The sequence below is a fragment of the Triticum urartu genome, chromosome 7A (assembly GCF_056163025.1).
Source record: "Triticum urartu cultivar PI428250 chromosome 7A, HENAU_Tu73, whole genome shotgun sequence".
Taxonomy (NCBI): domain Eukaryota; kingdom Viridiplantae; phylum Streptophyta; class Magnoliopsida; order Poales; family Poaceae; genus Triticum; species Triticum urartu.
Window position 1 is genome coordinate 523,553,323 of NC_141879.1, and position 72,089 is coordinate 523,625,411.

The 72,089-nt window shown below is 45.7% G+C and overlaps 1 protein-coding gene and 1 pseudogene across 2 annotated transcripts; one reads left to right on the forward strand and one right to left on the reverse strand.

Moving 5' to 3' along the window:
• Positions 1 to 27,786: 27,786 nt before the first annotated feature.
• LOC125523697 (CASP-like protein 5B3) lies at positions 27,787 to 29,264 on the forward strand (annotated as a pseudogene). Its single transcript, XR_015612424.1, has 3 exons — positions 27,787 to 28,362; positions 28,576 to 28,711; positions 28,823 to 29,264. The product of XR_015612424.1 is annotated as a CASP-like protein 5B3 (transcript).
• A 41-nt stretch (positions 29,265 to 29,305) lies between these two features.
• On the reverse strand, positions 29,306 to 33,031 carry LOC125523696 (putative cinnamyl alcohol dehydrogenase 5). The gene is made up of 4 exons (XM_048688764.2): positions 32,816 to 33,031; positions 30,099 to 30,726; positions 29,838 to 29,991; positions 29,306 to 29,731 (listed from the first exon to the last, which is right to left on the reverse strand). Exons 1-4 carry the CDS (start codon positions 32,926 to 32,928, stop codon positions 29,511 to 29,513), a joined length of 1,116 nt encoding a protein of 371 aa, XP_048544721.1. The 5' UTR covers positions 32,929 to 33,031; the 3' UTR covers positions 29,306 to 29,510.
• Between the last annotated feature and the right edge of the window lie 39,058 nt (positions 33,032 to 72,089).

Genomic DNA, 72,089 nt, shown 5'->3' on the forward strand with positions numbered 1-72,089 from the left:
GGGTCAGCAATAATCAATTCAGAGATGCAAAGTTGAATAAACGCTCAACGACGGTACTGTGCTGGTCCTAGGCTAGACCGTGCTAGAGACGCGAGCCTAGAACACTAACAAAATCACGGCGCTGCACGTAAATAAGGGAAAAGCACACTCTGGAACTCTCTTTTTTTCGCTCTTTTTTTGCGCTCCTTTTTTTGCGCCTCTTTTTTTTGCGAAAAGTCACTATAATGGCGAGTGTCTCAAAACTCTTCCCTCGTCAAACTGATAGGATGGGCACGAAATTTTTTTTTCACTTTTTTTTCGGAAATCAGGGCAGCGACGACGAAAAAGTGCGACAAAAAATCACTATGATGGCACGTGGCTCAAAAGACTCAGAAAAACCTAAAAAAGGATAGGGGAAAAAAATTTGCCCATGAAAATTTTGGCCTAAAAACTGCCCGGGGGTCTCCAGACTCTTTTTTTTCGAGACCTACGCAGGCAAGGAAACACGAATCGGAATTTAGATTGATCTCAAGAACAAACCTAATATGAGAAGAACTCGGATTGGTGGTGGATATATGGTTGTGGTATATGGCAGCGGTGGTGGTATATGGTAGCGGTGGTGGTGGTGGTATATGGATAGAGATTGGTGGTTGTATATGGATACGGATTGGTAGTGGTATATGGATATGGATTCAGAGCGGTGGCGGATAAGCAAAAGTGGTAGATGGGCGATGATGATGGTGCCGCGGCGGCGTGACAACTTATGACCAGAACTCGAAACTCTAAAAGACTAGACTCTAAGACCTGCAACTTGACACGACGATGCAACCGCAAATTCAACAAAGCAAAAACCCTAAAAAGATTATGCAAAGGCTCAGATTGGTTCGGATATGATGAACTAACCCTAATTTTTTTTGTGTGGATTTTTCGTGGACTGTAGGTATGAAGAACAGACTCGATCTAATCTACGAAAAACTGTAAAATCTCACCGAGCAACCTAGAAATCTGATACCACTTGATAGAGGCTAAGGTGTCCTGATGTTTCGATGAGATGGTGGCTATCGTTTTCTGTGGGAGTCGACCTTGACGATCCGACTACGAACGTGCGAGACGTCGCGCCTTAGCAATCGCTAAACCAACTTCCGAGGGTTATTGACCACACCGGAGCACGATCAACCTGACCACGAGGGTCTGTTTCCTGCGAGCAAACGAAGAACAAGCAAGAAACTGAGATTGCAATCGGGATATTGCGAATATAAGATGAAAGCTTTATTGATCAAGGTGGGGTTCTGTGACGTCTTGGTCTGGTCGTTGGACACAAACGAAGTACGCGAAGTTGCAGCTATGGCGAACTTTTAATCTAAACAAAACCCAAAGTCTAAACGATGCCCTAAGGGCTGTATATATGGAGGAAGAGGGGGGAATTTCGTGACCCTTGAGGGTGGGGTCCGAAACCAACCCTAACTCTTGTTTCCCCACACATACGGACTCTAAAAATAGCCTATACTTAAGTATTTCGAAATTACATGGGCCTGGCCCATTAATAAGGTGACGCAGCACCTAGAATAGCCTATGGACGAATATTATGAAGTGGCATATTGTATATTTCGTACAAGGCTTCATGCACTCCTTATGGCTGCTTCAAAGTCCTGAAATCATCACTTGTAACTCCGTTCTTGATCCCCTTGCGCATGCCATCAACTCCATGCGTGTTCTTGCTCCAATGTTCATCCTTCTCCAAGCTAGGCCCTTCATTTGTAAGCAAAACAAATGTATCCAATTTAGGCAGCATCATAATCTCATGAACATTAGAATCATTACCAAGAAACGAAAGTACCTGGTAATTTAATTGGCGTGCGCGAGCTCTAGTAATTGGTCCAGTATATGTAACAGTAGGGGCTGTGGGTGTAACAATGGTATTGATGTCCTCATCATGTTCACCATTGAAACTACTCCATCTCACGTGATGATCGGACATGGTTTAGTTGATTTGGATCACGTGATCACTTAGAGGATTAGAGGGATGTCTATCTAAGTGGGAGTTCTTAAGTAATATGATTAATTGAACTTAAATTTATCATGAACTTAGTACCTGATAGTATTTTGCTTGTCTATGTTGATTGTAGATAGATGGCCCGTGCTGTTGTTCCGTTAAATTTTAATGCGTTCCTTGAGAAAGCAAAGTTGAAAGATCATGGTAGCAATTACACGGACTGGGTCCGTAACTTGAGGATTATCCTCATTGCTACATAGAAGAATTACGTCCTGGAAGCACCGCTGGGTGCCAGGCCTGCTGCAGATGCTGTTGATGACGTTAAGAACGCCTGGCAGATTAAAGTTGATGACTACTCGGTAGTTCAGTGTGCCATGCTTTACGGCTTAGAACCAGGACTTCAACGACGTTTTGAACATCATGGACCATATGAGATGTTCCAGGAGTAGAAGTTAATATTTCAAGCAAATGCCCAGATTGAGAGATATGAAGTCTCCAATAAGTTCTATAGCTGCAAGATGGAGAAGAATAGTTCTTTCAGTGAACATATACTCAAAATGTCTGGGTATCACAATCACTTGACTCAACTGGGAGTTAATCTTCCTATTGATAGTGTCATTGACAGAGTTCTTCAATCACTGCCACCAAGCTACAAAAGCTTCGTGATGAACTATAATATGCAATGGATGAATAAGACAATTCCCGAGCTCTTCGCGATGCTAAAGGCTGCGGAGGTAGAAATCAAAAAGGAGCATCAAGTGTTCATGGTCAACAAGACCACTAGTTTCAAGAAAAAGGGTAAAGGGAAGAAGAAGGGGAACTTCAAGAAGAACGGCAAACAAGTTGCTGCTCAAGAGAACAAACCCAAGTCTGGACCTAAGCCTGAAACTGAGTGCTACTACTGCAAACAAACTAGTCACTAGAAGCGGAACTGCCCCAAGTATTTGGCGGATAAGAAGGATCGCAAGGTGAACAAAGGTGTATGTGATATACATGTTATTGATGTGTACCTTACTAATGCTCACAGTAGCACCTGGGTATTTGATACTGGTACTGTTGCTAATATTTGCAACTCGAAACAGGGACTACGGATTAAGCGAAGATTGGCTAAGGACGAGGTAATGATGCGCGTGGGAAATGGTTCCAAAGTCGATGAGATCACGGTCGGCACGCTACCTCTACATCTACCTTCGGGATTAGTTTTAGACCTGAATAATTTTTATTTGGTGCCAGCATTGAGCATGAACATTATATCTGGATCTTGTTTGATGCGAAACGGTTATTCATTTAAATCAGAGAATAATGGTTTATCTATTTATATGAGTAATATCTTTTATGGTCATGCACCCTTGAAGAGTGGTCTATTCTTACTGAATCTCGATAGTAGTGATACACATATTCATAATATTGAAGCCAAAAGATGCAGAGTTGATAATGATAGTGCAACTTATTTGTGGCACTGCCGTTTAGGTCATATTGGTGTAAAGTGCATGAAGAAACTCCATACTGATTGACTTTTGGAACCACTTGATTATGAATCACTTGGTACTTGCGAACCGTTCCTCATGGGCAAGATGACTAAAACGCTGTTCTCTAGAACTATGGAGCGAGCAACAGATTTGTTGGAAATCATACATACAGATGTATGTGGTCCAATGAATGTTGAGGCTCACAGTGGGTATCGTTATTTAAGCAGATATGGGTATATCTACTTAACGAAACATAAGTCTAAAACATTTGAAAAGTTCAAAGAATTTTAGAGTGAAAGTTGAAAATCATCATAACAAGAAAATAAAGTTTCTATGATCTGATCGTGGAGGAGAATATTTGAGTTACGAGTTTGGTCTTCATTTGGAACAATGCGGAATAGTTTCGCAACTCACGCCACCAGGAACACCACAGCGTAATGGTGTGTCAGAACATCGTAATCGTACTTTACTAGATATGGTGCGATCTATGATGTCTCTTGCTGATTTACCGCTATCATTTTGGGGTTATGCTTTAGAGACGGCTGCATTCACGTTAAATAGGGCACCATCGAAATCCGTTGAGACAACGCCTTATGAACTGTGGTTTGGCGAGAAACCAAAGTTGACGTTTCTTAAAGTTTGGGGCTGCGATGCTTATGTGAAAAAGCTTCAACCTGGTAAGCTTGAACCCAAATCGGAGAAACATGTCTTCATAGGATACCCAAAGGAAACTGTTGGGTACACCTTCTATCACAGATCTGAAGGCAAAACTTTTCTTGCTAAATTTGGATCCTTTCTAGAGAAGGAGTTCCTCTCAAAAGAAGTGAGTGGGAGGAAAGTAGAACTGGATGAGGTAATTGTACCTGCTCCCTTATTGGAAAGTAGTTCATCAAAAAAACGGTTCCTGTGACACCTACACCAATTAGTGAGGAAGTTAATGATGATGGTCATGAAACTTCAGATCAAGTTGTTACTGAACCTCGTAGATCAACCAGAGTGAGATCCGCACCAGAGTGGTACGGTAATCCTTTTCTGGAGGTTATGTTGCCAGACCATGACGAACCTACGAACTATGAAGAAGCGATGGTGAGCCCAGATTCCGCAAATGGCTTGAGGCCATGAAATCTGAGATGGGATCCATGTATGAGAACAAAGTGAGGACTTTGGTTGACTTTCCCGACGATCGGCAAGCCATTGAAAATAAATAGATCTTCAATAAGAAGACTGACATTGACAGTAATGTTACTGTCTATAAAGATCGACTTGTTGCAAAAGGTTTTCGACAAGTTCAAGGGATTGACTATGATGAGACTTTTTCACCCGTAGCGATGCTTAAGTCTGTCCGAATCATGTTAGCAATTTCTGCATTTTATGATTATGAAATTTGGCAAATGGATGTCAAAACTGCATTCCTAAATGGATTTCTGGAAGAAGAGTTGTATATGATGCAACCGGAAGGTTTTGTCGATCCAAAGGGAGCTAACAAAGTGTGCAAGCTCCAGCGATCCATTTATGGACTGGTGCAAGCCTCTCGGAGTTGGAATAAACGTTTCTATAGTGCGATCAAAGCATATGGTTTTATACAGACTTTTGGAGAAGCCTGTATTTACAAGAAAGTGAGTGGGAGCTCTGTAGCATTTCTGATATTATATGTGGATCACATATTACTGATTGGAAATGATATAGAATTTCTGGATAGCATAAAGGGATACTTGAATAAGACTTTTTCAATGAAGGACCTCGGTGAAGCTGCTTATATATTGGGCATCAAGATCTATAGAGATAAATCAAGACGCTTAATTGGACTTTCACAAAGCACATACCTTGACAAAATTTTGAAGAAGTTCAAAATGGATCAAGCAAAGAAAGGGTTCTTGCCTGTGTTACAAGGTGTGAAGTTGAGTAAGACTCAATGCCCGACCACTGCAGAAGATAGAGAGAAGATGCAAGATGTTCCCTATGCTTCAGCCATAGGCTCTATCATGTATGCAATGCTGTGTACCAGACCTGATGTGTGCCTGCTATAAGTTTAGCAGGGAGGTACCAAAGTAATCCAGGAGTGGATCACTGGACAGCGGTCAAGAACATCCAGAAATACCTAAAAAGGACTAAGGATATGTTTCTCGTTTATGGAGGTGACAAAGAGCTAGTCGTAAATGGTTACGTCGATGCAAGCTTTGACACTGATCTGGACGATTCTAAATCGCAAACCAGATACGTGTTTACATTGAACGGTGGAGCTGTCAGTTGGTGCAGTTCGAAACAAAGCATTGTGGCGGGATCTACGTGTGAAGCGGAGTACATAGCTACTTCGGAAGCAGCAAATGAAGGAGTCTGGATGAAGGAGTTCATATATGATCTAGGTGTCATACCTAGTGCATCGGGTCCAATGAAAATCTTTTGTGACAATACTGGTGCAATTGCCTTGGCAAAGGAATCTAGATTTCACAAGAGAACCAAGCACATCAAGGGACGCTTCAACTCCATCCGAAATCAAGTCCAGGTGGGAGACATAGAAATTTGCAAGATACATACGGATCTGAATGTTGCAGACCCGTTGACTAAGCCTCTTCCACGAGCAAAACATGATCAGCACTAAGACTCCATGGGTGTGAGAATCATTACTGTGTAATCTAGATTATTGACTCTAGTGCAAGTGGGAGACTGAAGGAAATATGCCCTAGAGGAAATAATAAAGTTATTATTTATTTCCTTATATCATGATAAATGTTTATTATTCATGCTAGAATTGTATTAACCGGAAACATAATACTTGTGTGAATACATAAACAAACAGAGTGTCACTAGTATGCATCTACTTGACTAGCTCGTTGATCAAAGATGGTTATGTTTCCTAGCCATTGACATGAGTTGTCATTTGATTAACGGCATCACATCATTAGGAGAATGATGTGATTGACTTGACCCATTCCGTTAGCTTAGCACATGATCGTTTAGTATTCTGCTATTACTTTCTTCATGACTTATACATGTTCCTATGACTATGAGATTATGCAACTCCCGTTTACCGGAGGAACACTTTGTGTGCTACCAAACGTCACAACGTAACTAGGTGATTATAAAGGTGCTCTACAGGTGTCTCCGAAGGTACTTGTTGGGTTGGCGTATTTCGAGATTAGGATTTGTCACTCCGATTGTCGGAAAGGTATCTCTGGGCCCACTCGGTAATGCACATCATTATAAGCCTTGCAAGCATTGCAACTAATGAGTTAGTTGCGGGATGATGTATTACAGAACGAGTAAAGAGACTTTCCGGTAACGAGAATGAACTAGGTATTAAGATACCGACGATCGAATCTCAGGCAAGTAACATACCGATGACAAAGGGAACAACGTTTGTTGTTATGCGGTTTGACCGATAAAGATCTTGGGAGAATATGTAGGAGCCAATATGAGCATCTAGGTTCCGCTATTGGTTATTGACCGGAGACGTGTCTCGGTCATGTCTAGATAGTTCTCGAACCCGTAGGGTCCGCACGCTTAAAGTACGATGATGGTTATATTATGAGTTTATGTGTTTTGATGTACCGAAGGAAGTTTGGAGTCCCGTATATGATCACGGACATGACGAGGAGTCTCGAAATGGTCGAGACATAAAGATTGATATATTGGAGGTCTATATTTGTATATTGGAAGTGTTCCGGGTGAAATCGGGATTTTACCGGGGGTTACCGGAACCCCCCCCCCCCCAGGGGGTTTAATGGGCCAAGATGGGCCTTAGTGAAGAAGAGGAGGGGCGGCAAGGGCAGGCCGCGCGCCCCCTCTCCCTCTAGTCCGAATTGGACAAGGAGGGGGGCGGCACCCCCCTTTCCTTCCTCTCTCCTTCCTCCTTCCTCCTTCTCCTACTCCAACTAGGAAAGGAGGGAGTCCTACTCCCGATGGGAGTAGGACTCCTCCCTGGCGCGCCTCCTCCTGGCCGGCCGCCTCTCCCCGCTTGCTCCTTTATATACGAGGGCAGGGGGCACCTCTAGACACAAAAATTGATCTCTTAGATCTCTTAGCCGTGTGCGGTGCCTCCCTCCACCATAGTCCACCTCGATAATATCGTAGCGGTGCTTAGGCGAAGCCCTCCATTGGTAGAACATCATCATCATCACCACACCGTCGTGCTGACGGAACTCTCCCTCAAAGCTCAGCTAGATCGGAGTTCGAGGGATGTCGTTGAGATGAACGTGTACTGAACTCGGAGGTGCCGTACGTTCGGTACTTGATCGGTCGGATCATGAAGACGTACGACTACATCAACCGCGTTGTGCAAACGCTTCCGCTTTCGGTCTACGAGGGTACATGGACAACACTCTCCCCTCTCGTTGCTATGCATCACCATGATCCTGTGTGTGCGTAGGAATTTTTTTGAAATTACTACGTTCCCCAACAATTCTTGCTCGATCCATAAAGTCCTCTGAAGGCCATTCACAAGCTCGCACTTGAGCTTCCCTCGGTGGTTCTTCGTCGGCATCGCGTATTGCGAGCCTAGGTCCTTGCTTCCTTGAAGGACTACCTTGGTACATTGTCCTAAACATATTTCTTCCTTTGAAAAATTTCTGAAATTTTAGTAACTTCAAAATAAAAGTGAATCAAACTCAACAAAATTGATAGCAACTACTCCTACAAGTGCCTAGAGGCAATATCATGCATCAAAACTACTTTTGACCATATAAATTACATGCAAGCTCAAGAACAGGGTCACCTAAGCAGCAAAAATCTGCAATGAATAAAGCACTAGAACAAAAACTAATTGGACCATTGGAGGAGTCACATACCTGGAAACAATCCTCCAAAGCAGTTTTGTGAGAGGTGCTTTGAGCAAGGAGATCGAAAATGGCAGCAAAATGAGCTTGGACTCGGGTTTGAGCTGGTTAGTGATGTTTGTGGGAGGAAGAAAGAGTGTGTGGTAGCTGGAATAAGTGGAGGGGAGCCACCATGGGCCCACGAGGCAGGGGGGCGCGCCCAGGGGGGTAGGGCGCGCCCTCCACCCTCGTGGCCAGGTGCTTGCTCCCCCTGCTGTGTTCTGAGTGCCAGATATCCTCAAATATTCTAGAAAAAATCATATTTAAATTTTAGGGCATTTGGAGAACTTTTATTTTCGGGGTATTTTTTATTGAATGGATAATTCAGAAAACAGACAGAAATTACTATTTTTTCTTTATTTAATATAAATAACAGAAAGTAAAAAGAGGGTACAAAGAGTTGTGTTTTCTAAATTCATCCATCTCATACTCATCAAAAGGAATCCGCTAAGAAGGTTGATCAGGTCTTGTTAACAAACTCATTCCGAATAACATGGAACCGGAGAATTTTCGAATAACACTAGGTTACCTCAACGGGGATATGCACATCCCCAACAATAAGAATATCATATTTCTTCTTGACAGTACGAAGAGGAAATTCAAAACCTCCAAAAATAATCGATGGAATTTTTCCAATAGAGTTGATAATGTGGACTTGAGGTTGTTTCCTCGGAAAGTGTACCATATGCTCATTACCATTAACATGAAAAGTGACATTACCTTTGGTGCAATCAATAACAGCCCCTGCATTATTTAAAAAGGGTCTTCCAAGAATAATAGACATACTATCGTCCTCGGGGATATCAAGAATAACAAAGTCCGTCAAAATAGTAACGTTTGCAACCACAACAGGCACATCCTCACAAATACCGACAAGTATAGAAGTTGATTTATCAGCCATCTGCAAAGATATTTCAGTAGGTGTCAACTTATTCAAATCAAGTCTACGATATAAAGAGAGACGCATAACACTAACACCGGCTCCAAGATCACATAAAGCAGTTTTAACATAGTTTATTTTAATGGAGCATGGTATAGTTGGTACTCCGGGATCTCCTAGTTTCTTAGGTATTCCACCCTTAAAAGTATAATTAGCAAGCATGGTGGAAATTTCAGCTTCCGTTATCTTTCTTTTATTTGTAACAATTTCTTTCATGTACTGAGCATAAGGATTCATTTTAAGCATATCAGTCAAACGCATACGCAAGAAGATAGGTCTAATCATTTTAGCAAAGCACTCAAAATCATCATCATCCTTTTTCTTGGATGGTTTAGGAGGAAAAGGCATGGGTTTCTGAACCCATGGTTCTCTTAACCGTGCTTCCTAGCAACAAAGTCTCTCTTACCATAACGTTGATTCTTTGATTGTGGGTTATCAAGATCAACAGCAGGTTCAATCTCTACTTCATTGTCATTGCTAGGTTGAGCATCAACATGAACATCATCATTAACATTATCACTAGGTTCATGTTCATTACCAGATTGTGTTTCAGCATCAGAAAAGAAATATCATTGGGATTCTCAGGTGTGTCAACAACAGGTTCACTAGAAGCATGCAAAGTCCTATCATTTTTCTTTTTCTTCCTTTTAGAAGGACTAGGTGCATCTACATTATTTCTCTGAGAATCTTGCTCAATTCTCTTAGGATGGCCCTCAGGATACAAAGGTTCCTGAGTCATTTTACCACCTCTAGTCATAACTCTAACAGCATTATCATTTCTTTTACTATTTAATTCATTGAGCAAATCATTCTGAGCTTTAAGTACTTGTTCTACTTGAGTGGTAACCATAGAAGCATGTTTACTAATAAGTTTTAGTTCACCTTTAACATTAGCCATATAATCACCCAAGTGTTCAAGCATATCAGCATTGTGTTTTAATTTTCTACCAAAATAAGCATTGAAGTTTTCTTGCTTAACCATAAAGTTATCAAAATCATCTAAGCATGGGCTAGCAAACTTAGTAAATGGGATTTCAGCTTTATCATATCTATAGAGAGAATTTACCTTTACTACCTGTGTCGGGTTATCAAGACCATTTTCTTCAACAGGCGGTAAATTAAGACCATGCATTTCTTCAATAGGAGGTAAATTCTTAACATCTTCAGCTTTAATACCTTTTTCTTTCATAGATTTCTTTGCCTCTTGCATATCTTCAGGACTGAGAAATAGAATACCATTTTTCTTCAGAGTTGGCTTAGGAGTTGGTTCAGGAGTTGGATCATGAATTGAATCAGGAAGTGTCCAATTATTTTCATTAGTCAACATATTATTCAATAAAATTACAGCTTCATCTGGTGTTCTTTCCCTGAAAACACAACCGGCACAACTATCCAGGTGGTCTCTGGAAGCATCGGTTAGTCCATTATAAAAGATATCAAGTATTTCATTTTTCTTAAGAGGATGATCAGGCAAAGCATTAAGTCATTGGAGAAGCCTCCCCCAAGCTAGTGGGAGACTCTCTTCTTCAGTTTGCACAAAATTATATATTTTCCTTAAAGCAGCTTGTTTCTTATGAGCGGGGAAATATTTAGCAGAGAAGTAATAAATCATATCCCGGGGACTACGCACACAACCAGGATCAAGAGAATTAAACCATATCTCAACATCCCTTTAATGAGAACAGAAATAATTTAAGGATATAATAATAGCGAGTTTTCTCATCATTAGTGAATAGGGTTGCTATATCATTTAATTTAGTAAGATGTGCCACAACAGTTTCAGATTCATAGCCATAGAAAGGATCAGATTCAACCAAAGTAATTATCTCAGGATCAATAGAGAAATCATAATCCTTATCAGTAACAAATATAGGTGAAGTAGCATAAGTAGGATCATATTTTATTCTAGCATTCAAAGTTTTTTGTTTCAGCTTAGCGAATAATTTCTTAAGATCACTCCTATCATTGCAAGCAAGAAAATCTCTAGCAGTTTCTTCATCCATAACATAGCCCTCAGGCACAACAGGTAATTCATATCTAGGGGGAGAGTCTTCATCATCACTTTCATCAATATTATCAGTTTCAGTAATTTCATTCTCTCTAGCCCTAGCAAGTTGTTCATCAAGAAATTCACCAAGTGGCACAGTAGTATCAAGCATAGAAGTAGTGTCATCATAAGTATCATGCATAGCAGAAGTGGCATAATCAATAACATGCGACATATCAGAATTAATAGCAGAAGCAGGTTTAGGTGTCGCGAGCTTACTCAAAACAGAAGGTGAATCAAGTGCAGAGCTAGATGGCAGTTCCTTAACTCCCCTCGTAGTTGAGGGATAAATCTTGGTTCTTGGATCTTTCAAGTTCTTCATAATGATAAGCAGATATAAATCCCAAGTGACTCAAAGAATAGAGCTATGCTCCCTGGCAACGGCGCCAGAAAATAGTCTTGATAACCCACAAGTATAGGGGATCGCAACAGTTTTTTAGGGTAGAGTATTCAACCCAAATTTATTGATTTGACACAAGGGGAGCCAAAGAATATTCTCAAGTATTAGCAGCTGAGTTGTCAATTCAACCACACCTGGAAACTTAATATCTGCAGCAAAGTGTTTAGTAGCAAAGTAATATGATAGTAGTGGTAACGGTGGTAAAAGGTAATGGTAGCAAAAGTAATATTTTTGGTGTTTTGTAGTGATGATAACAATAGCAACGGAAAAGTAAATAAGCGAAGAACAATATATGGAAAGCACATAGGCAATGGATCGGTGATGGAGAATTATGCCGGATGCGGTTCATCATGTAACAGTCATAACTTAGGGTGACACAAAACTAGCACCAATTCATCAATGTAATGTAGGCATGTATTCCAAATATAGTCATACGTGCTTATGGAAAAGAACTTGCATGACATCTTTTGTCCTACCCTCCCGTGGCAGCGGGATCCTAGTGGAAACTAAGGGATATTAAGGCATCCTTTAATAGAGTACCGGAACAAAGCATTAACACATAGTGAATACATGAACTCCTCAAACTACGGTCATCACCGGTAAGTATCCCGATTATTGTCACTTCGGGGTTAACGGATTATAACACATAATAGGTGACTATAGACTTGCAAGATAGGACCAATAACTCTCATATATTGATGAAAACATAATAGGTTCAGATCTGAAATCATGGCACTCAGGCCCTAGTGACAAGCATTAAGCATAGCAAAGTCATAGGATGGAATTACTCACGCACGGCGGTGAGCATCATGAAATTGGTGATGGAGGATGGTTGATGATGACAATGGCGATGGATTCCCCTCTCCGGAGCCCCGAACGGACTCCCGATCAGCCCTCCCGAGAGAGTTTAGGGCTTGGCGGCGGCTCTGTATCATAAAACGCGATGAATCCTTCTCCCTGATTTTTTCTCTCCCCGAAAGTGAATATATGGAGCCAGGGTTGAGGTCGGTGGAGCGTCAGGGGGCCCACGAGGCAGGGGGCGCGCCCAGGGGGTAGGGCGCGCCCCCCACCCTCGTGGACAGGTGGAGGCCCCCCTGACGTGGATCTTCCTTACAGTATTTTTTATATATTCCAAAAATTATTCTTCGTTGATTTTTAGGTCATTCCAAGAACTTCTATTTCTGCACAAAAAATAACACCATGGCAATTCTGCTGAAAACAGCGCCAGTCCGGGTTAGTTCCATTCAAATCATGCAAGTTAGAGTCCAAAACAAGGGCAAAAGTGTTTGGAAAAGTAGATACGACGGAGACGTATCAGGCACCAATAAAGGCCGATTGGTTCACCGCCACGATCTCCTTCATCCTCCTCCTGACCCGGTTCACCGAGCAGCTTAGCAAAAAAAAATTGCCATGCTGTGGGTGAGACTAATGGGGCGAAAATCACCCACCTCCTCTGCCTCTGGCTTCTTCGGGATGAGAACAATGTGAGCTCGATTTAGTTTGTTAAATCCCCTACCATCCCCCACATACAACTTCAGAAAAACTGCCATGACATCATTTTTGATAATGTGCCATGCTTTCTAGTAAAATGCCGCAATAAAACCATCCGGCCCCGGAGCCTGGTCCGGCGGCAACTCCTTGATGGTATTCCAAACTTCCTCCTCGGTAAAGATCTCATCGAGCTCCGAAAGGTTGTGGGTATCCATGTCCAGGAACTCAAGATCCACGTCTGCATCCCTCGAGTGAGCTGAACCCAATAGTTGCTCATAAGCCTCCGAAAAAATGTCTTCCTTCTGACTCTGATCCATTGCCAACACGTCGTTATGCCTCACGTGAAGGATGAAATTCTTGGATCGTCGGCCATTCGCTATAGCCTGGAAAAGCTTAGTGTTAGCATCCCCCTCCCTGATCCACTTTAGACGCGATCTCTGCCTTCCTATGGTCCGCTGTAGAGAGGCCAAACCCAACAACACATGCTTGATACTGCCCCTCAGCCATCTCTCGTCGGCAGACAGGACATGAGACTCCATTGCCTGATCCAACTTCAAGATGATGTAGTTGGCAATGGCCATCTAAATCCTAATGTTGCCCATCATCTTCTGCCCCCAAGCCTGAAGAGCGGTTGCAGTGCTGCGTAGTAAGTAGTCGAGTCTCTTAAGCGGGTCAAATATCTCTTCCGGACACACCCAAGCATCGCGAACCGTTTGCTCAAACCCCTCCAACTTGAGCCAACACAACTCGAAACGAAACCTCTTCTTGGCATAGAAAGGCGCCGAGGTTGTTAAATGCAATGGGGAGTGGTCAGATATGTTTGTGCTGAGCGCTTGTAGCAACACCTCCGGGTAGGCTAGCTCTCAATCTACTGATACCAACACCCGGTCAATCTTCGTTAGCACCGGTTGCTCTCTTTTGTTTGACCATGTAAATCTCCTCCCATGCAAATATGGTTCTTTGAGCTTGCAATCATCCATGAATTCCTTGAATCTTCTCATAATCCTTCGATTCAGATTGTTGTTGCTCTTCTCATCCGCCCTTAGGATCATGTTAAAATTGCCAAGCACCATCCATGGCCCCAGACACACCGCCCGTCTATTGTGGAGTTCAACTAGGAATTGCATCTTCGCCTCGTCCCCTTGGGGTCCATGTACCACTGTCACCCACTGAGGGAGTCCTGGATTAGGGGGTATCCGGACAGCCAGATTATATCGTTTGGCCGGACTGTTGGACTATGAAGATACAAGATTGAAGACTTCGTCTCGTGTCCGGATGGGACTCTACTTGGCGTGGAAGGCAAGCTAGGCAATACGGATATGTATATCTCCTCCTTTGTAACCGACCTTGTGTAACCCTAGCCCCCTCCGGTGTCTATATAAACCGGAGGGTTTTAGTCCGTAGGACAACATATAATCATACCATAGGCTAGCTTCTAGGGTTTAGCCTTTCCGATCTCGTGGTAGATCAACTCTTGTAATACTCATATCATCAAGAATATATCAAGCAGGACATAGGGTTTTACCTCCATCAAGAGGGCCCGAACCTGGGTAAAACATCATGTCCCCTGCCTCCTGTTACCATCCGCCTTAGACGCACAGTTCGGGACCCCCTACCCGAGATCCACCGGTATTGACACCGACATTGGTGCTTTCATTGAGAGTTCCTCTGTGACGTCGCCGTAAGGAAGGATGCCTCATCTCGTTGCTAAAAGCAACACTACCGCCGGGGGAGCTCTGGCTGTCGGTCAAACTCTCCGGCGAGGCAGTTTCATCATGACTGCCTGTTCGGCCGCTGCACCGACGATGACTTCTCGGGTCATCAAAAACAGCCTCCACGTCGGCTCGGAATTCGCCGAGCAGATGGATCCAATGGAGCTCTCTTCCCTAAATGAACTCTTGGATCGCATCGCCGCCTTGGGAGTCGCTACGGACTATGATCGGATTGGGCTTAAACCCGATCAAAGGGAGATTAACTCTCCATCAGTCACCCATCACATTGCGGTGGTGGAGGAACAATGCGGCAACTCTTCCTCTATTTTGAGGACTAACTATGTCCGGATTCCTGAGCTCTCCGAGCCGGATACCCTCTTACGAGAGGACGTCACCCAAGCCCTGAACCTAGAATCAGGCAGCGGGCTAGACTTATCGGGCAACACTCTGGAACCCGAACTTCCAAGATTGGAAACTCCTCGGCCCCTGGGTCTCAGATCGGGTAGGGGTTCGGACTCAAATCCACCCACCCACCCAGACATAAACGATCTTTCCCACATCAGGCAAGAGCCCCATGAAACAGTACATCATTATTGGGCCAGATTCCTCCTTGTGATGAACAAGGTTAAGAACTGTCGCGAGGAAGATGCAGTCTCACTTTTTTTGCAACAATTGCACGGACAAGGGAATCCTTAACGCCTTAAGTCGCTGTGACATATCACGCTTCGCTGACTTGGCATCCATAGTACGAAAGTACTGTGCGATGGAAAGCGCCTGGAAAACCGAAACGAAATTTTGGGATAATCCGGCCCCGAATATACACCCAGTCCGAAGTAAAAGGGTGTACTATCATAAGACACCCGAGCTAGTTGCAAAGAAAGAAAAACCCTCTACAGGGCATGGAACCGTACTGGAGGGATGGCTTAATGGACCCTGCAAAATTCATAGTACAGCGAATACAATACCAACGCACAGCCTTAGAGCATGTTGGATACTCCGGCAGGTGGCCAAAAGTGGTGAGGATCTTCTTATCCCAAACACCACAGAGCACCATCCCGTAGATAACAATACGGTGTTAACAGTCTTTGAGACCTTTGTGTCAAATAATAGGCGCAAGCGAACACTCCGCAGCATGGCCGAAATCTGCCACGTAGCAGCAATAAATCCATGGAGTGACACGGCTATTACCTTCAATGCCAGTGACAAACCTAAATTCCGAACAGCCCGAGCACCAGCTGCACTGGTCCTCAATCCAATTGTGGACGGCTTTCGACTCACCAAAGTATTGATGGACGGCGGCAGCAGATTAAACCTCATCTATGAGGAAACTCTTCAAAAAATGGAAATAAACTAGAACCGCATTGAGCAAAGTAGCACAACCTTCAGGGGAATCATACCCAGTTGGGAGGCACGATGCGCTGGGAAAATCACACTAGATGTGGTATTCGGTACGCCAGAGAACTATAGGTCCGAAGAAATTACATTTCAAGTGGCCCTGTTCAGCAGTGGATACCACGCCCTTTTAGGACGTGAGGCGTTCACGATCTTCCAAGCCGTACCCCATTATGGGTACATGAAGCTCAAAATGCCCGGTCCCAACGGAATCATCACTCTCGCCAGTGATCCGGACATAGCACTCCGCGCCAAAAACAAAACAGCCGCACTGGCCCTCGAGGCATTATCCGAAGCCCTCTCGGCTGAGGAATTAACCACGCTACACTCCACAGTGGACAGGGATGACGTTATACTCAATAAGAGATCCAAGTCCACCTCTTTTAAACCAGCGAACGAAATAGTCAAATTCCAAGTCCACCCAACGTACCCTACAAAAACAGCCTCCATCGGGGCACAGTTAAACCCCGCCGTGGACGCTGCACTACGAGAGTTCCTGCGCGAGAATTGGGACATATTCGCTTGGCATCCCTCAGACATGCCAGGAATCCCACGCAGGCTGGCCGAGCATAGCCTCAATATCCTAAAGGGATTCAAGCTGGTCAAGCAAGCTCTTCAGTGTTTCTCTGAACCTAAGAGACAGGCCATGGGAGAGGAACTAGCCAAGTTATTGGAGGCCGGATTCATCAGAGAAATAAAACACCCGGACTGGCTAGCAAACCTGGTGATGGTACCAAAGAAGGATAAATCCTGGCGCCTTTGTGTCGATTTCAAGGACCTCAATAAATCTTGCCCAAAGGATCCCTTCCCCCTCCCCCGCATCGATCAAATTACCAATGCTACCGCAGGACACGAGTCATTGTGTTTCCTCAACGCATACTCCGGTTACCACCAAATCAAGATGGCGGAGTCCGACCAAGCCGCAACGGCATTCATCACACCATACGGTCCCTTCTGTTTCAACACAATGCCTTTTGGGCTCAAAAGCGCCGGCGCAACATATCAGCGCATGATTCAGACATGTCTGGAGAAACAAATCGGCAAAACAGTAGAGGCATACGTAGACGATGTGGTCGTCAAAACCAAACACGTCGACTCTTTGATAGACGACTTGAGGCTCACATTCGACAACCTCCGAACATACGACATCAAGCTCAATCCAGAAAAATGCGTTTTCGGCGTACCAGCCGGAATGATCCTGGGTTTCATCGTCTCCAGTAGAGGTATTGAAGCTAATCCGGCCAAAATCCGAGCTTTGTCATAGTTGGCTACCCCAACAGACCTCAAGCAAATCCAGAAGTTAACTGGATGCGTGGCGGCTCTAAGCCGCTTTATCTCCCTCTTAGGAGAAAAGGCTTCACCCCTTTATCGCCTCCTTCGGCGCACAGAACACTTTGAGCGGACGGACGCTGCCACAGCCGGATTGGAAGAAATAAAGGCCATTTTGGCAACCAACCCAATCCTGGATGCGCCAAACATCGACGAACCAATGCTGTTGTACATTGCGGCAACTCATCAAGTTGTAAGCGCAGTGCTCGTTGTCGAACGAGAAGCTGACGGACATAAATTCCCTCTTCAAAAGCCGGTATACTATGTATCCACTGTCCTCACTCCATGTAAATCACGGTACCCACATTATCAAAAGATAGCCTATGCGGTATTCATGGCATCCCGGAAGCTGCGACACTACTTTCAAGAGTGTTCGATTACAATAGCCTCGGGAGTGCCACTTAATGATATTATAAACAACCGCGACGCTACGGGCCGGATTGCTAAATGGGCCATTGAGCTCCTCCCGTTCGACATAACATACAAACCTCAACGAGCCATTAAGTCGCAAGTATTGGCCGACTTTGTCGCCGAATGGACGGAGGCCGAACTCCCTAAAGAGTACGACGCATACTCCAATTGGATCATGCACTTCGACGGTTCTAAAATGCTGGCTGGTCTAGGGGCTGGTGTCGTCCTGACGTCCCCAACCGGAGATATCGTTCAGTACGTACTGCAAATATTGTATACATACTCCAACAACGCAGCCGAATACTAAGCTCTGTTGCATGGTCTTCGGATGGCAGTCTCCATGGGCATTCAACGCCTGGAGGTGCGTGGGGATTCAAACATCGCAATATACCAAATAAATGGGGACTTTGATGCCAAGGTTCCGAAAATGGTGGCCTACCGAAACGTCATCCTAAAAATGTCAGCTCGGTTCAAGGGGCTCGAATTTCACCATGTGGCTCGGGAAAACAATCAGGCGGCGGATATCCTCGCCCGCATCGGCGCAAAACGCGATGCGGTCCCCCCCCCCAACATATTTTTGGAGAGGCTGTTCAAGCCATCCGTAGTATGGGAAGGGGACACCGGTAACAATAGTCCGGACCTGGCCAAAATTCCAGATACCGAACACTCTGACACAATCGGAGGCTCCGCCACCGAAATAACACCTTCAGCCCACGTAATAATAGCCATCATAGCCCCGTGGACAGAACCATTCCTGGCCTACCTAACTAGGCAGGAACTTCCGAAGGACCAAAATGAGGCACGCTGCATAGTGCGGCGATCTAAGGCCTACAGGGTCCATAAGGGAGAATTGTATAAGAAAAAAGCACTACCGGAGTCCTTCAAAGGTGCATCTCCGAAGAGGAAGGGCGGAACCTTCTGGCAGAAATCCACGCCGGACTCAGCGGTCACCACACTGCAGCCCAGGCTCTTCTAAGCAAGGCCTTCCGTACATGATTCTATTGGCCAACGGCCCGGGCAGATGCACAGGACTTGGTCCAACGTTGCGCCGGTTGCCAGCTCTTTGCAAATCAAAGCCACATGCCACCCACCGCCCTCCAAACAATCCCCATTACGTGGCCCTTCGCGGTCTGGGGGCTTGACATGGTTGGACCCCTTAAAGGGGGAACCCACAAGAAAAAATACTTACTGGTCATCATGGATAAATTCACCAAATGGATAGAGGCCAAACCTGTTAAAACAGCCGAATCCGGTCCAGTGATAGACTTCATATCCGGGGTCGTACACCGTTATGGCGTCCCCCACAGCATCATCACTGACAACGGCACGAACTTCACCGTCGATGAGGTAAAAATCTGGTGCAGCAAAATGGGCATCAAGCTCGATTATGCTTTAGTCTATCACCACAAACCAACGGCCAAGTTGAGCGAGCAAACAGTCTTATAATGAGCGGCATTAAACCTAGATTAGTGCGTTCCTTAACAGAGTCTAACACGCACTGGGTAGAGGAGCTCGACTCCGTACTCTGGGGGCTGCGGACCATGCCGAATCGTAGTACCGGATATACACCCTTCTTTATGGTGTACGGCGCAGAGACAGTCTTGCCCTGTGACATAATTCATGACTCACCTCGGGTGCGCATGTACGAAGAAAGAGAAGCCGGGCTCGATCGGCAGGACAGTTTGGACACCCTGGAGGAGGAGCGCAACGTACCCAAAGCCCGTTCCGCATTTTATCAGCAACAGGCTCACAGATACCAAAGCAGAGAAGTACGGGCCAAAACTTATAACATTGGCGAACTAGTTCTACACCTGCCGGATAAGAAAAAGAACAAGCTCGAGCCCAAATGGGAAGGTCCCTTTATTATTGACCAAGTTCTGACCGGTGGAGCATACCGACTGCGGGATGCATCGACTACTCGACTCGAGCCGAACCCATGGAACGCGGCCAGGCTTCGAAGATTCTACGCCTAGCGCCGGACTCTATGTTCGTCCCCTCTCTCTGTCCATTTTTTGCATATACATTATCTATCTTGTTTTTCTTTCGTCCTTTCTTTTATTCTTTCTCTAGGCCTTCAAGGGCCAACTTGTGTCTCGCTTGCACATTATAGATGCGCTAGCCGCGCTCATCATACCTAGGGGCTTCTTTCACAGAAGCTTAATTATTTATCTGGGCCTCAGGCCCCGCACATGTGTTATGCTTCCGCATGTACCTTTTTCGCCATTATATGCATCGATATGACTTAAGTTTTGGCCAAGCTGGGTTGCCTGGCTCTTGTATTTATGCCCTACGTTCCCGTTAATTCGGCTAGGGCATAAGGGGAGCACCTCTGCGATTGTTACTGTCGGGTCAGCCGGATGTGTACCTCAGACTGGGTGAAGCCGAAATCTAGCGTTCTTAAGGGAATATTCGGTCGGTGAACAAAAGATGATTTTTATTTATTATCCATATCTGCCCCCAGATGTTTTTCCTGCGTTTCCTGTCGCAGTCCGGACATGCACTTTAGGGCATGCTTACCCAGGGAAAGGAACCCTTAACGGAACTATTCTCCCTGGAAGATGTTTCTTACTACCCATGTAATATAACATAACTAGTTGGGCACTTGTCTGTTCAAGCACTAATGACCCCTACGCCTGGTCTCCACGCATACCCCGGTTCTTATATAACTGAGCGGGTATTCGGATACACTCCGAACTATCGGGTCCCGAGGTTGAAGCGAAAAGGTCCGCCAAGACAAATGATCTACAATCCGGCTAGAAGGCATTATACATGTCATTTTAATTACATAGTCATGCAGACTGACTAAATTCCTCTTCTATACCATCCAACAGGCGGTCTAGCCTACAATCCTGTTGGGAATACTTTGCGGCTAATTCTAATTGCCCATAAACTAAGCTAACGGGGATCTCTTTTTCATCGGGCCCCACAGGTCCGACCTCGGCCATGTGATTTGGGTCAGCCTTGGTATACCGCGTCTTCACCATGGCCCAGGCTTCTCTGGCACCTTGTCGGCAGGCCGATATCTTCCATAATCGGAAGCGTCGCTGTGCTCCCTTGAGCTTCTCCATAAGCTCTACAACGCCTTCTGGCAGGGAGGCGGATGGCCACAAGGCCTGGGCAACACCTTGCATCACCTATCGAACTTGTTCATGCAGATGTGAGAGCTTGGATAGAAGATCACCCGCAGACCCGGGCATTTCCTCCGCGGGATGACCCGTCAGCATACCTACAGACATAACGATGTTAGTTGGCTTCTTCGCTGAACTCCTTTAAAAGGGTTCGTTCAAGCACTTACTGAAAATGCCGCGCCGAAGCCGCTTATTCTCCTTCTCGGAGTCTGCAAGCTGGGCTCAAACGTATTTTAGTTCCACGCTCAGCTTGATATTGACGTCTTGGAGATTGTTTTTATCTCGCCTAACCTCTGTCAGCACGCGTTTGCCAGCCTCTAGCTGTCGCATGACATGCTGGTCCGCCGGAGTTTCTCTGGATTCATCTGCAACATCTATTGTTAGATCTGCAGTCACGCCGCACACTATATGGTAACCATCATTCTTTAAAGTAAATGTTACCAGCGGGTGACTTTTTCGGTTCCTGCAATGCGGCAACAGCAGCCCGCAGTTGGGTCTTGCATTCCTCTAGCTCCTGTGACAGCCTAGTATTCTTCTCTGTAAGAACCTGCACAATAAAGATGATCCTTAAATCAGTTCTGCTAACTATTTCAAGTCTCAGGGGCTACTGATACATATAAATCATCAAATTTACTTACCCGTAGATCCTCTACATACTGATCCGTGGCTCTGGCTAGACCATCTTGAGCAGCTCGGAGGTACGCCTCTCCAGAATTAAAGGCATCAAATGCCTCTGGTGAGAAACAAGCGTCACGGAGTACGGCCCGGTGGCGCCTATGATTCATGGCGCTTTCCACTTCTGAGTTTGTAGCGGATAATATATCTGCATCCTCTGTAGGGGGATTATCCGGCGCCCGCCCCATATCGGCTTCCGCCTCTATGTCCTGTCATGGCGCCCGACTGGTGGAAGCGTGATTAGTAACATCGCCGGACATATTCCGGCGAGCGTTTTTTCTGTTAAAGAAACACGGGCGTCATTACATTTCGAGGAAGACGACAACCACGGAGCGGGGTTTTTGTTATACCTTTGCGCCGGCGTCTCCGTCCTGACCGCCTTCCTTTTTGGCCTACCCGGCCTCGGTGCCTCTTGTTGGCGAGTTGTTGCGGGTTCGGCAAGGCATCCCGAATGCCTTCCCTATAAAAATGCCATATGTATATGGTGGGTGAAGTGTCTAAAAGGAGATCCTAGTTTTTGGAGTTGGGATTTTTGGTTTTTCTTACGTGCGATGCAGGGAGCAGTCCGGGATAGTCGGCCGTGATGGCCACCATGGCATCATCGCAGCTTAACTGATAGAACTGCCGGTCTATCAGCTCCACGAATATAACCGGATCTTCTTCAAGTCCGGAGTCAAGGGCCCGGTCAGGGTCCTCTGGTTGTGGAGAAGGGATGCTAACCTCCTTTATGGCTTTTCGCAGTTCCTGCCGCAAAGTGGCAAGGTGAATACTTACGACAAAGAATGCGGGAAAAATGGGAATAAGGAGATATAACTTACCCAGCTTGGAGGATTGTACATGGAGAATCCATCCCGTAGCTTGATGCGGGTGAACTCCTCTTCCTCTCCCTTGAACAATTCGGACAGAACTTTCACTAAAGCGGCAGCATTGTCTGGGCCCTTACGCCCGCAGCGGGTGGCATCATCCGCCCTGTTAAAACACCACAAGGGGTGCCCACGATATTGAAGTGGTTGCACTCCCCGCATTATGCAAATCGACATAACTTCGATTACTGTTAATCCTGTTTGAGCCAGTGCTTTAATCTGGTTCATCAGATAGAGGACTTCTCCATTGTCTTCCACCTGGGGGCTCCGTGGGTGCCAACTTTGGCGTTTCTTCATAGGAGCATTGTTGAACTCAGGAAGACCCCGCCGAACAAGGTCTGGAAGGGGAACGTCCTCCATATAAAACCATTCTGAAGGCCAGTCTTCGGACGACTTCTTCGGGGTACCGGACAGGTATCCGGTACCAGCGATGCGCCATATTTCAGCTCCGCCCACTTGATAAAGTGACCCCCTCTGTGTGCGAGGGACGAGGCAAAATAGCCTTTTCCACAGCTCGAAGTGAGCCTCGCAGCCCAGGAACAACTCGCAGAGAGCAACATAGCCGGTGATATGTAGAATGGAGGCAGGGGTGAAATTGTGTAATTGGAGGCCGTAGAACTCCAGGAGCCCACGGAGGAACGGATGAATTGGAAATCCGAGTCCCCATAATAAATAGGGAACAAGCCAGACCCATTCCCCCATAGAGGGATAGGGAAAGCTCTCCGCTTGCTCCCCGCCATTGTAGGTGGCAAGCCCGGCTCGAACGGGCACCATATACGCCGGAGGGAGAAATCCCTTAGTCTGCAGTTCGACTAATCGACTGTGCGGGACTGAACACCTCTCCCAATCACCGAGCTTAGGGCTACGGGGCGGGAGGAGGAGCTGCGGAGGTCGGCCATGCTGGAATGGATCTTTCCGAAACGCGCTCTGATGGATTCTTGCTGGGGGAGGATGGTATGGATTGGATCTAAGGATCCCCATACCTTTAATAGACAATTTATTTATCTGGCTAGGGGGCGAATGTAAAAACGCCCTGGCGCCTCGTATTCATTCGACGCGTGGGAGATAGCCCTTATTGGGCACAGAAGCCAAGAGGTCCAAACATTTATGGGACCGGACACTGCTTTACAAATGTTCGAAAGTTGGAGAAGAACCCGCCTTGCAATGCCGAACACAACACTGCGCGCCGGACTCATCGTCATTGAAGCCTGGTTCGGGGGCTGCTGAGAGAGTCCTGGATTATGGGGTATCCGGACAGCCGGATTATATCCTTTGGCCGGACTGTTGGACTATGAAGATACAAGATTGAAGACTTTGTCTCGTGTCCGGATGGGACTCTACTTGGCGTGGAAGGCAAGCTAAACAATACGGATATGTATATCTCCTCCTTTGTAACCGACCTTGTGTAACCCTAGCCCCCTCTGGTGTCTATATAAACCGGAGGGTTTTAGTCCATAGGACAACATATAATCATACCATTGGCTAGCTTCTAGGGTTTAGCCTTTCCGATCTCGTGGTAGATCAACTCTTGTAATACTCATATCATCAAGAATAAATCAAGTAGGACGTAGGGTTTTACCTCCATCAAGAGGGCCCGAACCTGGGTAAAACATGGTGTCCCCTGCCTCCTGTTACCATCCTCCTTAGACGCACAGTTCGGGACCCCCTACCCGAGATCCGCCGGTTTTGACACCGACACCCATCAAACCAAGCCATCCTTGGAATGCACCCTCCCCGTGAGAGCGTGAGTGTCCACGGCAATGTTATCAATGTTCAACACGGTCAAGTCCCACCCCAGAAGAATACCCCCACGGGTCTCTAACGTCGGCACGTAAGCAAAGCCATCAAAAGATGGCCCCAAACTTTGCATAACTATATATGGGTCAATTACATCAAGCTTCTTCTCTTGTAGACACACAATGTTAACCTTAGCCTCTACCACAAACTCCCTCACCGTGTTCCTCTTGGCAGGGTTATTTAGCCCCGAACGTTCCAACAAAGTACCTTAGGGTTCCAATCCATAGATACTCGTTAGACACCCACCCAACTCCTACGCCCACAAGGTACTCATGCCGCTCCCATCACTACCGAAGACCCGGCGGCCATGTCTCTCACCGGTGGCACCTCCTTCTCAAACAATGTAGCAATGACCCGGATGTGCTGCTCCCTTAATGGCGAGTCGAAGATCTCGGCCAACTCGGCAATGTTATCCTCATCTCCATCCAAATCCTCCGGAACTATGCCAAGCGCCCGCATGAGCACGTTCTCCGCATGTGTCGCCTTACACTATTTGCTCGCCGGAGCCCTCTTGGAGCCCCTGGTCGTGCAACGAGGAGTGAAAGGCTCAGCCTCCGGCCTGACCAACGATTACACCTCCATTAGAAGACGGGGGGCCAACTTGCGCACTAATGCGTTGCAGAACCACTTGATTTTGCCAAAAGCCACCGCCTCCTGAGGTGTCATCCCAGTCGTGCATGCCTGAATCTGATTTTGCATGGCCAAACCATCGTGTCGATCCGCCTCAAACGCCCTGCCTCCTTGAGAGGCTGCCACTTGTCCCAGTTCCAACTCCCGCTCCTCGCTTGCCAGGATTTGGTACGCAATCATTGGCAAGATACGATCCGCAAACATTAACTGAAACCTGCCGAGAATCAGGCGACCGGGCCATCCCAACATGCAGCGCGCCATCCGAGAAGGGACCCGGCAGCTCAATCAGCGCACCAGTCGAGAGCCGCTCCAGCCCCACCGAATCATGCGTACTCGCCTCGTGGCCCACAACCGCCAACCCATGTCCCTCCATGAACTGGTCGGGGCCAGACGCATCACGCGCAATCCCATGCACAGCCATGTCCTGCACCACCACCAGCTTTCGGTCCAGCATCTCAGCATCCGAAGCCAGCTCAGCAATCCGCTCCTGTCGCGCGACCTCGGGATTGACCTCCATGGGTCCCACCAATATCGGGATCGAACTCTTGTCCAATCCACCATTCCCACCTCCGACATCCCTGTCCTGCCCAATGCCCAAAGTGACTGCCTCCTCCTCCCTCTGCATCGTGGCTATTGTCACGACTTGCTGCGTCGCACCATGTGCGACAAGGGCCCCACCTGGCTGCCCCACCATCCCCGCGCAGCTGGAGGCCAGAATAGGATTTGAATTTTGAGTCTGTAGCCGTTCCGAGTCTTCCACCTGCCGCTCCACGTCACCTAGCCGGTCAAAAGCTGAGTGACGGGTCGTCTCCCTATCTTGAACAGGCACCCCGGGCCCACGGCTCTCAACCCGAAGTAGCGGGACCATCGAGGGAATCCTCCAATCCCCATCCGCACCAACTCCGACCAACTCGCCGATGAGCTGTCTACCCAAAGGCGCGCCGCCTCCACCGCCCGCAGTGCCACCTCTCTGATCACGAACTCCAAACTACAAACTGAGCCTGCGAGTGGTTGGTCCAGCACCCACGTCCGGCGAAGACTCCGGCAGTCCACTCTGCCCACTATCTGACGAGGCTACCTGGAACCAAGGCTCCTTCCCTTCCGAGAATGTCGTCACCGTGTCCAAATGAATGAGAGCTTTATGCTGCAGCGTCTTCTGCTCGAAGAGCTCCCTCTGCTCCGTCGGCTTCGGCACAGGAAGCCACCGGCGAGATGGAATCTGTTCCGGCTCCGCCGTCCATGCCGTGAGCTTGAACGACGACATGTCCGCCCACGACGAGGTCTCTGGCGCCAACGCCTCGATGATGCATGACCTGCCCAGCAGGCTTTCCACCACATCCAACTCCCAAGCGTGGGGTGGGATGCCCTCCAGCTCCAAACCCACCTTGAATTTCATGGCGGCAAATACTGCTTGCGACTGTCTGATCCACTGCCTGAAAGACAGCCGATGCCCCTGGAACTCAAGCACCGGCCGGAGCCCCATCCTGTTCATGTCTTCCCTCCTTGCAAAGACCATGAGGAAGTCCTTCGGCCTGAACCGATGAACCGATACCCTGTCCGGCGGGATGCCCATCCTGGACTGCAATGCGTCCAGCACCCACACCGGCGAAATCTCCTCCCTGTCACCACTCACGTACACCACCATGGCCTGCTGAAGTCTCCCCTCCAGCTCATCCATCGCACGGGTCCTCCTGACCGTGCAAAGCTCACCCGGTCCAATCTCCATATCCGAGTCCAGTTGCAGGCACGGCAGAGCAAGACGAGGCCACGCTAGGACCGTCAGTGCAGGGCGCGATGAAGGAGGGGGCGGGGCGGGGGCGTAGGCAGGCGCCTCGACGGCGCCTCTCCACCCACCGCACGAAGCCCCAATGCCACACCCACCATACCAGACCAACGCGCGACCTTGGTCGCAGCCTCCCGCCGGAGCTCCTCCACCGGGGAAGGGCTGCGCGGCCGCTTGCACTGCGACGCAATGTGCCCCGACAAGCCACACCAGAGGCAGATCACATCGTTGGTGCAGTCCTTTAGGAAATGCCCTTTCGCCAAACAACGGAAGCACTTGTCCCGCATCTCCTGCGAGACCTCCTTGCGAGGCGGCGACTGGCTGCGCATGGCTGGAGCCATCCGGCCCTCCTCATGGCGGCGCAGCCACATGCTCTTCTTGGATGCAGGGGCCTCCTGCCACTGCGAGATCTGAGGCGACGAGCCCACCCCAGCGTCAGCCGTGGCCGGAGCCACCACCGCCACTGACCCCTCAGAGGCAGACGAGAGCCCCAGACCAGAAACCACCGGCCACTCACCATGGAAGGTAGAGGTGACCGACCTCGGACTCTCCGCCATGGCACGGCGGGGACGGGAACAAGCGAAGGGAGGAGGGGGGAAGGAGAGAGCCGACCGCCAGCAACGAGCGGGACCCAAAGGTGGACGCCGCAGCCGGAGAGGCACACGATGGGGAAGTGGACGCCGGCATCGGAGTGACGCACGGCGGGGACACGCTCACGCTCTCGCACGTTAGAATGCCCCCTAGATGTATTCCACGGTGTTATCACCCTCCCGTTATCGCCCCTTCTTTTGAAATCATTTAAGACAGTTTCGCGTCTGGTGCAAAGGGGTAAAGTTACGTGGGTTCTCCTCGTCAAAACCCGGAACACCGGGATTTCTTGGCAATGGGACCTCTTACTCGTACAAGGAAAAGATGATGGTATTTTCTTTTCTGGTTCATTTATTTGCACGTACTAAGCCAATGTAGAGTCGGCATCAAGTAGCTAGTTTGATCTTTGGAACAATAGGTAGGAGTTGGACGTATCAAGCTAGCACCGTTGTGGGTAGGAGGACCAACAAAAAAACAGAAAGGAACGGGATAGGACGAAGAGCAAAGGTGACAGACCGCGTGAACAGAAAGAAATGTACACTCGGCGGCCAAGGAACGCACCGCGAAGTTTCCAAGTGCTGGTCGAGGTACTACGTACTTCGTTTGCGTTTAACTGCATCTCAAAAACAACCAGGCAGAGGTGACCCACCCCACACGGCCCTTACGTATTCGTTCAGTTTCAGGCTTCCAGCTCTTCCTGCTCCGCTCTTGGCGATCACCTCTCCATCTCATCTTCCACAAGCCAGAGCACACACAAGCAGCAAGCGAGAGCCCAGGCACAGGCAGGGGATCGATGAAGCGCATCGTGGGGAGCCCCGGGACATGGAGCGGCATGGCGCTGCGTCTGTCGCAGTGCGTCTTCGCCGCCGCGTCCTCCTCGGCCATGGCCTCCGCCTTCGGCTCCTCCGACTACAGCGCCTACTTGTACTCCCTCCCACTACCACTCCACTAATTCCACTCTCCCGCGATGATGATACTTCTTTCTTCTAATCCTTTCTCGAGTAACAAGTAGCAGCAAGTTGATGATATCATCGAGGCTATGAACTGCACGTGAAGTCTTAAATTTCTTGACCACTCTTCAAAATTCAGCTGCCTGACATCATCTAACCAGTGTATCATGGTCTCCCTTTTTTTCAGCTACCTGGATACCGCGTTGACCCTGCAGTTTCTGTGGAGCATGGGCTTTGCTTGCGTGGACATCTTTGCTCTGAGGAACAAGAAGGATCTTCACACCGCCCCGGAACTCATATTGATCTTTCTTATCGGCGACTGGGTAAGCCCTTTCACTTTGGGTGAAATCGGTCTTCTGAGTCGACCAGTTGTTGGAATCTTGGGCTAGGAGAGATCTAACCCGACGATCACGTCGGCCGCGAATGCGTTGCAGGTCCTGGCGGTTCTCATGTTCTCGGGAGCCTGCGCCGCGGCCAGCGTGACGATCTTCTTCCGGATGGATGTGAGGTTCTGCGCGGAGTACCGGCGGCTGCCCTGCGCCCAGTTCGAGCTTTCGGTCGCCCTCGCGTTCATCGCGTGGTTGCTGCAAGCTCTTCTTTCTCCGGGTTCTGGCTTCTCATCTCCTTCTTCTAGTGATCTCAGTATCTCACTACGCGCTTAGAATCACCGTCGCGTCCTGCTAATCAGTTGCGAGTGCTCGGGACACGCTTCACCACTTGGTAGTTGGTACATAGATTGTCTGTTTGATAGTGCTCATCTTTGTTTTTGGAGCTGGTTATCAGCGCCTTAGTTCTGGTAAAACTATTCTGTTAATGGAACAAAATTCCTATATTTTGACGTGGAATGGATGGAGTAATTATTGTGGCTACGAGGTACAGATAGCCTCCACGGTGCAAGAAGCTAAGCAGGCAGTCCATTATCCCGGCAAGAAGCCAACCTTGTCATCCATCATCGAACAACATCGCACCATGCATACATCACTGACAAGTTTGTCTAAAAAATACATCACTGACAATAATTTTAGACTGTGTATTGTTACTACTGGAGATAAAGTATGTGATAATAGCAGAGAACCAGAGACCAACGTGGACCGTGAGTAGTGCTGAGAGTTACGTCGGCGGTCACTCGGTTGTGGCGGCGGCGGCCTTGTCGAGGGTGTTGGCGATGTCGATGACGAATCGATACCTGACATCGGCCTTGGCAAGGCGCTCCATGGCCGTGTTCACGTACTCCGCGCCGATCACCTCGATGTCTGCCGTCACGCCGTGCTTCGCCGCGAGGTCCAGCATCTCCTGGGTGTCCCTCATGCCGCCGATGCAGCTCCCCGCCAGGGTCTTGTTCCCTGCAAATTCAGCCACACGCACAATATGTGTATCAGTTAAGCACAAAATGCCTGTGGACTGCGAGATCGGAGAGGATGTCTAGGCTTGTGAGATCCGAGAACTTACTGGCAACCAGAGCAAAGGGAGGGACCTCGATAGGCTTCTCCGGGAGGCCGACCATGATCATCTTGCCGTTGGGCTTGAGTAGCCCGAAGAGAGGGGCCATGGGCACGTTTGCAGACACCGTGTTTATGATGCCATCCATGGTGCTCATAGTAGCCTGCAAACACAGCACAAATTAAGCAGACATGGACTCCTGTTTTCTTCTCCACCGGAGAAACAACCATCTAGGGTCTTTGATGATCAGAGTCGGGCACGTCGGCATACCTTCATCTCGTCGGCGTCCTTGCTGACAACGAACGCGTCGGCGCCTAGCCTCTCGAGGGCCTCCTGCTTCTTCCCCGGCGACGAGCTGATCACGGTCACCTTCATCCCGAAGGCCTTGCCGAACTTGACGGCGACGTGGCCCAGCCCGCCCAGTCCAAGCACGCCGAGGTGCATCCCAGGGGCGTTCAGCCCGTGGTACTTCATGGGGCTGTACACGGTGATGCCGGCGCACAGCAGGGGCGCGCCCTTGTCCAGCGGCATGGCGTCTGGAAACCGGACCACGAAGCGCTCGTGCACCACTACCATGCTGGAGTAGCCACCGTGGGTGCGGGTGCCGTCACGGTCGACCGAGTTGTAGGTGAAAATCATGCCCGGGCAGTGATTCTCGAAGCCCTTGTCGCAGCTCTCGCAGGACTGGCATGAGTTCACCATGCACCCGACGCCGACACGGTCGCCTGCCTTGAACTTGGTCACGTTCTTGCCGACCTCAGTGACCTCGCCGGCGATCTCGTGCCCGGGAATCATGGGGTACTTGGCGTTCTTCCAGTCGTTCTTGATGCTGTGCAGGTCAGAGTGGCAGATCCCGCAGTACAGAATCTTTATCATGACATCGTCATCTCCGGTGCTCCTGAAGATGGATTAGGGAAACATGAAGCGTCATGAAAAGAAACGCTATTAGATGCGAGTGTGTAGATCAGGCTAATAGTCTTAGTAGTAAATCATGGGTTCGTCTATCAACTCAATTCAGTGGTCACTTGAGCAATTAGTCTAGCCTGTCAGTCATACATTCAAACGATCAATTTGGTTTTGATGGTTTTTTTTAATGAACAAACTGCTTAATTTTATCATTCAGACAAATAATTTTACTCGTTAGAGTAAATCACATGATTCAGCTAGTAACTCTTCAGGAAAAAAGCGATTTTAGAAAATAATTTGCAAAGCAAATTCTAGGACTTCAAATCCTAAGACCAATCATCAACAAACTTATACAGCTCGTAGCACACTGGCGTGGCTATGATAACGACATAAAACTGCTAGCGCCAACTACGAACTGCACCAATCTTAGATTTCTAACTGCAAAGTACAGCTCCATAATGAGCATGGTTTGACCAGATGTAGGCACCATTTGTTTATATAGTAGTGGATCATATGGGTTCGTCTATCAACTCAACTCAGTGGTCACTCGAACAATTAGTCTAGCCTGTCAGTCATACATCCAAACGACCAATTTTAGTTTTGAGTAAATCACATGATTCAGCCAATAACTCTTCAGGAAAATAGCGATTTTAGAAAATAATTTGCAAAGCAAATTCTAGGACTTCAAATCCTAATTAAGACCAACCATCAACAAACTTATACAGCTCGTAGCACACTGGCGTGGCTATGATAACGACATAAAACTGCTAGCACCATCTACGAATTACACGAATCTTAGATTCCAACTGCAAACTAGACCTCCATAATGGGCATGGTTTGCCAGATGTTAACACCATTAGTTTATATAGATAAACAAATAAAAATAATATATCAAATGATTTCTTGTGACAAACTTGTGGTGGTACCGTTTGCACCAAATCAAACTAAAACAAACTATACAGTAGTACAGTATCCGCTATTCGTGACAGATGTAAGAACATAAATTGTAGTTCATTCTCTAGCAATATCTCCAAATAAGCTGTAATAAAAAAAAGATCAGAGTCGCCACAACCTCCTTGCCGGCCAGTCAAAGCATGCCAATTCCTACGAATCAATGCAGTCACTGAAACAGGTGTGCCGTTGGGTATGCCCACATGAGCGACTCGATTCATGCCACACAAACACGCGCACACACAAGTAATGAGTACTCATGTACTCGTTTTTTTTGTTGTTGCGAGATTCCTGTACTCGCTAACAGTGACAAATAACCGAGAGTGACACATGTATGTGCCTTTTACAACCAAGAGTGGCGTCGCATCAAGATTCCGAAAGGAAAACGACCCGCGGCAATCCCATGGTTGTACTGGACACACGATATTTCGTTGTACTGGACACATAATAATTCGTACAGATTTTATTTCCATGGATATGCTTGGTCGGAGTATGCCACTGATCTTTCACGACACCCCTCTATTTAGGCCCCCTTTGCAAAGGCAGAATTTCACAAACAAACAAAAATCACGGAAAGCAACCCAATAGTCACCATTAACCTACTAGGGAAACAAACTGACATGCCACAGAGACTATTTTGAGAATTTGCATCGGGACAAATGAGAATTACGAGATAAATCACTTGTGCGAGGCCGCGCAAATTCGCTAAAATCGTAGGGAGGTCGCCATCGGAATACTGGGAGGGTCGCTCTAAGACGAAATCTCGCTAATAACTTCCGAGATCAACATCCAATAAACCTTAACCTTCGTGAGCTACACGACAATTTAAGGAGAATAAATTATTCCACGGAACCATGCATCGATCTCACGTACGTACTCTACAGCAAAGGGTTGTCGTGCGGAAAAACAAGCGAACACCAAGCGGATCGGACGGCGCACAGCGTTGCAACAACCGCCGCGTCCGGATCAGAGCCGTCCGAACCCCCGGCCACACATATTCGCGCGACGGCGGCGCAGGCGGACATGGCTAGCCGCCTGACGCCGGGCTAGATGCGCGTGCTAGCGGCACCGGAACCCTACGTACGGGGCGGGGAGGGGCGGGGCGATCGAGAGCGGGCTGCGTGCGTTACCTTCGGGTGATGGCGAGCGGGGAGAGGTGGCCGGAGGCGTCGAGCGCCGCCAGACCCACCGCCTTCTTCGTGTGCTGCTGGCTCTGCTCCGCCGCCGTCGCCGTGGGTGCCATCCTGACGCGAGGTTCCGCCGGAAATCTCTAGAGTAACTCCCCGGAGGTTTTGGTTTCTTTTTTGCCTTTCCTGTGTGTGAGGCGATTAGACGTTCGATGGCAGGCAGGCGACCCGGTGGGGAGGGAGGGGGGGCCTTTTATAGAAGGCCCGTAGGTCTGGACGTGCCCGAGTGGGCCATCGCCGCGCCGATCGGCCTCGGTCGCTCCAGCCCACTCGTGGCTCGTGGGTGCGGCTGGGTCTGGGTGTGAACAGTTTCGGCCGTCCCATCGGCCATCTGTGCGTGCCGACTCGAAGAGAAAAGCATCCCGTCCACCCACACACTTCGTGCGTTTTTTTTGAAGGGGTATCTTGTGCGCTGCTATCTCGCGCGCGCTGGAACGCGCGATTTCCGACAGGCTGCACTTTGCCTTTTTTAGCAAGTCTGGAATGTCATTTAAGGTAAATCGAGGCCCCACCCCAGGCCCCATCCATTAAAATCAGGGGGGGCGAAGATTAAGAGTTCACGGGAGAGAGAGAGAGAGTAGGGAAGGTCGAGCAATGTACACGCGCATGTGGGCTGATGCATCAGCGTTGGTGGGTCCATCTGTTCTTTGGCTTCCGATAGCGTGAGGATACGAGATCGCTCGTTGGAACGCTCGCTCGCGAAGGAGCGTTTCCGGATTTCATCACGCTTCTTCCCTTCTCCAAGGATGAAAACGAAACGAAGATGGAAATCGTTTAAAATAAACCGGCTGATCAACGCGCTCCGTAAGTTGCCTTTAACGCTCGCCACGTGTCTGGTGGGCCCAACGAGCTGCTTATCCTTTCATTCCCTTATCTCTTTCCTGCACGCGTTGAGCGGCACAACACAGCCATGGCAGCGCCATCGGCACCAGTGCCGGCCCGCCACCACTCGCGTTTCTGCTATGCCTGCTCCTACACGTCGTGCTCTTCGCCGCTGCTGCAAACCGCCGTCGCCTCGCGTCGCTGCACCGCTGCTCCACTGCAGCTCCGGCGAAGCAGCCTGCGCCGTCGTCGTCGTGCGCTGCATCGCAACTTCCGCCATGGCCGCCGTGTGCTGCATCGCAGCATCCGCTGTCATCGCCGGCGCTGCAATGAAGCGCGGCCGGGGCTGCAATGGAGCGCCGCCGGGGTCGTTGGAGCTCCGCCGCGGCTGCATTGGAGCTTCGCCGACGGCTCAGTGCAGCGCCGCAGTGGCTCGATGCAACGTCGCTGGCGGCTCTCGGGGGAAGCTTTTGGTGTTGCATTGGAGCGCTCGCCGTCGGCTCCATTGCAGCTCCGTCGGAGTGCTCGCCAGCCGCTAGACGTAGCGTTTTGGTGTTGCTATGGAGCTCTGGTCATGGCGGCTCTCCGGTGCTGCGGCAACATGCGGTGCTGTGAGATCGAAGCACGGGGGCTGGTTGAACGCGACGCGAGAGAGAAGGGTCAGCGACTCGGCGTGCGTTGATGTATCAAGGGTTGGAAAGAATGGATCGCACGGCTGGCGAGCCGACTGATTTCGCTAGGAAATAAGTCAGATGATTTGTAGTAGTCGCCTATGCGTGAGCGAAACCGAGAGTGTTCTTCTGCGGGTGAACAGTAAAATCGAAAGAAAATTCAAAAAATCTGAATTGTTTTCATGGTAACCTTTGAAAAATGTTTTCTAGCTTGAAAATTGTCGTCACGAAGTGACATCTGTGGAAGTCATGGCAAAAAGAAAAAGGAAATTAGTACTCCAAAATGCTTTCAGAAATAGTATTTTTGAAGTATCGATTTTTTTTTGGCACGACTTTTAGGAATGTCCATTCATGATAAATTTTTGCAAGCACATAGAACATTTGTCAAAGGCTACCACAAAAAATTGGAATTTTTAAAATTCTCCCCTAATTTTACTGTTCACCAGAAGCATTTGAGCTCTGGTGCAAATACAGAAATACCCCACGTCCGTGTGAAATCATTTTTTTTCTTCGAAACGGAGTCAAAATATTTGTATCGTCTATTAATTAAGAAAAGAATTGCCTAGTTAATTAACGAAAACCAAACGAAAATTAATACAAACTAATCACGTATGGACTACTCAGAGAGCATGCAAGCCCATAAGCGCACGATCAAGCGGACAACCGTGCCCTATACGCTACGACCACCAACCCCCACTGATGAGGACATGACTACCTTGGATACGACCAAAAATATTGCATACATGTATATTTGTGAGGTGATTTCTAATGCAAACTATGTAATAATTTATTTATGTCATCCAATACAAAAATATTTCACAAATTTTTTTGCCATGTCTAATTGCAGGTGTATGGGACATTTGTACAATCCACGTATGAAGATAAGGGAAAAAGAGAAGTTTAGGTGATGTTCAAAAAGTCCTCTCACGTTACTTTTGGGCCAAGAGAAGATAGAGTCCAAGTCTCTCATGTTCTGAATTCAGATTCAGACTGCACAGACATACCTGACTCAAAACACCAACAGCTTTTTCATACGGACTTCGAATTGGGTGATTTTTTTTGTTGGAAAGTAGATTTCGTGCTCTTTCCAACCCAATTGGATTCACTTTTAAATTCGTCCGAAGCATTGAGATATCAATGAAACAATCTGACGCTGCAGCAAAATCCGAGTCAAACAACAAGTCCAAAGGTGTTGCATCACCTCAGATTGGGCCCATGAGCCTTGTACGACCTAGGGTTAGTTTTAGCCTGCCTTGGGATGTCCTTCCACCTCCTTGGCCGCCACTCCTTGCTTCTATATAAGTAGATCCATCTAGTAGCTTTTTCCTTGGGTTTTGTTTAGATTAAATTTTGCCAGAGCTGCAACTTTGCGTATTTCGTTTGTGTTCAACGACCAGACAAAGGCGTCACAGAACCTCACCTTTGATCAATAAAGGTTTCCTCTTACATTCGCAATATCCAGATTACAATCTTAGTTTCTTGCTTGTTCTTCGTTTGCCTGCAGGAAATAGACCTTCGTGGTCAGGTTGATCGTGCTCCGGCATGGTCAATAACCTCTCGGAGTTGGTTTAGAGATTGCTAAGGCGCGACGTCCTCGCACGTTCGTAGTCGGATCGTCAAAGTCGACTTCCTCCAAAACGATAGCCAACATCTCATCGAAAGACGAGACACCATTGCCTCTATCAAGTGGTATCAATTTTCAGGTTGCTCGGTGAGAATTTCCAGTTTTTCCTATATTAGATTTATTTTTACCTATTGTCCAAGAAAAAGCCACAAAAAAGTTAGATCTATTCATCCTTTGTCCAAGCCAGTCTGAGCCTTTGCAATTTTCTTTTCATTGCTTGCATAGTTGAATTATCAGTTGCATCGTCGTGTCAAGTTGCTGGTCTTAGTGTCTAGTTCGTTTAGAGTTTCGAGTTCTGTTCATATTAGTCACGCCGCCGCTACATTGTTATCCCTTTCGCTGTCCATCACCCATCCATCAATTTCCACGACGTGCTACACACCGTTCATTGTCATAATCATACTTGAGATCGTTCACATCTTCGCTTGATCCAATCTGCATCTTATCTAGTTTGTTTTGGAAAGGGGGAGAGAGAAAAAAAGAGTAAAAAAAGTCAGAGAAAAAAAAGAGAAAGAAAAAATAGTGTGAGGAAAAAAAGAGAAGAAAAAAACAAAATTTGTATCTATCTAGACTCAGTCTCGTAGTTGAATCCGGATTGGAATCTGTTTTGTACACTGTTCAGTAAAACAGGCATAACTTTCTCATACGAAGTCCGTTTTGGCTTCGCAAGTACTTAAATAAAAGCTAGCGACGAGACGCGTCTAAATAGTTGCAGAAGCAAGTTCAATATTTGGCATCTCAAAATCGGCTTCTAAATAGGTCTTTTTGTCCTCTGAAGTTCACGAACACAGCTTATTCTAATTTTTCAGGCCAGTTTTAGAATTTTTTTGACTCCTCGTATCAACTTAGAATTGAGTGATCTTTTTTGCGTTTGAAAGCTTGAGTCAATATCATTCTTGAAAAAAAATCAAAAAATTGGCACAAACTTTTCTAGAGAAAAGTTGGAGACAAAGTTGTTGATATATCCTGCTTGGCTGTTGTTTCACATCATTATCTTTATGGCTATTGTGATCTTCACTTATATTTTGCTGTCCAGAGCTACTTCATATTCTTTATTGATGCTAGTTGTGTTACGGTGTGACCTCATTAGTGTTCTAGGCTCGCGTCTCTAGTTCGGTCTAGCCTAGGACCAGCAGAGTACCGTCGTTGAGCGTTTATTCAACATTGCATCTCTGAATTGATTATTGCTAATCTTTTGCTACCATATATAGCCAGCTCCACATATTTCTACATCGTGTATACGTACGTTCCCCTGGCAATTGCTTTACACAATCTTCGGAGTTATTTGCCACCGCTGGTTGCTTGTCACCACCTGCCGCATGGTAAGAACTTGTAAGATATTGATATTTTGTTTTACTGTGAGCACTTTACAACCACATCCTAATTTCATAGAAACATTATTCTCGAATTTTGTTTCTTGTTTCTACTAATTATGACAGGTTCTGGAGATAGAAGTTCTTGAACGACGGACACATCTTCACCACCACGAGAGTTGGGACAACACACACAAGCACATGGTCATGTTATCTTTTTACCGTCATTTGAGGGTAGATTTAATCCTGCTATTTATCTAGCTTGGGAGCTTGAAGTAGAACAAGTTTTTAGTCACAATGACTTTTCTGAACTTCAGCGAGTGCGAGCTGTCACTAGAGCATTTACTGGTTTTGCTTTTGTTTGGTGGAGTGTGCATTGTAAGAAAAATATTGATAACCAACCCACAACTTGGAAAGATTTGAAATATGTAATGAGACAACAATTTTTCCCTCAGTACTATCGTCGTGAATTGCTTCGCAAATTTGAACAATTTAAATAAGGCAACAACATTGTTCATGCTTACTATCAAGAGTTCAAATCTTTATGCATCATTGTGACATAGAAGAATCTGAGGATGATACAATGAATAGATTTTTTTGGTGGTTTGAACCATGATATTCAGGCAAGATTTCAGTATATTCCTCGTTGCATTACTGGTATGTATGTTCGTGCTTATACCTTTGAGAGACAGATACAAGAGGATGCATTGGGTGACTACAACTACTACTATTTCAGTTCATGCTCACCGCCGCCGGTTGGTTCCTCCACCGTTGCACCTACTAGAGCAGCCCCACCTTGGATTGTGAGCGCGACATCATCTCAAGAGTATGGTACATTGTCAATGTCCGTACCTACATCAGCTACATCTTTGCGACAAGGTAACAGTAAAGGTATTGATGATATAACTTCACATGAGAATGATGCGTGCCTAGTTAATTTGAATGCATCACGTGTTGAGTTACGTATTGATTTGAGCACACCACCTATTTTAGAGAATATTGTTACTATCATGAATACGTCATGTGATCAAACAACTAAAATACCAACATTTTTGACTGCACCCATTGAATTAACTGTTGATGCAAAAGAACCAATGTTTAATCATTTTAATATGACCTCTAATCTTGGTGATGATTCTGTATCAAATGACTTATTGCATGTTTGCTTATTTAAGCATGTTTTAGCATGTAAATTTGATGCAAGTAAGGTTTATTCACCAATGTTGGGATGGTTTAATGATGAACATTGTCAATCCTTTGATATGAATAAGAGCTTCACTAATATGTGCAAACTGAGTTGCAATATTTTCATGCCTTCTACTTCTTGTGATAATATTTCAGCTTCAGATTTTATGAACTATGAAAATTACTCATGTATACATGTGTCATTTGTGCAAAAACCAAGGGAAGTAAAAATGGATGACATATACATATACAACATGTACACCTTGTCTCTTTTGTTAGCCACATTTCAGATTAAGCAACGCTGAGGACGACTTTGTTTTCAAGAAGGGGGGGATGATGAGGACATGACTACCTTGGATACGACCAAAAATATTGCATACATGTATATTTGTGAGGTGATTTCTAATGCAGACTATGCAATAATTTATTTATGTCATCCAGGATAAAAATACTTCACAAACTTTTGTGCCATGTCTAATTGCGGGTGTATGGGACATTTATACAATCCACATATGAAAATAAGGGAAAAAGAGAAGTTTAGGTGCTGTTCAAAAAGTCCTCTCACGTTACTTTTGGGCCAAGAGAAGATTGTAACACCCTCGATGCGACTATAGCTCCCATGTGTCGAGGCACGACTTAGAGACATAATCGCATTGAAGGCATATGTCGCAAGTTAGGCAATCTTCACAACATTCCATGTAATATAAATAATAAAAGGGAGATAACATAGTTGGCTTACACTCGCCACGTCAAACAAGTACATAAATAACATTACATCATCCAAACACTCATGGCCCGACTACGGCGCCAAAATAAAAGAGAACCCAACATGCGACAACGGTCCCGTTCACCCCCAACTGGGCACCACTACTGATCATCGGGAAAGGAGACATAGTAACGTTGAGAGTCTTCGTCGAACTCCCACTTGAGCTCGTACGCGTCTCCTGGAGCGGAATCATCAGGCCCTGCATCTGGTGTAATAGTAATCTGTGAGCCACAGGGACTCAGCAATCTCGCACCCTCGCGATCAAGACTATTTAAGCTTATAGGTAAGGCAAGGTAAAATATGAGTGGAGCTGCAGCAAGCGACTAGCAAGTAAGGTGGCTAACTTATTCGCAAAGGAGAGCGAGAAGAGGAGGCAAAGCGCGAGCGAGAAACTAGAGAGCAACCTGCGCAAACATTACTCCAACACCGTGTCCACTTCCCGGACTCCGTCGAGAAGAGGCCATCACGGTAACACACTCGGTTGATTCATTTTAATTAAGTTAAGGTTCAAGTTATCTACAAACGGACATTAAAAAATTCCCATCTGCCCATAACCGCGGGCACGGCTTTCGAAAGTTCAAATCCCTGCAGGGGAGTCCCAACTTAGCCCATGACAAGCTCTCACGGTCAACGAAGGAATAGACCTTCTCCCAAGACGTTCCGATCAGACTCGGTATCTCGGTAACTCAAGACACTTCGACAGGTTAAAACAAGACCAGCAACACCGCCCGAATGTGCCGACAAATCCCGATAGGAGCTGCACATATCTCTTTCTCAGGGCACACTCAGATGAGACATCCTATGAGTAAAACCAACCATCAAGTTGCCACGAGGTGGCCCAGCAGTCTACTCGGTCGGACCAACACTCAGAGGAGCACTGGCCCGGGGGGGTTTAAAATAAGATGACCCGCGGGCTCCGGAAACCCGAGGGAAAAAGAGGCTAGGTGTCAAAGGGTAAGACCAATGTTGGGCATTGCTAGAAAAGCTTTAATCAAGGCGAAATATCAAGGGGTTCCCATTATAACCCAACCGCATAAGGAACGCAAAATCCGGGAACATAACACCGATATGACGGAAACTAGGGCGGCAAGAGTGGAACAAAACACTAGGCGAGAGGCCGAGCCTTCCACCCTTTACCAAGTATATAGATGCATTAAGATAGCAAGATAATATAATGTTATCCCAACAAGTAAATAAATGTTCCAACAAGGAACGGCCTCCAATCTTCACCTGCAACTAGCAACGCTATAAGAGGGGCTGAGCAAAGCGGTAACATAGCCAATCAACGGTTTGCTAGGACAATGGTGGGTTAGAGGTTTGACATGGCAATTTGGGAGGCTTGCAAGCAAGTGGTAGGCATCGTAGCAATGGCATAGCAAAAGAGCGAGCAAACTAGCATAGCAAAGATAGTAGTGATTTCGAGGGTATGATCATCTTGCCTGCACAGTTGTCAGAGTTGACTAGATCCTCAAAAGCAAACTCAACGGGCTCCTCGTTAGTGAACTCGTCTCCCGGATCTACCCAAACAAGACAAACAAGCAACAAGGATACAATCAACCACGTGCAAACTCAAACAACACAATGCAAAGATGATATGCTATGCGGGATGCGATGCGGGATGCAAAATGCAAGATATGACAGGAAATGCATGAACCTGGCCTCAACTTGGAAAACCAAGTGTGCCACTGTAAAGATGAGATGAAATCGCTTGAAAACGATATAAAGAACGCCGGAATCGGAGTTACGGTTTGGAAATGGCAAGCGATTCAAAAATGACACCGGTCTGCGATTTACAGCAAGTAGGCATCTAAATGCAACGAAATGAACATGCTACAGCACCCAAACATGACAACAAAATACATGGCAGGGATGCACACAAGATGCTTAACAAAAGTCTAGCACTGAGCTACGGCCAAATCATCCATTAACAGGTGCAAACAAGCATGGCAAAAATGCAAATGGCAAACAGATCTCAGACTTAGTGAAATCAACACTTGTCTGGAATTTCAGATCAGGTGGCCCTCTTCGGAGCAACAAAACTACATGCTACAGGACCTGAACATGGCAAAGTAAAGCATGGCATGGAGCTAATCAAAAAGCTTAACAAAAGTCCCTTAGTGACCTTGAGCCAAAAGGGATCATAAAATACAATGGCAAGCACGTGAACATAGCAAAAACATAATCAGTTTTCAGACTTAGTGAAAACTGACACAAGCTGAAATATAACTCAAGTAGGCATGTTTACGAGCTCGATGCACTCGCTACGGTGCAAGTCATGGCAAGAAAAGCATACACCCATCAAGAAGGCACAAAATGAAAGCTACATATGGCAAGAACAATGGCATAGCATGCACGGATCAACTACAACATCACCGGCAAAATTGCAAACAAGTTGACAATCTGCCCAGATTCATAAAGTAGCAAAAGTAGAGCTCGATTGACTCAAGCTAGGGTGCTCCATAATTGCAAATAAAGACATGGATGGATAGAGCACTACAATATTAACAAAACATCCTTACTGATCATCCTCAAAAGAGGCACGGATCACTAGTAAACAACATGAACATATGGCATCGTGAGATAAACAATCCCAGGACTTAGTGAAATTACTAAGTCCCTGAAAACAGAATTAGCAAGTGCACCACTTTGCAAGCTTGCACAAGTCACCACACACATCCTAAAAATACATGGGTTGCACCTCTGGAAAGATGACAAAACCCTTAACAAAACACATGTAGAACTCACGGGCATAGCATGCACACATTAATCATGGCAAAAATGACAAATGTCTAAGATGAAGTACAAGATCTGGCAATTAACTCAAGTAGCCCTCTTCTAACAGCATTTCGGGCATCAAAATGAACTCTAATGAAAATGATGCAATGGAATGAAATGATGTACTCTCTGAGGTGAACATTTTGATATGCTATATGCATGAATCGGAGTTACGGATGCAAAGTTACGGGGCCTCGAACAGGAGCATATGGATCAAGAATTTCGGGACTTAGGCGAAATTTACCCCGCGCGATCTAGGGTTTACTGTTCACCGCGTGATGCACTGTTCACCGGCGGCGGATCTCGTGCTCGTCAGCGACGCGGGACTTGCCGGAGGGAGGGGGGTCGCCGGGGACTTGGGCGCCGACGACCGAGGCGACGAGGGGCGGCGATGTGCGGCGGCCGGGGCGGCGTTGCCGGCAGGTGGCGGCGGCCCCGGCGACGGCTGCGGAGGCGCGGGGAGCCGCGTGGCTGGCCGGCGGCGAACTCCGGCCGACGAGGCGGCGGGGATGGCCCCTGGCGACGGAGGCGAGGAAGGGGATGAGGCGGCGCGGGCGGGCGCCTCAGGCCCGGCTCGACGGCGGGAAGGGCCGCGCGTGGGCCTCGCGGGCCTGGCGCGGTCGGCGGCGAAGCGGTCCCGCCCCGGGACAGGTGGCGCGTCCTGGTTGGGCGGCGGTGGCGGCGGACGTTGTCCGGCTCCGCCCGGACATGTCCGGAGCGGCGGATCTGGGATTTTTAGGGTTAGGGGGGAGAGGATCCGTGAATTTGGGATGGGGGTGTATATATAGGCATAGGGGGAGCTAGGAGAGTCCAAATGAGGTGCGGTTTTCGGCCACGTGATCGTGATCGAACGCTCTAGAACATGGAGCAGAGTTAGGTGGGTTTTGGGCCAAATTGGAAGGGTGTTGGGCTGCAACACACACGAGGCCTTTTCGGTTCCTCGGTTAACCGTTGGAGTATCAAGCGAAGTCCAAATGATACGAAACTTGACAGGCGGTCTACCGGTAGTAAACCAAGGCCGCTTGGCAAGTCTCGGTCCAATTCGGAAATGTTTAATCCCCACACACGAAAGAAAGCTAGAAATGACCACCGGAGGAGAACGAAGCGCCGGAATGCAAAACGGACAACGGAGAAAATGCTCGAATGCAAGAGATGAACACGTATGCAAATGCAATGCACATGATGACATGATATGAGATGCATGACAACGTCAACAACACACGGAGAGAAAACCCGAACCCGAGGAAATAAATTAACTTAGCGTCGGAAACGGCAAGAGTTGGAGTACAAATAGGGAAAGTTACATCCGGGGTGTTACAACACTCCACCACTACGAAAGGATCTCGTCCCGAGATCTAGGACTGAAAGAACGCCGGGTACTCAGAACGAAGGTGATCCTCGCGTTCCCAGGTAGCTTCATGGTCGGAATGGTGTGACCACTTGACTTTGAGAAATTTGATTGACTTGTTGCGAGTCTTGCGTTCAGTCTCTTCAAGAATAGCAACTGGGTGCTCACGATAAGAGAGATCTTCTTGGAGCTCAATGTCCTCGAAGTTGACGGTGCGGTCAGGAGTCTTGAAGCACTTTCTAAGCTAAGAGACATGGAACACGTCATGAACATTTGCAAAGTTTGAAGGAAGCTCGAGTTGATAGGCGAGGTCGCCTCTCTTGCTGACAATCTTGAAAGGTCCCACGTATCTAGGGGCAAGCTTCCCTTTGATACCGAAGAGACGAGTACCTTTCATAGGAGAGACGCGGAGGTAAACATGATCTTCGGTCTCGAAAGCCAAATCACGGTGCTTACTATCATAGTAGCTCTTCTGGCGGGATTGGGCTGCTTTGAGGTTATCACGAATGACTTTGCACATTTCTTCTGCCTCTGTGATTAAGTCATTACCCAAAAGCTGACGTTCACCGGTTTCAGACCAGTTGAGAGGGGTACGACACTTCCTGCCATACAGAATTTCAAAAGGGACCTTGCCCAAACTTGCTTGAAAACTGTTGTGGTAGGAGAATTCAGCATAAGGAAGACAATCCTCCCACTTCATGCCGAAGGAGATCACACAAGCCCTGAGCATATCTTCAAGAATCTGGTTGACACGCTCGACTTGACCGCTAGTTTGAGGATGGAAAGCTGTGCTGAAGCAGATGTTCGTGCCCATGGCCTTCTGAAAAGAATCCCAAAACTTCAAGGTAAAGATGCTGCCACGGTCTGAAGAGATCACTTGAGGAATACCGTGCAGAGAGACAATGCGAGAGGTATAGAGTTCCGCCAATTGACTGCAGTGATCGACTCTTTGATAGGCAGAAAGTGAGCCACTTTGGTGAGTTTGTCGATGACAACGAATATAGCATCATTGCCACGCTTGGACTTTGGAAACCCAGTCACGAAGTCCATTTTAATGTGGTCAAACTTCCATTCTGGAATGGCAAGAGGTTGGAGGAGACCAGCTGGCCTTTGGTGTTCTGCCTTCACTCTTCTGCAGACATCACATTCATTCACGAATTGAGCAATCTCGCGCTTCATTCGAGTCCACCAATAAGCTTGCTTAAGGTCCTGATACATCTTCGTGCTCCCAGGGTGGATGGAGAGGAGAGAATTGTGAGCCTCGTTTAAGATCACTTTACGAAGGTCACCTTTGGGTACAACAATACGATCCTCGAAGAAGAGAGTGTCCTTGTCATCAAGGCGGTAGCACTTGTACTTGGACTGACTCTTGGCAATCCCAATCTTCACCTTTTTCACCATAGCATCAAGAAGCTGAGCTTGGCGAATCTGGTCTTCCAAGGTAGGAGAGACTTGAAGGTTGGCAAGGAAACCTTGAGGAACAACTTGCAGATTAAGTTTGCGGAAGGCTTCACAAAGCTCGGGTTGATAAGGCTTAAGAATCAGACTATTGCAGTAAGCCTTTCTGCTCAAAGCGTCAGCAATCACATTGGCCTTTCCTGGAGTATACTCGATACTCGGATTATACTCTTGAATCATTTCGACCCATCGAGTTTGCCTAAGGTTGAGATTAGGCTGAGTGAAGATGTACTTGAGACTCTTGTGATCAGTGAAAATATCCACTTTTCTTCCCAATAGAAGATGTCTCCAAGTCAAAAGAGCATGCACAACTGCCGCCAACTCGAGATCATGAGTGGGGTAGTTCTTCTCATTAGGCTTCAACTGGCGAGAGGTATAAGCAACAACTTTCTTCTCTTGCATCAATACTGCGCCAAGACCTTAGAGAGAGGCATCACAAAAGACCTCGTACGGTTTGGATTCATCAGGCGGAGTCAGAACTGGAGCAGTGATCAATTTCTCTTTCAAAGTGTTGAAAGCAATATCACACTCCGGAGACCAAACGTACTTGACGTGCTTCTAAAGAAGATTAGAGAGAGGCTTCGCGATCTTAGAAAAGTTTTCAACGAATCTTCGGCAATAGCTTGCGAGACCGAGAAAACTGCGGAGTTGCTTCACGTTCTGAGGAGGTTCCCAATTCACAATTGCAGACACCTTCTCAGGATTCACGGCAATGCCCTTGGCAGAGATGATATGACCAAGATAAAGAACCTCATCGAGCCAAAACTCACACTTGGAGAACTTGGCGTAGAACTGATGTTCCCTGAGCTTATCAAGAACCAAACGCAAGTGTTTGGCATGATCTTCCTTGTTCTTGGAGAAAACCAGAATGTCGTCGAGATAGACCAAAACGAAGTCATTGGTGTAGGCGTTGAAGATGAAGTTCATCATGCGAGAGAACGTCGGAGGAGCGTTGGCGAGGCCAAAAGACATGACAGTGTATTCATATGAACCAAAGCTTGTTCTGAATGCTGTCTTAGGAATATCTTCTTCACGAGTGCGAATCTGGTGATAACCCATACGGAGATCAAGCTTGGAGAATACTTGGGCACCTTTGAGTTGTTCGAACAGCTCATTGATGTTGGGAAGTGGGTATTTGTTCTTGATGGTCTTCTTGTTCACTGGACGGTAATCAACACAAAGTCGGTCCGTTCCATCCTTCTTCTTCACAAAAAGAACACCACAACCCCACGGAGAAGAACTAGGCCGGATGAGACCCATTTTCTCTTGAATATCGAGTTGCTTCTTCAGCTCCTTTAACTCTTCAGGTCCGAGCTTGTAAGGACGTCTGCACACAGGTTCCGTACCAGGCTCAAGATCAATAACGAATTCAACTGGCCGGTGCGGAGGCATTCCTGGAAGCTCTTCTGGAAAGACGTCTTGATATTCGCAAACGACTGGAATTTGGGAGATAGCATCCAATTCACCCTTCTCATTGAGAGAAAACAGACGGATGGTATCATCACGAGCGGCAAAGACAATAACATCCTCAGACGAATGAGTCAATTGAATCTACCTGGCTGCACAATCAAGCTGAGCCTTGTGCTTAGAAAGCCAATCCATTCCGAGAATAAGATCAATATCCGAGTTACCAAGAACCACCGGAGAAGAGAGAAACTTGTAATCACCCAATGTGATAGAGATATCGGGAGCAACCAAACTAGAAGTCAAAAGCTTGCCGGGAGAAACAACTTGCATGACTTTGGGCATAACCACGATATCCACATTGTGCTTCGATGCAAAAGGGCATGACAAAAAGGAATGCGATGCACCAGTGTCAAAAAGAACTTTTGCAGGAACATCGTTAACAGGAAGGTTACCCATTATCACATCTGACGAGTCCTCTGCCTGAGCTGCATTCATCAAGTTGACCTTGGCGTGCTTGGGGTTATGATTGACCACAGCTGTACTTGTCGATCTCACAGGAGGAGGAGGAAGACGCCTCTGGTTGAGACACTTGTTGGCATAGTGACCCTTCTGTTGGCACTTGTTGCACATGACCTCTGAAAGCGGACGGTGATACGGAGCACTCGATCTTGGAGGTTGAGACGAAGTCTTGTTCTGAAAGCCAGGGTTGGGTGGGTGGGAAGAACCACTACCACCTTTGCTCTTCTGCTGAAACGGCTGACGGAACGGAGGAGGAGGAAGCCAATACTTCTGCTGCTTGGCCACTTGAGTAGAGGAAGAAGGAGTAACATCTCTGGCTCGCTTCTTGGAAGCATCACACCTCAACTGAGCAACCTCTTGCTTCAGTGCCATGTTGTAGAACTCATCGTACCTCAAGGGCTCGAAGAGAACAAGAGCGAGCTGGATATCTTCTCTGAGACCACCCCTAAACTGGTATATCATGCTCTTCTCATCAGGGACGTCCTGCTTGGCAAAGCGGGCGAGCTTCTGAAACAACTTGTTGTAGTCATAGACAGACAAAGAGCCTTGCTTCAGATTGCGGAATTCCTCACGCTTGCTTTCAACCACGCTCTGCGGAATATGATGAGCTCGGAAATCTCGAGGGAAATCATCCCAAGTGATAACACGTCCACCTCTGGAGTCCTTGTACTGCTGGAACCATTCTGCAGCTTGATCTTTGAGTTGGAAGGAAGCGAACTTGACAAAGTCCTCAGGCCTGACGTTACTGCACTCGAAATGCTTGCACAGATCCACAAGCCAATCGTCAGCATCGGTTGCCTCAACACAATTGCTGAAAGTCTTTGGCCCGTTAGCAAGGAACTGGTTGAGTGTAGCAAAGTGACTCTGATTGCTGCCTTGATTCCCTTGACTGCCTTGATTGCGCTCTTGGAGAATTTGCATGATCAACTGTGTGTTTGCATTGGTTGCGGCCATCACAGCTTGCCATGCCTCCGGAGGAGGTGGAGGTGGTGGCGGATCAGGATTCGGAGTCGTGCGCGTTGGAGGAGCCATCCTGAAGAGGTTGACTACCATTAGCACAATGATAGACAATATTGAAGCTGAATTCAACAGAATGAAAATTGCAACATATAGTCTTTACATCCGAACAAAATGAACGAATGCATTTCTCTTGAAATGGTCACATATCCATAAATTGAGAAGCCGCGTAGAATTAAGGTAGAGAAATAAATCAACAAGGTACGGATCAAGAACGAATAATCGGTAAGAAATCCCAATCTCAAACCAATATCCGTGGAAGAAGAACTAGAGCTACTAGAATTCCCACCTATGAAACTCCCGAACCTTTCCGGTTATGCAATCAAGTGTTGGGGATACAGGGGAAGCATAATATCTCACCCAAACTAGCAATTCCTACATCCAGCTGTATCCATCCTTCAACACATAACCAAGAAAACTTCGGAAACCATCTACCTCAACCTTCGAAAAGCATCCGTTATACAAGTTATGGCGATACTCCCGAACTCCCGCCCCAGTACTGGCTGGCGTCGAGGTTATCTCACCAACGAATAGCATAAAAGAGATTTTCGATGTCGGCGTACTAAACTCAGGTATTCCAGAACTGCAACGATAAAATTATGATGACAACACCTCAGAGCTCAACTCCCCGGGACACTTCCACTAAACCCCTGACAGGAGGCACCAAGACAATGTTCTCATCATAAAACCATCAGAACGATTCCAAGATACCCGCGTGATCCTAAATTTTTTTTAGTGAAATTTGAGAAGAGAAGAGTCAAAACTCTACGTCAGGATGCCTTACCAGAGCGATGAGGAGACTGGGAAGTAAAAAGAATTCCTAAGCTCTCCGATATATAATTCCTAAATGACTCAAAACATTTTTCTAGACACAACTCGGCTGCTAAAATGATCAAGCAATGGGGCTCCTAAGGTCGGGGAAGGCTCTGATACCAACTTGTAACACCCTCGATGCGACTATAGCTCCCACGTGTCGACGCACGACTTAGAGACATAATCGCATTGAAGGCATATGTCGCAAGTTAGGCAATCTTCACAACATCCCATGTAATATAAATAATAAAAGTGAGATAACATAGTTGGCTTACACTCGCCACGTCAAACAAGTACATAAATAACATTACATCATCCAAACACTCATGGCCCGACTACGGCGCCAAAATAAAAGAGAACCCAACATGCGACAACGGTCCCGTTCACCCCCAACTGGGCACCACTACTGATCATCGGGAAAGGAGACATAGTAACGTTGAGAGTCTTCGTCAAACTCCCACTTGAGCTCGTACGCGTCTCCTGGAGCGGAATCATCAGGCCCTGCATCTGGTGTAATAGTAATCTGTGAGCCACAGGGACTCAGCAATCTCGCACCCTCGCGATCAAGACTATTTAAGCTTATAGGTAAGGCAAGGTAAAATATGAGTGGAGCTGCAGCAAGCGACTAGCAAGTAAGGTGGCTAACTTATTCGCAAAGGAGAGCGAGAAGAGGAGGCAAAGCGCGAGCGAGAAACTAGAGAGCAACCTGCGCAAACATTACTCCAACACTGTGTCCACTTCCCGGACTCCGTCGAGAAGAGGCCATCACGGTAACACACTCGGTTGATTCATTTTAATTAAGTTAAGGTTCAAGTTATCTACAAACGAACATTAACAAATTCCCATCTGCCCATAACCGCGGGCACGGCTTTCGAAAGTTCAAATCCCTGCAGGGGAGTCCCAACTTAGCCCATGACAAGCTCTCACGGTCAACGAAGGAATAGACCTTCTCCCAAGACGTTCCGATCAGACTCGGTATCTCGGTAACTCAAGACACTTCGACAGGTTAAAACAAGACCAGCAACACCGCCCGAATGTGCCGACAAATCCCGATAGGAGCTGCACATATCTCTTTCTCAGGGCACACTCAGATGAGACATCCTATGATTAAAACCAACCCTCAAGTTGCCCCGAGGTGGCCCCACAGTCTACTCGGTCGGACCAACACTCAGAGGAGCACTGGCCCGGGGGGGTTTAAAATAAGATGACCCGCGGGCTCCGGAAACCCGAGGGAAAAAGAGGCTAGGTGGCAAAGGGTAAGACCAATGTTGGGCATTGCTGGAAAAGCTTTAATCAAGGCGAAATATCAAGGGGTTCCCATTATAACCCAACCGCGTAAGGAACGCAAAATCCGGGAACATAACACCGATATGACGAAAACTAGGGCGGCAAGAGTGGAACAAAACACTAGGCGAGAGGCCGAGCCTTCCACCCTTTACCAAGTATATAGATGCATTAAGATAGCAAGATAATATAATGTTATCCCAACAAGTAAATAAATGTTCCAACAAGGAACGGCCTCCAATCTTCACCTGCAACTAGCAACGCTATAAGAGGGGCTGAGCAAAGCGGTAACATAGCTAATCAACGGTTTGCTAGGACAATGGTGGGTTAGAGGTTTGACATGGCAATTTGGGAGGCTTGCAAGAAAGTGGTAGGCATCGTAGCAATGGCATAGCAAAAGAGCGAGCAAACTAGCATAGCAAAGATAGTAGTGATTTCGAGGGTATGATCATCTTGCCTGCACAGTTGTCAGAGTTGACTGGATCCTCAAAAGCAAACTCAACAGGCTCCTCGTTAGCGAACTCATCTCCCGGCTCTACCCAAACAAGACAAACAAGCAACAAGGATACAATCAACCACGTGCAAACTCAAACAACACAATGCAAAGATGATATGCTATGCGGGATGCGATCCGGGATGCAAAATGCAAGATATGACAGGAAATGCATGAACCTGGCCTAAACTTGGAAAACCAAGTGTGCCACTGGAAAGATGAGATGAAATCACTAGAAAACGATATAAAGAACGCCGGAATCGGAGTTACGGTTTGGAAATGGCAAGCGATTCAAAAATGACACCGGTGTGCGATTTACAGCAAGTAGGCATCTAAATGCAACGAAATGAACATGCTACAGCACCCAAACATGACAACAAAATACATGGCAGGGATGCACACAAGATGCTTAACAAAAGTCTAGCACTGAGCTACGGCCAAATCATCCATTAACAGGTTCAAACAAGCATGGAAAAAATGCAAATGGCAACCAGATCTCAGACTTAGTGAAATCAACACTTGTCTGGAATTTCAGATCAGGTAGCCCTCTTCGGAGCAACAAAACTACATGCTAAAGGACCTGAACATGGCAAAGTAAAGCATGTCATGGAGATACTCAAAGATCTTAACAAAAGTCCCTTAGTGACCTTGAGCCAAAAGGGATCATAAAATACAATGGCAAGCACGTGAACATAGCAAAAACATAATCAGTTTTCAGACTTCGTGAAAACTAACACAAGCTGAAATATAACTCAAGTAGGCATGTTTACGAGCTCGATGCACTCGCTACGGTGCAAGTCATGGAAAGAAAAGCATACATCCATCAAGAAGGCACAAAATGCAAGCTAGATATGGCAAGAACAATGACATAGCATGCACGGATCAACTACAACATCACCGGCAAAATTGCAAACAAGTTGACAATCTGCCCAGATTCATAAAGTAGCAAAAGTAGAGCTCGATTGACTTAAGCTAGGGTGCTCCATAATTGCAAATAAAGACATGGATGGATAGAGCACTACAATATTAACAAAACATCCTTACGGATCATCCTCAAAATAGGCACGGATCACTAGGAAACAATATGAACATATGGCATCGTGAGATAAACAATCCCAGGACTTCGTGAAATTACTAAGTCCCTGAAAACAGAATTAGCAAGTGCACCACTTTGCAAGCTTGCACAAGTCACCACACACATCCTAAAAATACATGGGTTGCACCTCTGGAAAGATGACAAAACCCTTAACAAAACACATGTAGAACTCACGGGCATAGCATGCACACATTAATCATGGCAAAAATGACAAATGTCTAAGATGAAGTACAAGATCTGGCAATTAACTCAAGTAGCCCTCTTCTAACAGCATTTCGGGCATCAAGATGAACTCTAATGAAAATGATGCAATGGAATGAAATGATGTACTCTCTGAGATGAACATTTTGATATGCTACATGCATGAATCGGAGCTACGGATGCAAAGTTATGGGGCCTCGAACAGGAGCATATGGATCAAGAATTTCGGGACTTAGGCGAAATTTACCCCGCGCGATCTAGGGTTTACTGTTCACCGCGTGATGCACTGTTCACCGGCGGCGGATCTCGAGCTCGCCGGCGACGCGGGACTTGCCGGAGGGAGGGGGGTCGCCAGGGACTTGGGCCCCGACGACCGAGGTGACGAGGGGCGGCGATGTGCGGCGGCCGGGGCGGCGTTGCCGGCAGGTGGCGGCGGCCCCGGCGACGGCTGCGGAGGCGCGGGGAGCCGCGGGGCTGGCCGGCGGTGAACTCCGGCCGGCGAGGCGGCGGGGATGGCCCCTGGCGGCGGAGGCGAGGAAGGGGATGAGGCGGCGCGGGCGGGCGCCTTAGGCCTGGCTCGGCGGCGGGGAGGGCCGCGCGGGCCTGGCGCGGTCGGCGGCGAAGCGGTCCCGCCCCGGGACAGGTGGCGCGTCCTGGTTGGGCGGCGGTGGCGGCGGACGTTGTCCGGCTCCGCCCGGACACGTCCGGAGCGGCGGATCTGGGATTTTTAGGGTTAGGGGGGAGAGGATCCGCGAATTTGGAATGGGGGTGTATATATAGGCATAGGGGGAGCTAGGAGAGTCCAAATGAGGTGCGGTTTTCGGCCAGGCGATCGTGATCGAACGCTCTAGAACATGGAGCAGAGTTAGGTGGGTTTTGGGCCAAATTGGAAGGGTGTTGGGCTGCAACACACACGAGGCCTTTTCGGTCCCTCGGTTAACCGTTGGAGTATCAAACGAAGTCCAAATGATACGAAACTTGACAGGCGGTCTACCGGTAGTAAACCAAGGCCGCTTGGCAAGTCTCGGTCCAATTCGGAAATGTTTAATCCCCACACATGAAAGAAAGCTAGAAATGACCACCGAAGGAGAACGAAGCTCCGGAATGCAAAACGGACAACGGGGAAAATGCTCGAATGCAAGAGATGAACACGTATGCAAATGCAATGCACATGATGACATGATATGAGATGCATGACAACGTCAACAACACACGGAGACAAAACCCGAACCCAAGGAAATAAATTAACTTAATGCCGGAAACGGCAAGAGTTGGAGTACAAATAGGGAAAGTTACATCCAGGGTGTTACAAAGATAGAGTCCAAGTCTCTCACGTTCTGGATTTAGATTCGGACTGCACAGATATACCTGACTCAAAATGCCAACAACTTTTTCATACGGACTTCGAATTGGGTGATTCTTTTTTTTGGAAAGTATCGTGCTCTTTCCAACCCAATTGGATTCACTTTTAAATTCGTCCGGAGCATTGAGATATCAACGAAACAATCTGACGCTGCAGCAGAATCCGAGTCAAACAACAAGTTCAAAGGTGTTCCATCACCTCAAATTGGGCCCATGGGCCTTGTATGACCTAGGGTTAGTTTTAGGCTGCCTTGGGATGTCCTTCCACCTCCTTGGCCGCCACCCCTTGCTTCTATATAAGTAGATCCATCTAGTAGCTTTTTCCTTGGGTTTTGTTTAGATTAAATTTCGCCATAGCTGCAAATTCGCGTATTTCGTTTGTGTTCAGCGACTAGACAAAGGCGTCACAGAACCCCACCTTTGATCAATACAGGTTTCCTCTTACATTCGCAATATCCAGATTACAGTCTTAGTTTCTTGCTTGTTCTTCATTTGCCTGCAGGAAATAGACCTTCGTGGTCAGGTTGATCGTGCTCCGGCATGGTCAATAACCTCTCGGAGTTGGTTTAGCGATTGCTAAGGCGCGACGTGCTCGCACATTCGTAGTCGGATCGTCAAAGTCGACTTCCTCCAAAACGATAGCCACCATCTCATTGAAAGACGGGACACCATTGTCTCTATCACCCACACTGCTACATTGCAAAGAAACCCCCAACGAGAATACCTAGCCGAAGACCATGGACACCACCAAATCCACAGAGACAAGCCAAGCTATAAGCACAATCTCAGATACCGATGATCATCCATCAAGCAGCCGCGAACGTCTTTCATGTGGTGTCACTCTTCTTTCCTTTGTTCTTGACAACCTCCTCCACAATAGTTTTGCCAGATCCAGGGCTAGCTGCCTCCAAACGTGCGAGCAAGCTGTGAAGCTCTATCTGAAAAAAGAATCCCATCGACATTGTCACGCACAGACTCCACCTGCCCAACGGGCACGTGCAAGTGGGTGACCGCAACGTCGGAACCTCCACAGTCCACAAAGGTGAGCGGCTGGCTGGGCTCCAAAGCATCGGAGTTAGGTGCCAACACACCTCCTTCCCCAACCTCGTCACCAACAGGCACCACCTTCGAAAAAGGTAAAGTAGGCTCAGGAATAATTTGGATCACTTCATGCTCCACAAATGGGAGCGGCTGGCTAGTCTCCAACGATGGTGGCTGATACGTCTCCAACATATCTATAATTTTTGATTGCTCCATGCTATATTACCTACTGTGACTATATTGGGCTTTATTTTCCACTTTTATATTATTTTTTGGACTAACCTATTAACCGGAGGCCCAGCCTAGAATTGTTGTTTTTTGCCTATTTCAGTGTTTCGGAGAAATAGAATATCAAACGGAGTCTAAACGGAATGAAACCTTCGGGAACACGATTTTCTAATCAGATAAGACCCAGGAGACTTGGACCCTCCGTCAAGAAAGCCACGAGGCGGTCACGAGGGTGGAGGGCGCCCCGCCCCTAGGGCGCGCCCCCTGCCTCGTGGGCCCCTCGAAGCTCCACCGACGTACTCCTTCCTCCTATATATACCTACGTACCCCCAAACGATCAGATACGGAACCAAAAACCTAATTCCACCGCCGCAACTTTCTGTATCCATGAGATCCCATCTTGGGGCCTGTTCCGGAGCTCCGCCGGAGGGGGCATCGATCAGGGAGGGCTTCTACATCATCATCCAAGCCCCTCCGATGAAGTGTGAGTAGTTTACTTCAGACCTACGGGTCCATAGTTAGTAGCTAGATGGCTTCTTCTCTCTTTTTGGATCTCAATACAATGTTCTCCCCCTCTCTCGTGGAGATCTATTCGATGTAATCTTCTTTTTGCGGTGTGTTTGTTGAGACCGATGAATTGTGGGTTTATGATCCGGTCTATCTATGAATAATATTTGAATCTTCTCTGAATTCTTTTATGTATGATTGGTTATCTTTGCAAGTCTCTTCGAATTATCAGTTTGGTTTGGCCTACTAGATTGGTTTTTCTTGCCATGGGAGAAGTGCTTAGCTTTGGGTTCGATCTTGCGGTGTCCTTTCCCAGTGACAGAAGGGGCAGCAAGGCACGTATTGTATTGTTGCCATCGAGGATAACAAGATGTTTTTTTTATCATATTGCATGAAACTATCCCTCTACATCATGTCATCTTGCTTAAGGCATTACTCTGTTTTTAACTTAATACTCTAAATGCATGCTGGATAGCGGTCGATGAGTGGAGTATAGTAGTAGATGCAGGCAGGAGTCGGTCTACTTGTCTCGGACGTGATGCCTATATACATGATCATACCTAGATATTCTCATAACTATGCTCAATTCTGTCAATTGCTCAACAGTAATTTGTTCACCCACCGTAGAATACTTATGCTCTTGAGAGAAGCCACTAGTGAAACCTATGGCCCCCGGGTCTCTTTCTCATCATATCAATCTCTATCACTTTATTATTGCATTGCTTTTTACTTTACCTTTTACTTTTCACTTTGCATATCTATACCAAAAATACCAAAAATATTATTTATCATCTCTATCAGATCTCACTTTCGTAAGTGACCGTGAAGGGATTGACAACCCCTAAGCGCGTTGGTTGCGTTAAGCTATTGTTTTTGTGTAGGTACGAGGGATTCGCGCGTAGCCTCCTGCTGGATTGATACCTTGGGTCTCAAAAACTGAGGGAAATACTTACGCTACTTTGCTGCATCATCCTCTCCTCTTCGGGGAAATCCAATGCAGTGCTCAAGAGGTAGCAAGAAGAATTTCTGGCGCTGATGCCGGGGAGTCTGCGCAAAAGTCAACATACCAAGTACCCATCACAATCCCTATCTCCCGCATTACATTATTTGCCATTTGCCTCTCATTTTCCTCTCCCCCACTTCACCCTTGCCGTTTTATTCGCCCTCTCTCTCTCTATCCTTCCTCTCTATTTGCCTCTTTTGCCCGTTTGCTTTTTGTTTGCTCGTGTGTCAGTTTGCTAGCTTGTCGTTATGTCAAGTCCTTTACCTTCTGCCTCTATGTCTGAAATTGGGGAAATTATCGTTGATATGGACAATAATAATATCATGAAAAATTCTGATGATCCTGCTAAAGAACCTACCATCTTTCATACAAAAAAAATTCCGTGTTGGTAGTGGTAATATTATTGGAAAAGGAGTTATTCAAGATTTCTTTACTTCTGCCGGTGCTTTACCTTCTATGGGAAGTTCTATCCTGCATAGAACTAGTAGTCTTGCAGACGCTATTGCCATGCTTGTAGTTGAACTTGAAAGACAATTCATGCACATACATCCTTCCATACAAAGGATTTTTCTGGAATTTTCTAATATTGAGCATTCTTCTGTTAAGCGTGCAGCTACTATCTTTTTGGCTCGTGAGTTTAGATTCATAATAAAAGAAGCCAAAGAAATCTTTTCACATTATAGGGTGGACGCTTGCCGTCCTCCCATAGAGGCTATCCTCATTGATCAAGAAGAAATAATGTGTTTTCAATCTCTAGACTATGTTGCTTTCAATGAAAATCTTAGAAAAAGGGTTCCTACCAATGTTTTAGTTGATAGAATTTCTGAACTTAATGATGATTTGGCTATTCGAAATAATGAACTAGGATATTCTCTTGAATATAGTCTCACAAAGTTCTGTCAAAAGAATGCTTATAATGATGAATTGGTTGTGCATTATGAAGGACCAAAGGAGGAACCTATACCTCCCAAGGTTGATCTTGGGGACTTTTGTCCCGTTAAATTTAGCCCTTTTGATTACTTTTGCTTGCCTCAAATAAAACTTTCTGCCGAACGTAGAGAATATGAAATGAGTTTTAATAACCTATCTTACTATTATGGCAATACCTAGATCTATTCTTATTTGTTATGCCTAGCTAGGGGCGTTAAACGATAGCGCTTGTTGGGAGGCAACCCAATTTTATTTTTATTCCTTGCTTTTTGATCCTGTTTAGTAATAAATAAATTATTTATCCTCTGTTTTGGTTGTGTTTTTTTGTGTTTAATTAGTGTTTGTGCCAAGTAGAACCGTTGGGAAGACTTGGGGAAAGTCTTGTTGAACTTGCTGTAAAAAACAGAAACTTTAGCGCTCACGAGAACTGCTGTCATTTTTATTTGGAGAGTGCTATTTAGATAATTATTTTTGCAGATGATTAATAGATAAATTCCTCACGTCAAGCAATTTATTTTAGAATTTTTGGGGTTCCAGATCTTGCGCTAGCTACAGATTACTACAGACTGTTCTGTTTTTTGACAGATTCTGTTTGTCGTGTGTTGTTTGCTATTTTGATGAATCTATGGCTAGTAAAATAGTTTATAAACCATAGAGAAGTTGGAATACAGTAGGTTTAACACCAATATAAATAAAGAATGAGTTCATTACATTACCTTGAAGTGGTCTTTTGTTTTCTTTCGCTAAACGGAGCTCACGAGATTTTCGACTTTAAGTTTTCTGTTGTGAAGTTTTCAAGTTTTGGGTAAAGATTTGATGGATTATGGAACAAGGAGTGGCAAGAGCCTAAGCTTGGGGATGCCCATGGCACCCCCAAGATAATCTAAGGACACCTAAAAGCCAAAGCTTGGGGATGCTCCGGAAGGCATCCCCTCTTTCGTCTACTTCTATCGGTAACTTTACTTGGAGCTATATTTTTATTCACCACATGATATGTGTTTTGCTTGGAGCGTCTTTTATGATTTGAGTCTTTGATTGTTAGTCTACCACAATCATCCTTTCTGTACACACCTTTTGAGAGAGCCATACATAATTTGGAATTTGATAGAATACTCTATGTGCTTCACTTATATCTTTTGAGCTCTATAGTTTTACTCTAGTGCTTCACTTATATCTTTTGAGTTTTATACTTTTGCTCTAGTGCTTCACTTATATCTTTTAGAGCATGGTAGTGGATTTGTTTTATAGAAACTATTGATCTCTCATGCTTCACTTAGATTATTTTGAGAGTCTTAATAGCATGGTAATTTGCTTAATAATAATATGCTTGGTATTCAAGATTTGTAAAACTTTCTTTTGAGTGCGTTGAATACTAAGAAAAAAATTGATGCTTGATAATTGTTTTGAGATATGAGGATGGTGATATTAGAGTCATGCTAGTTGAGTAGTTGTGAATTTGAGAAATTCTTGTGTTAAAGTTTGTGATTCCCGCAGCATGCATGTATGGTGAACCGTTATGTGATGAAGTCGGAGCATGATTTATTTATTGATTGTCTTCCTTATGGGTGGCGGTCGGGGACGAGCGATGGTCTTTTCCTACCAATCTATCCCCCTATGAGCATGCGTGTAATACTTTGCTTTGATAACTTCTAGATTTTTGCAATAAGTATATGAGTTCTTTATGACTAATGTTGAGTCCATGGATTATACACTTTCCTTCCTTCCACCATTTCTAGCCTCTCTAATACCGCGCACTTTTCGCCAGTATCATACACCCACCAAATACCTTCCTCAAAACAGCCACCATACATACCTATCATGGCATTTCCATAGCCATTCCGAGATATATTGCCATGCAACTTCCCACCGTTCCGTTCATTATGACACGCTCCATCATTGTCATATTGCTAGCATGATCATGTAGTTGACATCGTATTTGTGGAAAAGCCACCATTCATAATTCTTTCATACATGTCACTCTTGATTCATTGCATATCCCGGTACACCGCCGGAGGCATTCATATCGAGTCATATTTTGTTCTAAGTATTTTGTAATTGTTGAGTTGTAAGAAAAATAAAAAGTGTGATGATCATCATTTTTAGAGCATTGTCCCAAGTGAGGAAAGGATGATGGAGACTATGATTCCCCCACAAGTCGGGATGAGACTCCGGACGAAAAATAAAAAAAAAGAGGCCATAGAAAAAGAGAATGCCCAAACAAAAAAATAGAGAAAAAGAGAGAAGGGACAATGTTACTATCCTTTTACCACACTTGTGCTTCAAAGTAGCACCATGATCTTCATGATAGAGAGTCTCTCATTCTGTCACTTTCATATACTAGTGGGACTTTTTCATTATAGAACTTGGCTTGTATATTCCAATGATGGGCTTCCTCAAAATGCCCTAGGTCTTCGTGAGCAAGCGAGTTGGATGCACACCCACTTAGTTTCTTTTGTTGAGCTTTCACATACTTATAGCTCTAGTGCATCCGTTGCATGGCAATCCCTACTCACTCACATTGATATCTATTGATGGGCATCTCCATAGCTCGTTGATACGCCTAGTTGATGTGAGACTATCTTCCCCTCCTTTTGTCTTCTCCACAACCACATATAGTGCTATATCCATGGCTCACGCTCATGTATTGCGTGAAGATCAAAAAAGTTTTGAAAATGTCAAAAGTATGAAACAATTGCTTGGCTTGTCATCGGGGTTGTGCATGATTTAAATACTTTGTGTGGTGAAGATAGAGCATAGCCAGACTATATGATTTTGTAGGGATAGCTTTCTTTGGCCATGTTATTTTGAGAAGACATAATTGCTTTGTTAGTATGCTTGAAGTATTATTTTTATGTCAACATGAACTTTTGTCTTGAATCTTTTGAATCTAAATATTCATACCACAATTAAGAAGATTTACATTGAAATTATGCCAAGTAGCACTTCGCATCAAAAATTCTATATTTATCATTTACCTACTCGAGGACGAGCAGGAATTAAGCTTGGGGATGCTTGATACGTCTCCAACATATCTATAATTTTTGATTGCTCCATGCTATATTACCTACTGTTTTGGACAATATTGGGCTTTATTTTACACTTTTATATTATTTTTGGGACTAACCTATTAAACGAAGGCCCAACCCAGAATTGCTGTTTTTTTTGCCTATTTCAGTGTTTCGGGGAAACAAAATATCAAACGGAGTCCAAACGGAATGAAACCTTCGGGAACACGATTTTCTCATTAGATAAGACCCAGGAGACTTGGACCCTCCGTCAAGAAAGCCACGAGGCGGTCACGAGGGTGGAGGGCGCCCCCCCTAGGGCGCGCCCCTGCCTTGTGGGCCCCTCGAAGCTCCACAGATGCACTCCTTCCTCCTATATATACCTACGTACCCCCAAACGATCAGATACGGAGCCAAAAACCTAATTCCACCATCGCAACTTTCTGTATCCATGAGATCCCATCTTGGGGCCTGTTCCGGAGCTCCGTCGGAGGGGGCATCGATCATGGAGGGCTTCTACATCATCATCCAGGCCCCTCCGATGAAGTGTGAGTAGTTTACTTCAAACCTACGGGTCCATAGTTAGTAGCTAGATGGCTTCTTCTCTCTTTTTGGATCTCAATACAATGTTCTCCCCCTCTCTCGTGGAGATCTATTCGATGTAATCTTCTTTTTGCGGTGTGTTTGTTGAGACCGATGAATTGTGGGTTTATGATCCAGTCTATCTATGAATAATATTTGAATCTTCTCTGAATTCTTTTATGTATGATTGGTTATCTTTGCAAGTCTCTTCGAATTATCAGTTTGGTTTGGCCTACTAGATTGGTTTTTCTTGCCATGGGAGAAGTGCTTAGCTTTGGGTTCGATCTTGTGGTGTCCTTTCCCAGTGATAGAAGGGGCAGCAAGGCACGTATTGTATTGTTGCCATCGAGGATAACAAGATGGGGTTTTTGTCATATTGCATGAAACTATCCCTCTACATCATGTCATCTTGCTTAAGGCGTTACTCTGTTTTTAACTTAATACTCTAGATGCATGCTGGATAGCGGTCGATGAGTGGAGTAATAGTAGTAGATGCAGGCAGGAGTCGGTCTACTTGTCTCGGACGTGATGCCTATATACATGATCATACCTAGATATTCTCATAACTATGCTCAATTCTGTCAATTGCTCAACAGTAATTTGTTCACCCACCGTAGAATAAGTATGCTCTTGAGAGAAGCCACTAGTGAAACCTATGGCCCCGGGGTCTCTTTCTCATCATATCAATCTCCATCACTTTATTATTGCATTGCTTTTTTACTTTACCTTTTACTTTTCACTTTGCATCTCTATACCAAAAATACCAAAAATATTATTTATCATCACTATCAGATCTCACTTTCGTAAGTGACCGTGAAGGGATTGACAAACCCTAAGCGTGTTGGTTGCGTTGAGCTATTGTTTTTGTGTAGGTACGAGGGACTCGCGCGTAGCCTCCTACTGGATTGATACCTTGGTTCTCAAAAACTAAGGGGAATACTTACGCTACTTTGCTGCATCATCCTCTCCTCTTTGGGGAAATCCAACGCAGTGCTCAAGAGGTAGCAGTGGCGAGGGAGTTGTGGCCACCATCATCTTCCCAAGCGAGCCCACCTTTGGAAGCGCAATCGCTATCGGTGGAGTGAGCTCCGCACATAGCTCCTGCAGCCCGGGCAAGATCTGAAACACCAGGGGTCATGACCTCAGTGACGACCTCACTTGTAGGGGTAGTCTGCATCACATGCAACGGTGGCATCTAGGGTATAGCACGAGGGAAGAAACATCCATAGAGATATGCTTCCTCACCATCCGTGTAACCACCCTGAAGCTTATGCAATGGGGACACATCAGAAACAACCAGGAGTTTGCCAAGAATGGTCTCCGCTCTCTCCAATAAACTCCTAACACCCGCCAAGCAACCACGAAGCTGGGTGTGAAGCAAATCGGACTCCTTGGCAAAACCATGCTGCAAAGGCGTGTTGGTTGGGTTAGCATCATAGGTAGGTGCGGGTAGTGGGGGAGGCGAGGGAGCAGCACACATCAGAGTATGGTCGGTACGGGGCTTTGGACGACAAAATTGCGCTTTGTGGCCGAATTGGAGGCAACTCGTGCACCGGATTGGGTCTATGCACTCATGGTCATGATGACCTTAGGAGAGGCACCAAAAGCAGTGGGCCCTCGACCATGCTAAGAGAAATGGCCATGCATTGGATGCACGGCGACGAGAGGCCATGGGAGGCGACGATCGACGTCTTGTGATGAGGTGCTAGCCACCCGAAGGATCTTCACGAGGTGTTGTCATGCAACACAAGGGAACATGAGGCATCGTGTCCCTCATGAAGCACTCACGTCAGTCTTCCCAACCCGGACACACCACATGGGCCTCTGGGGAGACAGGCGCCGGAGTTGGTAGTTGCGTCATGTTTGGGCTGGCAGCGATTGGAGACGTCAGGACCTGCAGCTGGCTGGGGTAAGGGGGACCATGCTCCAACTCCACCACTTTATCAGGCGATAGAAGCAAGGGAGAGTTGGCTCCCAATCAGGCTGAGTGGGCAAGAGGAGTCACCGGGGAGGGTAGTAGTGGCGACGGTTCGCGGGTTAAGAGGGTCCGCGTCGGTGCAGCAGGACCACGATCCTCCTGATCCTGAACGGTCGGAGTGAATGGAAGAAGAGCAGCAACCACTGGAGTCGAACCAACACATCTTGAGGCCGGCTTGAGCTACGGCTCCTGGACGAATGATCTAGCCATGGCAGCAGGGACGACGGGCAACAGTGCTGGAGTGGTCGTCTTCACATCCCTTGGCAGACGATGAGCGTGGGCTAGATGACCACCATTGGCTGGATCGGCCTTGTGGGAGGCGAGTGGAGCTATGGCGAGCGCGGTGGTGTCTGTAGCCGGGGACATCCGAGCGGACATGGCCTTGGGCACAAAGAGCTCCCCGGACATGGCAGGGCGGGCCAGCATAGGCAACAACATTCGATCCTAATTCAGATCCACGCGAACAGGGGACAGGGATGGTGCCAGGATGACCCACGACACAAATCCCACGGGCAACATGGCAGGAGGCGGTGGCATCATGTCGGCCGACTGAATGCAGAGTTGTGGTGGGGTATCCGACAATGCCAGAGTGGCCACCACTAGTGTAGGAATGGGTGTGGTCACGAGTGAGTTCTCTGAACTGCGGCGTGGAAAGGCTCAAATGTTACCACTTGTGCGTGATTTGAGGATACACATGTTCAACCTCGTTTCTTTAGGACTCTTTTAGCAGGTGAACATTTGCTTGAAGGGGGTGGTTGTAACAGCCCGAGACCGATGCTCCAGATGTCCTCCATTATATTTTGTTAGAGCCGTGTTAATTAGTTGCTTGTTGAATTCATCATCACATCATTCGCATTGCATCGGTAGTCAGCTGTAATCGTTTTCTTTTGTTTGATATTCATCCATAGTCAGATCCTGTCTTTTGGTTGGTGATTGAGATGTATTGATGTACTGAGATATTCATGTTGTAGCTTGTGGCGAGTGTAAGCCAACTATATCTTGTATTCTCTTCCATTAAGTTGATGGTATTTTGTAATGATCTCCACCTTGTTATGCGACTCGACATGTGTTTCTATCCTTATCAAGATTCCACTACTTGATCGTGCTAGAGCCACATGTTGGGTGGTGCAAGTTGGTATCAGAGCAGTACCGACCATAGGAGCCACTTGCTTGATCGTATCTTGGCTGTGTTGAGTCTAGAACAAAAACTATTTTGAGTCTAGTTATATTCGAAGAGTAGAAATTCTTTTTAGTCCTTATCCCCATCGTTGCTCTGGAGAGGACTTGTGGCATAGGTGTTTTGATTCTACTCCTATATCCACTCATTTTTTTGAGGATCACGCCGCTATTTTGGAATCGTTATGATGTTGGTGTGATGGAATTCTGTTCTTGGTGCCTCCTGAAACTTGGGGAAAGTCTCGGGGAGTTTAACTCCAAGGTGTTCCAATCACACTCCTATCTTTCAGTTTCTAATACCTGAGGACACCGATTCGCGAAATTGCTTCAATACTATTCCGTGGTTTAGGGGAGTTTGGCGTCACATAGTACTAGGGAGTGCATCCAAATGTACCTGCACGTCTAATATCATTATTGTTTCATAAGTCTGAGGTAGAAAAATTTACGGAGCTTTCTCAATTATGTGTTGACGGATGTGATGCATTTGGAGCTTAGTTTTAGTTTTGTGTGAATTTTTTCGCTCCTTGTATCAATTGGACCAGATTGCATAACCAGAAAATTTATAAAGTTCTTAGGTGGGAATACAAGTATATTACCTAGGCTTATCCTTCCAACAAATGTGTGATGTGAGGTTGGGGTTTGACATCTAGTGGTTCATCCGATAACGGTCTTTCATATTGTGGTTTCGTTGTGTCTTAAAGAGCCCTTGTAGTTTTGCTATGGCTTGGGAACGCATTGTCGAATGTCATGTGCACTGCATTGCACGTGATAGCCATTGTATGATCGATCCTGCTTGAGTCTCACCATGAAAATATCAAATGAAATCTCTGTCATGAATTTGTTTTCGACTTTAATCTGCAAGCCTAATCCTTTGTTTTTTTAGTTGTGGTATTCGAGTTGCTTCGATGTCAAGTGTTGATTCCATACCTTTCGTAAGCGGTGTTCTCATATTTCTATGGGAGTGCTAATCCTTTAATCAATCAAATTGCCGTGTCAATTTTTTTCAACTGGTGTACTTCTCCTCAAGTTAATCTGATCCTTTTCACTAGTTGCAAGATCAATCCTCAGTTTTTCGCAACGGTTATTCATTGTATCCGCTCTAAGTTTCCCTCCCACCCTTTTTCTTCAAGGACTCAGATATCTCAAATAAAGTATCCTTTTTATTCATGTCAGCCCTCTTCATCCTTTTTTATTTCAAGTTTCAACCCGGTGGTCCCTTGTGAAGATGCTCAGGAGCCACAGATCATCATTCTTTCTCATGTTGGAAGTTCTTATCCAAGCCTATCTTGTTTATTAACCTCTATCTATTCATATATGATGATGATTAAATCAGTTTCAAAAGATATCTCAAAAGATTTGTGTATTCATTCAAGCTATTTGAGGTTGTTACCTCATTCAAGTTTTTCAAAATCAACCGGTGCAATCTCTCTTTCAAGTAGTAGTTTCAGCGCTGTATCTTTTGAGTGGGCCCATAACCCACAGTCTCCAGGATCTGACCTGGCCCTTATAATTTTTACCGAAGATATTATGAAGTTTTTCAACTGTGACGTAAGAATAGCTTCCATCAGTCATATGCCTTCTCCAAGATCGTTTTAAAATTCTTTTTAATCTTTGCCCCAACCTCTCTTTTCATTGTCCTGGGGTGTCTAAATATTTTTGGTGGTGTTACCCATCCTCATTCTCAGCTATGAAGACCGAAGAAGAGTTCCTCTTAAATGTTGGTCCATTCTCTTGAAGATTCATGGTGCAAGCTTGATGTTATCATCTCAAATTGTTTTTGACCGTGAGAAATTCTTTTCATACCAATCAAGGGCATTTCAGGAGTTGTTTTGGTTTCTTGATCCTCCGAAGGCCATCATTTTATAAGAATTCTTCATTCTCAACTTTCATATTTCATTCTCTAATTCTTCTAAATTGATGTTTCTCTGTTCGTCTCCCAATCCTTTGGGCACTTCATTCAAGATTTCTCCAACTCGAATCGCGCTCTCTTTGTTCTAAGGTATCTAAATTCCCTCACGTATCTTCTTTCGTTCTCAAATTGTTCCTGGAGTTTCGTTAAAGACTTCTCCAAGATTGTGCTATCTCTTTATAATCCTTTTCAACGAGAATAAGTAGTATACCAAATCCATTGCTTGTCACCAAGTTAATTTGATGAAGGATAGACATACAATATTCTTATTCTTGTTTCATGGAGGTGATTTAATTCCTTCTTCCAGAGGTTGTTCATGATGAATAAATTCTCGGTTTGAAGTGCTCCATATTTCTTTCTCCGGAGTTCCAAGTGTTCTTGGTTATCTCATTTCGAAGCTTTGCTACCTCTTGAGCACTGTGTTGGATTTCCCCGAATAGGAAGGGATGATGTAGCAAAGTAGCGTAAGTATTTCCTCAGTTTTTGAGAACCAAGGTATCAATCCAGTAGGAGGCTACGCTCGAGTCCCTCGTACCTACACAAAAACAATAGCTCAACACAACCAACACGCTTAGGGGTTGTCAATCCCTTCACGGTCACTTACGAAAGTGAGATCTGATAGAGATGATAAATAATATTTTTGGTATTTTTGGTATAGAGATGCAAAGTAAAAAGTAAAAGCAAAGCAATAATAAAGTGATGGAGATTGATATGATGAGAAAGAGACCTGGGGGGCATAGGTTTCACTAGTGGCTTCTCTCAAGAGCATAAGTATTCTACGGTGGGTGAACAAATTACTGTTGAGAAATTGACAGAATTGAGCATAGTTATGAGAATATCTAGGTATGATCATGTATATAGGCATCACGTCCGAGACAAGTAGACAAAAACGATTCTGCATCTACTACTATTACTCCACTCATCGACCGCTATCCAGCATGCATCTAGAGTATTAAGTTAAAAACAGAGTAACGCCTTAAGCAAGATGACATGATGTAGAGGGATAGTTTCATGTAATATGGTAAAAAAAACCATCTTGTTATCCTAGATGGCAACAATACAATACGTGCCTTGCTGCCCCTTCTGTCACTGGGAAAGGACACCGCAAGATTGAACCCAAAGCTAAGCACTTCTCCCATGGCAAGAAAAACCAATCTAGTAGGCCAAACCAAACTGATAATTCGAAGAGACTTGCAAAGATAACCAATCATACATAAAAGAATTCAGAGAAGATTCAAATATTATTCATAGATAGACTAGATCATAAACCCACAATTCATCGGTCTCAACAAACACACCGCAAAAAGAAGATTACATCGAATAGATCTCCACGAGAGAGGGGAAGAACATTGTATTGAGATCCAAAAGGAGAGAAGAAGCTATCTAGGTACTAGCTATGGACCCGTAGGTCTGAAGTAAACTACTCACACTTCATCGGAGGGGCTGGGATGATGATGTAGAAGCCCTCCGTGATCGATGCCCCCTCCGGCGGAGCCCCAGAACAGGCCCCAAGATGGGATCTCGTGGATACAGAAAGTTGCGGCGGTGGAATTAGGTTTTTGGCTCCGTCCCCGATCGTTTGGGGGTACGTGGATATATATAGGAGGAAGAAGTACGTCGGTGGAGCTTCGAGGGGCCCACGAGGCAGGGGGCGCGCCCTAGGGGGGAGCGCCCTCCACCCTCGTGACCACCTCGTGGCTTTGTTGACGGAGGGTCCAAGTCTCCTGGATCTTATCTGATGAGAAAATCACGTTTCCGAAGGTTTCATTCCGTTTGGACTCCGTTTGATATTCCTTTTCTTCGAAACCCTAAAACAGGCAAAAAAATAGCAATTATGGGTTGGGCCTCCGGTTAATAGGTTAATCCCAAAAATAATATAAAAGTTGATAATAAAGCCCAATAATGTCTAAAACAGTAGATAATATAGCATGGAGCAATCAAAAATTATAGATACGTTGGAGACGTATCAAGCATCCCCAAGCTTAATTCCTGCTCGTCCTCGAGTAGGTAAATGATAAAAACAGATTTTTTGATGTGGAGTGCTACTTGGCATAATTTTAATGTAATTCTTCTTAATCGTGGTATGAATATTCAGATCCGAAAGATTCAAGACAAAAGTTCATATTGACATAAAAATGATAATACTTCAAGCATACTAACTAAGCAATTATGTCTTCTCAAAATAACATGGCCAAAGAAAGTTCATCCCTACAAAATCATATAGTTTAGTCATGTTTCATTTTCGTCACACAAGAATGCTCTCATCATGCACAACCCCGATGACAAGCCAAGCAATTGTTTCATACTTTAGTAATCTCAAACCTATAAACTTTCACGCAATATATGAGCGCGAGCCATGGACATAGTACTATGGGTGGAATAGAACATAATGAGGGGGTTATGTGGAGAAGACAAAAAAGGAGAAAGTCTCACATCAACGAGGCTAATCAATGGGCTATGGAGATGCCCACCGATTGATGTTAATGCAAGGAGTAGGGATTGCCATGCAACGGATGCACTAGAGCTATAAATGTATGAAAGCTCAACAAAAGAAACTAGTGGGTGTGCATCCAACTTGCTTGCTCACGAAGACCTAGGGCACTTGAGGAGGCCCATTGTTGGAATATACAAGCCAAGTTCTATAATGAAAAATTCCCACTAGTATATGAAAGTGATAATATGAGAGACTCTCTACTATGAAGATCATGGTGCTACTTTGAAGCACAAGTGTGGCAAAAGGATAGTAACATTGTCCCTTCTCTCTTTTTCTCTCATTTTTTTGGGCCTTCCCTTATTTTTATGGCCTTTCTTTTTTGGGCCTTCTCTTTTTTATGGCCTTTCTCTTTTTTTTTTATTCCTCACTTGGGACAATGCTCTAATAATGATGATCATCACACTTCTATTTATTTACAACTCAATGATTACAACTCGATACTAGAACAAAGATGACTCTATATGAATGCCTCCGGTGGTGTACCAGGATATGCAATGAACCAAGAGTGACATGTATGAAAGAATTATGAACGGTGGCTTTGCCACAAATACTATGTCAACTACATGATCATGCTAAGCAATATGACAATGATGAATGTGTCATAATGAACGGAATGATGTAAAGTTGCATGACAATATATCTCGGAATGGCTATGGAAATGCCATAATAGGTAGGTATGGTGGCTGTTTTGAGGAAGATATAAGGAGGTTTATGTGTGAAAGAGCGTATCATATCATGAGGTTTGGATGCACCGGCGAAGTTTGCGCCAACTCTCAATGTGAGAAAGGGCAATGCACGGTACTGAAGAGGCTAGCAAGGATGGAAGGGTGAGAGTGTGTATAATCAATGGACTCAACATTAGTCATAAAGAACTCACATACTTATTGCAAAAATCTACAAGTCATCAAAAACCTCGACACTACGCGCATGCCCCTAGGGGGATAGATTGGTATGAAAAGACTATCGCTCGTCCCCGACCGCCACTCATAAGGAAGACAATCAAATACCACCTCATGCTTCAAATTTGTTTCATAATGTTTACCATACGTGCATGCTACAAGACTTGCAAACTTCAACGCAAGTACTTCTCAATTTCACAACTACTCAACTAGCATGACTTTGATATTATTACCTCCATATCTCAAAACAATCATCAAGCATCAAACTTTTCTTAGTATTCAACACACTCATACGAAAGTTTTATTATTAATCTTGCATACCAAGCATATCAGGATTTTAAGCAAATTACCATGATATTAAGACTCTCAAAATAATCTAAGTGAAGCATGAGAGATTAATAGTTTCTATAAAACAAATCCACCACCGTGCTCTAAAAGATATAAGTGAAGTACTAGAGCAAAACTATAAAGCTCAAAAGATATAAGTGAAGCACATAGAGTATTCTATCAAATTCCAAGTCATGTATGGCTCTCTCAAAAGGTGTGTACAGCAAGGATGATTGTGGTAAACTACTAAGGAAAGACTCAAATCATAAAAGACGCTCCAAGCAAAACACATATCATGTGGTGAATAAAAATATAGCTCCAAGTAAAGTTACCGATAAAAGTAGACGAAAGAGGGGATGCCTTCCGGGGCATCCCCAAGCTTTGGCTTTTAGGTGTCCTTAGATTATCTTTGGGGTGCCATGGGCATCCCTTAGGCTCTTGCCACTTCTTGTTCCATAATCCATCAAATCTTTACCCAAAACTTGAAAACTTCACAACACAAAACTTAAAGTAGAAAATCTCGTGAGCTCCGTTAGCGAAAGAAAATAAAAGACCACATCAAGGTACTCTAATGAACTCATTCTTTATTTATATTGGTGTTATACCTACTGTATTCCAACTTCTCTATGGATTATAAACTATTTTACTAGCCATAGATTCATCAAAATAAGCAAACAACACACGAGAAACAGAATCTGTCAAAAAACAGAACAGTCTGTAGTAATCTGTAGCTAGCGCAAGATCTGGAACCCCAAAAATTCTAAAATAAATTTCTGGACGTGATGAATTTATCTATTAATCATCTTCAAAAATAATTAACTAAATATGACTTTCCAAATAAAAATGACAGCAGTTCTCGTGAGCGCTAAAGTTTCTGTTTTTTACAGCAAGTTCAACAAGACTTTCCCCAAGTCTTCCCAACGGTTCTACTTGGCACAAACACTAATTAAACACAAAAAACACAACCAAAACAGAGGCTAAATAATTTATTTATTACTAAAAGGAGCAAAAAGCAAGGAATAAAAATAAAATTGGGTTGCCTCCCAACAAGCGCTATCATTTAACGCCCCTAGCTAGGCATAACAAGCAAGAATAGATCTAGGTATTGCCATCTTTGGTAGGCAATTCTTCAATGAGGCATCTACCTCCCTTAGGAATTTCTTTCTTTCTAGTGGTTATCAAACTCTTAGGCACAAGATCGAAAAATTCATTTGTAGCAATTGGTTCCTTAATGATAGCAAAAAGATTGGGATGAATACTTATAGATTTAAGATCCACAGTTCCCTTACTAGATGATTCACCCTTATTTTTAGGAACATACATAAGCTTGGAAATTTTAGTAGGAGGACTTGGAGTATTCTTTACAGAAGAAAAAGCGGTTCCCAAGTTCATAATGATACCCTCAAGTTTATCGATTCTAGTAGAATCTAAGTTTATTTTCTCATTAACTATGGGTTCCTTTTCCTTAATATTTTTCAAAGTCATTCCTACCTTAGATCCATATTGGGTAATTTGATTGTGGATCTTTTTATCTAGATTTTCAATTAATTCAAGAGTAGCAACTTTATTTTCAATAATTTCAAGTCTTTTCATGACATGCTCCAAAGTTAACATAGTTCCATTAACCAAAAGAGGTGGTGAGCCAAATAAATCTAACATAGCATTATAAGAATCAAAAGTATGGCTACCCAAGAAATTCCCTCTGGTAATGGTATCAATGATATATCTAGACCAAGGATTAGCACCTACATAAAAATTGCGGAGAAGAACTGAAGTAGATTGCTTCCTGGTAGATCTATTTTGAGCATTGCAAATTCTATACCAAGCATCTTTTAGATTTTCTCCCTCCCTTTGTTTAAAATTTAGAACTTCATTCTCGGGAGACAGCGGAGAAGATATGAGACTAGCCATGACGACAAGCAAGCAAACAAACTAACACACGAGCAAACAAACGGGCAAAAGAGGCAAATAGAGAGAGAGAGGGCGAATAAAACGGCAACGGTGAAGTGGGGAGAGGAAAACGAGAGGCAAATGGAAAATAATGTAATGCGGGAGATAGGGATTGTGATGGGTACTTGGTATGTTGACTTTTGCGCAGACTCCCCGGCAACGGCGCCAGAAATCCTTCTTGCTACCTCTTGAGCACTGCGTTGGATTTCCCCGAAGAGGAAGGGATGATGCAGCAAAGTAGCGTAAGTATTTCCCTCAGTTTTTGAGAACCAAGGTATCAATCCAGTAGGAGGCTACGCTCGAGTCCATCGTACCTACACAAAAACAATAGCTCAACGCAACCAACATGCTTAGGGGTTGTCAATCCCTTCACGGTCACTTACGAAAGTGAGATCTGATAGAGATGATAAATGATATTTTTGGTATTTTTGGTGTAGAGATGCAAAGTAAAAAGTAAAAGCAAAGAAATAATAAAGGGATGGAGATTGATATGATGAGAAAGATACCCGGGGGCCATAGGTTTCACTAGTGGCTTCTCTCAAGAGCATAAGTATTCTATGGTGGGTGAACAAATTACTGTTGAGCAATTGACAGAATTGAGCATAGTTATGAGAATATCTAGGTATGATCATGTATATAGGCATCACGTCCGAGATAAGTAGACCGAAATGATTCTACATCTACTACTATTACTCCACTAATCGACCGCTATCCAGCATGCATCTAGAGTATTAAGTTAAAAACAGAGTAATGCCTTAAGCAAGATGACATGATGTAGAGGGATAGTTTCATGCAATATGATAAAAACCCCATCTTGTTATCCTCGATGGCAACAATACAATACGTGCCTTGCTGCCCCTTCTGTCACTGGGAAAGGACACCGCAAGATTGAACCCAAACTAAGCACTTCTCCCATGGCAAGAAAAACCAATCTAGTAGGCCAAACCAAACTGATAATTCGAAGAAACTTGCAAAGATAACCAATCATACATAAAAGAATTCAGAGAAGATTCAAATATTATTCATAGATAGAC

Excerpts from the sequence above, each read along its gene's own strand:
- LOC125523696 (XM_048688764.2), bottom strand. The coding sequence starts at position 32,928 with ATGGCACCCACGGCGACGGCGGCGGAGCAGAGCCAGCAGCACACGAAG. Across the intron at positions 29,992-30,098 it reads AGGACGCCGACGAGATGAAG|GCTACTATGAGCACCATGGA; the intron begins GTATGCCGACGT and ends CTGTGTTTGCAG. Across the intron at positions 29,732-29,837 it reads TCCCTTTGCTCTGGTTGCCA|GGAACAAGACCCTGGCGGGG; the intron begins GTAAGTTCTCGG and ends CTGAATTTGCAG.